Below are 69852 nucleotides of genomic sequence, written 5' to 3' on the forward strand. Positions count from 1 at the left end.
TCTCCTCACTGTCATGGCCTATGACCGCTACATTGCCATCTGCAGACCCCTGCACTATGGGACCCTCATGGGCAGCAGAGCTTGTGTCAAAATGGCAGCAGCTGCCTGGGCCAGTGGTTTTCTCTATGGTCTCCTACACACTGCTAATACATTTTCAATACCACTCTGCCAAGGCAACACAGTGGACCAGTTCTTCTGTGAAGTTCCCCAAATCCTCAAGCTCTCCTGCTCAGACTCCTACCTCAGGGAACTTGGCCTTCTTGTGGTTAGTGCCTGCTTATTCTTTGGGTGTTTTGTTTTCATTGTGGTATCCTACGTGCAGATCTTCACTGCTGTGCTGAGGATCCCCTCTGAGCAGGGCCGGCACAAAGCCTTTTCCATGTGCCTCCCGCACCTGGCTGTGGTCTCCCTGTTTCTCAGCACTGGCATGTTTGCCTACCTGAAGCCCCCCTCCCTCTCCTCCCCAGCTCTGGATCTGGTGGTGGCTGTTCTGTACTCGGTGGTGCCTCCAGCAGTCAACCCCCTCATCTACAGCATGAGGAACAAGGAGCTCAAGGAGGCACTGAGGAAACTGATTCAACTGGTACTATTTCAGCAGCAATAAGCTGCCCACCTCTCTTCACAAGTCATTTCCAGTTTATCTCAGGCAGCTCTTTTGTTTTGCACATTCTATCTGTGTTACTCATGTTTGTGCACAAATGTTTGAATGCATCCCACTTCTCCAGAGATACAAGCCCGATCTGTCTGACCCGGAGGCCTTCTGTAAATCTGCCAACCACTGTGTCAGAGCTGACCACTCACGCAGCTTCTCTGTAATAAAAGGGGATTTTCTCAGTACTCTGCCTGAACGATGGGCTCTTCTTCCCATCTGGAGCCAAGAATGTGCTCAGGGAATTGCACCCAAAAAGGCCCTGTTGCTGTGCCTGGGTTTTGCATGGGCTAAGGGGCATCAGCTCGTAGAGTGATGTGTTAGGGAAGGAGGGCTGGATTCAGCTGTCCCCTGCGGGTGGCCAGTGCCCCTGGAGGGGCTGAGTGGTCAAGAGGTATCTGCCGGGGACTGTCCCACATATTACAGGGCTGGTGACAGATGCCATTCCTGCTGGAAGGGGATATGAAGCCACCCAGGGAGCACAGAGGATCTCCAGGGCCAGCATGTGCCTGGAGTGGGCAGGCTGCTCAATCCCTGGGGCCACAGGAGTTGCCGGAGGGGCTGCAGGCAGTCAGGGTGAAGGATCTCTGGTCATGAGAGCAGTGGAGACCTGGAGTGCCTGGCCTCCATTGCCTTGTGCCATTGCTGGTCCCCAGGTGTGGGGCTGATGGGGAGGCTGACACCCCTCTCTGCCCCCCAGCAGCTGCTGTGCCCGTCAGAGGGGCTGGGGCTGTGGGGTGAGTGCCCAGAGCTCTGCAGCCCCCTGCGTTGGGCACTGCTGTGGGGCCACCGCAGCCTGGTCTGCTGTGCTGGGTGGGCTGGGGAGAGGGCAGGGGAGGTGGGGAGAGGTGGGGAGGTTCTGGGCTGGTCTGGAAAGGGCCTGGGAGAAGAAAAATGCCAGCAGGCAGCTCCTGTGTGTGAACGGCAGTGTGGGAGCACACAGCCATGTGCTTGCAGGCAAATGCAGGTCTGCTGGGAAAGGCAGCAGGACATGGCGGGTGCAGGAGAGAAGAGCCCAGGTTGTTCCCTCTGTTGCACGGACACACTGGGGAAGCTGCCCCAGGGCCATGGTCCCAGAGCAGCCCCTCACATCAGCCCTTTGCAGCACTGGCTGCTCACCCAGCTGTGGGGTGGTCCATGGCCAGCTCCATCCTCCTGCAGGTCTCCGTATCCCAATGGAGGGGAAAAGGCCAGCCGTGCAGGGCCTCTATTCTGCACCAGGCTGTGACAGATCCCAGAGCATGGCTGTCTGCTGACCCCCGTGTGGGGCACAGCACAGGCTGGGCAGAGGCCAGGTGCTCAGGTCCCCCAGGCTCTGGGGGATCATTTAATAATCATTTAATAATAACCCAGCCCTTTTCATGTCAGAAGTCTCTGGTGCCAGCTCCACCTCAGCCCATTCCTGAAAGGCTCCAGAGAAGCCCTGGAGGGAGCTGGAGCTGCCTCAGGCCCAGGGAAGTCTGCTGGCAGGAGGGTTTGACATGGGCACAGCAACAGCAGTGCCAGGAGCAGGGGAGGAGCAGGGAAATTAGAGGAAAGACCCCTGCCCTTGTCTGCACGGCTGGGACACTGGATGGGGGATGCCTCTATAGCCAGCCAGGCTCCAGGTTCAGGCTGGATGCCCATTCAAGGATAGGAGCACTGGGATTTTCATGGGCTTCAGTGCAGCCATGACTCTGGTGAAGGCAAGTGGGCAGATCCAGGCACACACAACTGTCAAGGTCAGGGGTGGAAACGTCAGCTTGGGGCTGGTGAAGGCCCTCTCTCTCTCCTCCCTGTGTGGAAGGGAGTCCCCTGGTGATGCTGGACTCCACTTTGGCTGGCAGGAGGGGAGCACAGGGAGGGTGGAAGAGGCAGATGGAGCCTCTCAGGGTGTGTGAGGGAGTTTTTGAAACCACAGGGCTGAACCAGGGACCTTTGGATCTTCTCCCAGACACTCCCCAAGCTGAGCTCATTCTGCTCTGCCCCAGGTGCTCTCATCCCTGTGCCAGCCATGCCAGAGCAGAGGCTGAGAATTCATGGCTTCACAGAGGAGTTTTGGTGGGAAGGGACCTCTGGAGGTCTCCAGTACAACCCTGTGTGCAAAGTAGGGCTGGCTGGAGCCCTGCAGTCCCATCTGGCCATCATTGGACTATGCCTGACCCTGGGTACCATCCCCAGACTTGCTCTGCTCCTCTTGTCCAGGCTCTGCAGGATGGCACCTCTCCTCAGTGGGTCCCTGCCCTGCCTGCCTCACCAGCACCCTCAGCCCTCGGCTCCGCTTCCCACAGGGAGCTGCCCTGCTCTGGGGCCATGGGCCATGCTGGTCGGGGTGGGAAGCAGACCCAGCTGGACAGGGATCACCACCACTGATACTGCTGGCGCAGCTCTGTGCTCATGGACAGTGCTCAGAGTGACCCCAGGACATTTGCAATGGCAGATGTGTTTGGGTGGGCACCAGCTCCAGCCTGTGGTGTTTCACTGAGGGTGCAGGAATCACTCTCCAGTGCCCTTCCCTGGGACTCCTGGGTCCCCACTGCCTCTCCACTGATTGCAGAGCCCTCCTTTCCCCCTGCATACCTGGATTTAGTGCTCTACCTTCTGGTTACCCCACCATGGACCATCCCTCACTTTGTGAGGCTCCACTCCCTGCCCTCCCCAGGCACGCACTGTCCCTGGAGATTCCTTGAGCTCTCCTGGGTCTCAGATTCCCCTCCAGAAGGATGGGCATCTCTCATCAGCACTGTCACCCATGGGACAGCCCCAGGCAGACATTTCAGAGACCATTGCCCATCTCCACTGGTCACTGACAGATGAACCCTGAATCCAGCCCTCAGTCCCTAACAGATCACCCAGGGACTCTGAGCTTGCCTCCTGGATCCCATGGAGTTCACAAGCAGAAGAACAGGCCCTTTTGTGGTGCAATCCCTTGGGTTTAGTTTTGACTCCATCTTCTGAAGAAAGGCCAGACTTCAGGCATGTCACAGGGGAGATCCCCTTTAATTATGGAAATGTTGTTCTGCAGGCCAGGTCTGACATAAGGGTGCCCATTGCCTGGTGCTGCCTGTACTTCCAGGACACACGCACATGGAAACACAACCCAACCACCACCAGGTCATGAGAACTCCTGGGTCATATCCACCATATCCACAGCACAGAGCACAGAAGGCCAGCATGGAAATGAAGAGAACAGCTCTAAAAAGAGAAAGTCCTGCTGCTGTGCGAGGACATGTCTCCAGGAAAGCTGCAGCCCCCACAGGAAGGCTGCAGTGAGGAAATGCCTGCTGCAGCAGTGGGGGGAATGATACTGACAAGCACGGGGTCTATTTCCACAAGCTGCTGCCTGACTCCCCTCCCCTCCCCTCCCCTCCCCCTCTACTTGTAGTGTTGGGGCGCTGTAGAGGGAAGGGACCAGCCCACGGTGACACTTGGCTGCCACCATCACAGGAGAGGGGTGTGAGATCACACCCTGACTGTGTCCAGGGCAGCTGAGTCTCCTAATGGACATGGGACCTGTGGTCTCACACTGCCTGCACTCGTCTGAGCCTGACTCTGTGCCCTTGAACTCCCTTGAAGAGACCCTGCAGAGGGAAACCCTCCTCATTGCCCTGAGGGCATCTGAGTAGCTCAGAGTAGGGAGCTCTGAGGTTCACCCATCTTCGCTGATGAAGGGTGAAGTTTGGCTTCCCACTTCAACACAGCCTCTGAGTCAGATTCAAAGAAGAGATACCTGAGAACAAGTCACACAAAACTGAACTTTTTTTTTTTCTTTGCAAGAACGTATCAGAGAAAAGTAAGAAAAAAGAGAAATGAGCAACACAGAGTCCTGATTCCAGATCCCCAGTTATTGCTGCTGATCTTGGACCCATTGGATCATTCTCTTCAGGGCCTCCTTGAGCTCCTTGTTCCTCATGCTGTAGATGAGGGGGTTGACTGCTGGAGGCACCACCGAGTACAGAACAGCCACCACCAGATCCAGAGATGGGGAGGAGATGGAGGGGGGCTTCAGGTACGCAAACAGGCCAGTGCTGACACACAGGGAGACCACGGCCAGGTGTGGGAGGTGCATGGAAAAGGCTTTGTGCCGGCCCTGCTCAGAGGGGATCCTCAGCACGACTGTGAAGATCTGAACGTAGGACACCACAATGAAAACAAAACAACCAAAGACTAAACAAAGACTAACCACAAGGAGACCAGCTTCCCTGAGGTCGGATTCTGAGCAGGAGAGCCTGAGGATCTGGGGGATTTCACAGAAGAACTGGTCCACTGTGTTGCCTTGGCAGAGTGGTATTGAAAATGTGTTAGCAGTGTGCAGGAGAGCATTGAGAAAACCACTGGCCCAGGCAGCTGCTGCCATTTTGACACAGGCTCTGCTGCCCATGAGGGTCCCATAGTGCAGGGGTCTGCAGATGGCAATGTAGCGGTCATACGCCATGACAGTGAGGAGAGAATACTCTCCTCCTAACAAGCAGGCAAACAAGAAGAGCTGGGCAGCACATCCTGAGTAGGAAATGGCCCTGGTGTCCCTCAGGGAATTGGCCATGGATTTGGGGACCAAGGTGGAGATAGAGCCAAGGTCGAGGATGGAGAGGTTGAGGAAGAAGAAGTACATGGGGGTGTGGAGGTGGTGGTCGCAGGCTACGGCTGTGATGATGAGGCTGTTGCCCAGGAGGGCAGCCAGGTAGATGCCCAGAAAGAGTGAGAAGTGCAAGAGCTGCAGCTCCCGTGTGTTCGCAAACCCCAGGAGGAGAAATTCAGTGTGGAAGCTGCTGTTGGACATTTGCTGCCTCTGGGCTTTGGAGGACTGTCCAGGAAGGAAAAGATATTGACAAGTTAGGACTGACTTGGAACAAAACCCACAGCATTTCTCACAGCAGCTCCCCACATTTCCTTTCTCCTTGCCAGGAAGACCTTCCTTCACCTCCTCTACTTGTGCTCTAGTCTGTGCTTTCGGAGTCTACCACGGGGAGCAAGGTCCTCTGTCCACGGGCGCCAGAGGAGCCAGCCCTGCCTGTTACACACACACTCAGAATCAAATCTCCAAAACAAGATGGTCAGTCACTGTGCAGTGACAAAGTGTCCTTGCAGGGCTGTCAGCGGGATTAGGTGGGACTCCTGAACCCCTGGTTGGCTCAGTTCTAATCCAGTTGGCTGGGGACCCACGTGACCACCCAGCACATACATAATTCGTTGCTATTGATACACCTTCACCGCAGAGTATGTGACAATTACTGCAGGAACACTTTGTATGGACTATTTACAAATGTCTTAGCTGTGCACAAGCTGATCAGTTTTGCAGCAAGGACACTTAAGAACACCCCATCCAGGATGTTTATCAACACATTTCAGCATACAAAATTGGACTATACACAGCAGGATTTGTCACTAGGGATTTTCTACAGCCTTCAGCAATTCCCACCTTCAGGGCTGCCATAACTCTCAGTCAAATACTTAATTGCCTAGGTCCAGTCAATCACCTAGTTTCAAGGTGGTCTGTTGACTCATGACAACCTATTCTCCCATCTGTGCAGATGACTGGCCAGGAAATTCTCGGGCCAGGCAAGGAGCTAATGACCAAAGTGCTCGGGGTGTGCACACAAGTGTAGCCCTGGTACCCAGCCAAACCACAAGTATGACTTCACAACAAAATGGATTTTTCATATCTGAAACTCACCTGTAACTTCAGTCTCTTAGCTCTCACCAGATGCTCTGCCATACTGGGTACATTCAGATAGCAAACAGCAAGATGTATTTGGGGGTGGGGTGGGGGGGCAGTTTCTCACCACACACAGAGCACTTCTATTGAAGGGATAGAAATTCTTGTCTTTTTCCATTACTAGAGAATCCTGAGGGGCAAAAGTGTTTGGGGTTAGTGCATGGCCCAAAAGAGGATGTCTCCTTTGGGAGACTTGGTGCATTCCCCAGCCCTACAGACTGCATGGCCCAAAGACCCACAGGCTAGGAGGGGTCTTGGACCCCTCGCTCCCATGCAGACACCTCCAGATGGGCACGCAGGAAAGCCTGCATCTTCCCCAGCTCTGCAGACCACCCTGCAGAGGAGGTTTTACTCTCAGCCACTGTGTCACACATCTGTTCTCCTGGAGGTCAGGCTGCAGAGGAGGTGACTCATGTCCTGGATCCCTTGCCTTGAGGGAAGAGGCTCTGCTGGGAGGCAGAGGAGACATGGGATGATCACTCAGGGCAAGGCACCTGCATTGCAGAAGCTGTCAGGGAACTGCCCACATCCACCCTCCCACAGCCTTTCCTGTTAAAGGTTTCCTCTCCTTCATGCATCATACCGCTGCTGCCTGGTAGTGTCCCAGGGGCATCTCCATATTTGCAGGAGCAGCTAGGACCAGCCCTGAAGAAGCTAATAAATATTTTGGTTGTGCTGCTCATAGTCAGAGGGGTAGCTGAAAGGATTTGCTGCGATTCCTTGCAGACTTTTTGATCTCTCAGTGTAACAACAGTTTAGGACTCACAGTTTCTTGTCTAAACCCAGCACCTCTGTTTCCAAACCTGTCCAAAGGAGGAAAGCTTAAGCACAGACTCAGGAAGGAAAGCTCTGCCCTTTGCAGGTATGATCAGCATATACTTTCCTTCTGAAAAGTCCCCTCCAGAAAATGTCCTGGGGGTGAGCTGGAGCTGAGAGCAGCCCTGAGCCATGCAGCACCCTCTCAAGAGGAGAATGAACCTGCCCTGATGCAGGTCGCTCCTTCCACCCACAGCTTCTCCCTGCAGCAGCATAGGGAGTTCCCTGGGCAGGCTGAGTGCTGACCCTTGCAGGCAGCAGAGTCACTGCTCCGGACACACAGCACCCTGGTGCGCAGGGACACTGCTCTGAAATACAGCCCTGCGCAGACCTGGGTGCACTCCCTGGCTTCACACCCCTGCAGTACCCCCTGAAGAATGTAGCTGTGATGCCCTGTCAATGTGATGGTGTGGCTGGGAATCTCTGCTCTAAAGCACCACCTGCTCCAAACAGGAGAAGCTGCCAGAGCCACCCTGACAGACCCTATCAGCTGTGGAAGGTGCCAGCTGCAGAAGAGCCCTCCAGGAACCACGGCAGCGTTGCCTGCAGCCAGAGACTTACTGTGTCAAGGGCGGTGAAGATTTCTCCTCACAGTGAGCTCTTAGCTGTCCTCCCATTCCCAACAACCTTTAAGTTCAGAGTAGCTTATCTCATCCTGGCCCCTGCAGGCAGTGCCCTGACTCTTGCTGCTCCTTTAAGAGCAGCTGCACCAAGACAGAGCTGTGTCTCTGCAGCGCCTGCCAGGTTGCCATGGGCTGCTGCAGTCCCAGGAGCCAGGCCCAGCAAAGACGTGACTTTCTCTGTGCCCTGTGCACCTTCAAGAAGTTCCCGGGGCTCCAGGGCTGACATCTCCTGAAAGACCGTGTGGTCACCCCTGGAAAATGCCCATTGAAGTAGACTAAAATAATCACCGATAGTTCCTCCCTAAACAGTGGAGAGACACTGAGTTCAGCATTTCAGTTTGTCTCATCACAAGATGGTTATCTGGGAGAGGTGGAAATGTCCCACTCTGGAAGGGCCTGCTCCCAACTCATAAGAAGACAGGACACCTAGGCAGGGACAAGAAGGGAGTTCATTTATTCATGCTTTAGCAATTGGTTTAGAGCTGTCAAGCTAGGCATTAAATACTGATTCGGAAGCTCCTGGGATGCAGGAGGATTCAGTTCCCTCCCATGCCCTCCACAGACTCACAGCAGGTGGGATTAACCTTGCCCAGGTTTTGGGGTGCATAGTGTGACTGTCTGCTTCTTGTCTAAGCTCCCAATGTAATCAATGGAGATGGAGGGTGGGAGTCAGCTGTTCATACACAAACAGCTTCCGACATTGGAAGTGTCAGAGGTGGTCCAAGACATGTACCAGTGTCTCCTTGCTCTGATGTAACAGCTCTGAAACCCACATCTTCCTGGGGCATCAGCTGCCAGGTGGAGAATCTCCTTGGCCATTTGAAATGACACCAGCTGCCTACTACTGCAAGAGCTCCACTCACCCTGAAGCTGAGACCTGTGCAGATCCTGATGTTGCAAACAGCTGATGTCATTCAGTGCAGACACTTGGTTTAATGCAGTGACAACAGGCCTGCAGGGCCATGTCACCTGCACGGGGTGTCCAGCACAACCACCATGTTTCTAGCAGATACAGCTCAGGACCTACAGGAAAATCATGCCACTCTGGAGTGGTAGCTGGACAAATGCCCCAGGGCATCTCGGGTTTCCTCCCTGATCCCAAACAAGGGATTCTCAGAACTGCTTTTAGGCAAAGTCCATCCCACCTACATCTAAGCATGCTGCAAAGATGGAAGGCACATCACACCAAGGGCTCCACACATACTCCTACACTCTCAAATCCATCTAGTTCTCCTCTCCCTAAAGCTTTTCTCACCCCCCAGTTATGTGAACAGGGACCGTACTAATGATGCAGCTACAGCGTGGCTACACTGCAGGCTGTTCAGGCCCAAGGATGTTCTCAGTGGCACCTTGTCCTTCCTGGACAGCCGGTAACTTCTATCACAGGCCACAAGGAGCTGTAAAGTCATCTTGGGTACAAAACACTTCTCCTGCCACAGCTGCATGACCCAACTCTGTTTCTCCCTGGCCTTGGCTACTGCAGGGTTTGCTCTTTTAGTGGGTGCCTCATATCATCATTACATTCCAATTTGCTAGCTACACCAGCAGGTCTCTGCTCTGAAGTGGGGCCATTGCATACACGGTGTCCTTGGCTCTGGGGACCAGGTGTCACCGTGGCAAGTCTGCACTCAGCCCTAGTGCCACAGCTGAGGTCCTGTAGCCCAAATACACACAAATGCACATAGACCAGTCCATGAACAAGAGGAAGGGGAGATGCACAGGCTGTCACAGAACCGCAAATCTTTAAGCAACCTGAGGAAGTCTGTGGATCACAGAACCTGCTTCTTTTAGGGGGACTTTAATCTCTCTGACATTCATTGGGAGGGCAATGCAGCAGGCTGCAAACTGTTCAGGAGGATTCTGGAGGGTGTGAAGGACAACTTCTGAGCACAGCTAAGCCAGGCAGGTCAACAAGGATGACACTTTCCTGGACCTGGAACCTGCAAACAAGGAAGAACTGACCAAGGATGTGATAATCAGTGTCAGCCTTGCCTGCAGTGGCCACAAAGTAGTAGAGCTCCTGCTCCTGAGGGGAGTGAGGAAGAAGAGTATTAGAGTCCAGACTCTGGATGTCAGAGGAGCAGACTTGGGCCTACTGGGAGGAGGAATGGTGGAGGAATCCCATGGGAATCAGCTCTGAAGGGCAAAGGAGCTCAGGAAAGCTGGCAGGTCTTTAAGGACAGCATTCTCCAAGCTCGAGGCCACGAGGACAACCTGGGGAACTACAGGCCATTCAGCCTCACTTTGATCAGGAGAGTGTCATGGACCGAGTCTTCTCCGATCCCATTTCTAGGTAAACAAAGGAGAATAAGGTGACTGGGAACAGCCAGAATAAATTTACTGAGGGGAAATGATGCCTCACCAACATCATGGCCTTTCGTGTTAAAAGAACTCTGTTTGTGGAAGAACAGACAATAGTGAATGTCAGTTAACTCAAGTATAGGAAGGCTTTTGACACTTTCTCCCACACTATACTTGCACACCAGTTAGTATGCAAGCTAGTCAGACAGCAGTGTGCCCGGGCAGCAAGGAAGGCCAACTGCCTGAAACAGGCTGAAAGCCTCCGACAGACCTGATGTCTTTGTCCCCACGGCTGTTGTCTCTGCCTGTGTCTATGCGTAGACACCAGGGCCTCACTGTCCCCTTGTCCCCTGGGGAGCCCTGCAGGTCTCATGCCATTTTCCTGCATTCAACACTGCACACCCCAACCCGCACACGGCACCCCAGGAAGAGCCATGGAAAACACTTAGGGGAAAGGGTCTCTCTTCCCAGGGTCTCAGTGTCCATGCTTGGATGTTTTGCTTGAAAAACACACCAAGGGTTAACATGGTATCAGAGCCACCTGCACATTTCCTTTGCCTACCTGTAATCAGTGATTACAATTTTCTGCTCTCATCAGCACCCAGTGAGTCTTTGCTGGTAATGGCCCTCAGTGGGATCTATTGATGTTCTACAAAAGTTTGGGATTTGCTTCTGACTTTGACTTGAACATTTTGCTCCATCTCCTTGCAATAGCTGAGGTTCATGGACTCAGCACCAAATACACCATGGGGCTCATTACAATGCAAAAAGCCCTGATGAATCATGTCTCTCTATAATTTTCTTCAAGTAATGTATGACTAATTGGTTTCAGCAGTGTAGCGGAATGATAGTGACTTCAGTTAGAACATAGTGTAAAGGTATTTCTGCTTTTTAAGGTTTTTATGATTAGTATTCTTTTTCAGCTTTCACAATAAGTGACAGCAACATTCTCCAAATGACATAGATCCAGAGTGTCTCCTAAGGAAGTGTGGACATGCAGGAAAAGCAGTGTCCCAGAGGTCAGACACTGCATGGACAATCTTCCTCCCCATCTCCTTAAACCTGCTTTTTCTCTCATCAGCCACCTGGGACTTGCATCACTCCTGTTAAAGTCTAACCTTTTTCCACTGAAGTCTGCAACTGAATGTTACAGCTCATATGCCCCAGTTCCCACCTGCTTTCCTTAGAGAATGAGCTGCAAATAGACACAAAATAATGTTTCTTAACTGCAAGCCAGGAAAAAAAAAAAAAAGCATGATGCAGTTTCCTAAAAATAATTACACTCCTCAACTGTATGCTAAGTCTGAGCTGCCTCCAATGAGGTCCCCTTTCCACAAGGGACAGCCTGGCTAGAAATGTTTTGGATAGATAGGAAATGCTAGATAGAAATAGAATGAAGGACTTGCCCAGAGGAACAAACTACTGAAAGATGGAGCAAGATTTAACCTTCCCACAGTGCAAATCAGCAGTGTGGTATGGGAATGAACAAAGAGTAATGGAAGGAGTTACAGTGTTACAGTGCCCAGACAGTGTGCTGTAAAGGGATGTTAGAAATTGTTAATGTAATCAGGACATGAGGAAGCAGAAGAGAGAGCCATACAGCTCCTGGGGGTCCTGCACTATGCTGGGGGCTGTGCTGCTCTTGGGCATCTTGGACCAGGCTGTGTTTCTGTACAAAAGTCTGGAAAAGCCTTGAGGCAAGCCCCTAGAGAAGAGGGATCTTCCTGGACACTCAGAGCACTCATTCAGTATGCAGCAATGTCAAGGGAAACCCATCCCACCCACTCCAAACCCACTACTCTCCCCAGAGACCTCCCTGGGTGCATGGCCACGTCCCAGACTAGCTTCCATCAGGCCTTCAGCTCCCCAGCATGTCACAGCTTCAAGTGAGCTCTCTAAAGCAACACTTCCCATGGCCCTGGAGCACTGGCAAGACTTTGGGCAGACACCCAGGACACAGGGCAGAGAAAGGGCAGAGACCTCAGGGTGCACAGCTGGGCTCACAGCGTCACAGAGGGGGTGCCACGGGCTGGATAAGCAACCCAAAGAAGTAAAGGTGTCCTTCCTTTGGCAGTGACTTGGAAAGCCCCATCTCTGACAGTATTCAAGGGGGATGGAGTCTCCCTTCTGCAAGAGTCACACCAGGACTGTGTAGAGACTAGGAAGGGCAGGAAGGTTGGTTGTAGGGACATTCTCAAATTTCAGCAGCTGCAGAGGTGGGAGCTGGTCACCTCACGAACTTCTGAATGAGCCCAAATGCAGGTCCTGAGGCACTGCACCACCTTCCAGGCTCTGCACCGGAGCCTGGACAGCAACCCTGCAGTGTGGGGGCATGTCCTGAGAGTCCCATGGTCAAAACTGTGGGAGATGCAGGGTGCCAGGGCTGTAAAGCTCCCCAGGAGAGCTTGAGTGGCAGCTGGGTATGTGCAGGGTGCCAGAGGCTTTAGCGACCCCCAGGCAAGAAACACTGCTTTGAGGGGACACTGAAAAGCCCAAGGCCCAAAAGAGAACCACAGAGGAGAAATGGCTTTCCCTAGGTTCAGGGAAGGCTCAGCCAGAAGGAAAGCTGGGCAAAATGCATGGGAAATGGGAAAACTTCCCCAGATTTGCTCCCTGGCCTGGCCCTCCAGATGATATGTGTTAGGGGCACATTGGCTCTTCTCTGGAGTATTATCTTCATCTTAAGCACCACAGATGGAGAAACCTTGTCGAGGACTTTAAAAAAAAAAACCTGCTTTGGTGCCTCAGGGAGGAAGGCTCTGTCCTCTCCCATATTGCCCTACATCCTACTTTGACAAAAAGAGCGGCCCACAGCAGAAAGCAGTTTTGAAGCTCCCCAAAGAATCTCAGCCTATGGCCTGTGGCTTCGTGCTGTTTCATCCTACATGACTTTTATCCTGGCTTTGAAAAAGGCCAGACCTTAAACCAGCCCTCAAGCCCTGAATTCCTGTACAGATCTGCTCAGTGCAGAGTCCTGCCAGTGGAGGGGTGCAGAAGTGACTTCTCTAGTGCCCCATTTTAGATACTTCACAGCCTTTGCCACCATCTGGAGACATTCCTGAAGGATTTATGAGCACGTTATGGAAAATAACTGGGGTGAAGGGAGGCGACTGCTTTCCAGGATGTGAGGGGAAATCTCTCTGCTCTCGCCCTGGCTGTGCCATCTCCATGGCGGTGACCTCCTGAGCCCCCTGATGATACGAGCTGAGGTCACAGTGGGATGTGCTGCATCACACAGAGGTCTCCCTGGTGCCACAGGGGTACCCGCACAACCCTGCAAGGCCAGGTCACTGCTGGGCACCGCTCATGTGCTGCCTGCCACTGCCCTTTGGAACCACTCCACGGCAAGGAGAGGGGATGGGAGCTGCACTGGGGCCCCTCACTGACAGGCAGAGGAACAGGGGCACATCAGAGAGTTTTGTGTAACGAGACAGGAAGAGCGTCCTTCCTCCTCATCTGGAGAGGTGAGCCAAGGGCAAGGGGACAAGCGAGATGCAGGACTGCTAGACCGCCACCATCAGCCCAGACCACAGTTCCTTGTTGCCAGCACTCCTGCGGCTCTGCACTGAGGGTAAGGGCTATGGGAGCTCCTTCCTGAGGGGTCGCACAGAGACTGTTAACTGCGAAAAGAGCTGTGGATCCCAGGCTGTGGGGGTGGCTGGACAGGGTGGGGGCTGCCGTGAGAGCCCTGTTGTAGGGTCCCGATGGGGCCAAAGGGGTGAGAGGACGCAGCCCGGCCTGGCACCAGCACTGGCCTCGGGGCTGCTCCCCTGTGCCTGGCACGGCCCCCGGGCGCAGGGCAGCCAGGAGCCCCGCGGGGCCCCTGCGGCAGAGCCCAGACCCTGCGGAGCAGCAGCCGGGCCCTGGGGCCCTGCACTGCGGAGGCACATGGCGCCGGGCTGCCCCCAGGCCCCGCCACGCCACCCGGTGCCACCCACAACATGGCGCCCCACCGTGGGGGAGGGGGGAGGGGAGGGGCTGCCCACCAGGTCACACAGGGCTGCAGCGTTGCCATGGCATCTCCCCTTCAGTGCTGCCCTCCTATTGGCCAGCAAGGGGAGGAGGGCAGGCTGGCCTTGACTGATGGCTGTGTCAGCCAATGGGAGTGCAGCAGGCTGCTGGGGGCCTCGCCAGGGCCCTGCCCCAGGCTCCCTTTTGTCCTGAACAGGGCGTTTCCCAGGGCTCGCAGAGAGGCTGTCCCCGCGGGTCCCGCCGGGCCCCAGCCGCTGCGGCTGCTCCGGGCCTCTTGCTGGGCCGCAGCCCTGTGGCCCTGGCAGCAGCCGGGAGGGTGTTTGCAGAGCAGCTCTGTGCTGGGAGCTGCTGGGCTGCTGCAGGGCCTGGGCAGCTGCTGGGCGGCCAGTGCTGCCCTGGCCGGTGCCATTAGCCCTGCTCCCAGGCCGGGCTGCAGAGCTGCTGAATCCCGGCTCTGCTGGTTCCACCCGCTGAGATGCCCTGGCCGCAGTCCTTCCCCGTGTCTCAGAGTGTCAGGGCCCCAAGCAGGAGAGTGCTTGTTGTCCTGGGTGTGTGGAGGATTTGCTGGGGGTGTTCAGCACTGGGGCAGGAACCAGACTTGGGAGTTGCGGGATGGCTTCTCCCTCTGCCTGGGCCATGAGGCCCTGCTGTCTCCAGCTCCATGGTCGCTACTCCCATGCAATCCTCTTGGTAGGAGATGTTGCCCAGAATTGCTTGCAGGCCTTTCTGCAATTGCTAAGTGTCACGGGCCAGGTGGAGGTGCTACCTAGGCAGGAGCTGATGTTCTCTTGGGGCAGTAACTGGTGTGTAATGGCTGTTTTGCTGCACTGTGGTGGTTGTGAGGCCATGGGGGTGAGTCCAGGTGGCTGTTCAGGAGCTGGCTGAGCCTTGGGGGAGGCAGGGGCAGCTGCAGGCGGCAATAGCCGTGTGGCCGGGCTGTGGGCAGGGAGGTGACGGCTGTCTGCGAGAGCTGGGCCAGGAGATCCCCAGTGTCACATCAGCTCTTGGTCAGTAGCTGCCAGGCCACCAGCAGGCCCGTGGCTCAGTTTATGCTTTGGAGCTCACTTCTGCCTGAGCAGCTGATAAGCCAGGAGTTGGCTTATGGCTGGAGAAGTTATTGTGAGGTAGCTGCTGTCTCAGAGGCTCATAGGCAGTGACAGGCACATGGCTGTGAAGGGGACTGTGGGGTCATCTCCTTCTGAGTCCCTGATAGGCCAGCAGCAGGCCCCTGCCTGGGAAGTTCCTTGGGAGGTCACTGCAGACAGAGCAGCTGGCAGGGCAGCAGCTGGCCCCTGGCTGGGAACTGACTCGGAGGTCCCTGCTGTCCCAGCAGCCTCCGGGGCTGCAGCAGGCGCCTGGCTATAAAGGTGCCTGTGAGGCGCCTTCTGGGTGAGAAGCCAATAGGCCAGCAGCAGGCTGTGAAGTGGGGAATGTGCTGGTGAGTTCAGTTGTGTGTCAGTATGTGATAGGCCAGTAGCAGCAGGCCCCTTGCTGGGAACTGATTTTGAGGTCATTTCCTCCAGAGCAGCAGGGAGGCCAGCAGCAGGCATTTAGCAGAGAAATGTTTGTGAGCTGACGTCTGTCTCAGTGCCTGACAGACTGTGTGGAGGCACATTGCTGGGAGAGTCGCTGTGAGGTCACTTGTCTCTGCAAGGCTAGCACTTGGCTGATGGCTTGGGCATTTGCTTGTGGGGTCCCTTCTGCCTGAGTCCTGATAGGCCAGCAGCAGGCAGATAGGTGTGGAAGCAGACGGTGAGGTCTCTTGGGTCAGGGTACCTGGTAGGGCAGCAGCATGTTCATGGCAGGGGATGTTATTTCAAGGAAACCTCTTCCTCTGAAGCCCATAGGCCATCAGCAGGCACCTGGTGGGGATATGGACTTGTGAGGTCACTTCTGTCTGAGCAGCTGCTAGGCCAGGAGAAGGCCCATGGCTTGGATGTTGGTGGTGAGGTCACTTCTGGGTTTGGTGAGCGTGCTGGGAGGAGGAATTAACACCTGCAGGGCTCTACAGCACTATTTAGAGATGCAACTAGGGAAGTGCTGCCCTGGCCATTGGCATTAGCCCTGCTCCCAGGCCGGGCTGCAGAGCTGCTGAATCCCGGCTCTGCTGGTTCCACCCGCTGAGATGCCCTGGCCACACTCCTTCCCCGTGTCTCAGAGTGTCAGGGCCCCAAGCAGGAGAGTGCTTGTTGTCCTGGGGGTGTGGAGGATTTGCTGGGTGTGTTCAGCACTGGGGCAGGAACCAGACTGGGGAGTTGCGGGAAGGCTTCTCCCTCTGCCTGGGCCATGAAGCCCTGCTGTCTCCAGCTCCATGGTCGCTGCTCCCATGCAATCCTCCTGTTAGGAGATGTTGCCTAGAATCACTTGCAGGCCTTTCCCTAATTCCTGTAACAGGCATGTGGCTGTGGTGGTGCCTGTGAGGTCATCTCTTTCTGTGTCCCTGATAGGCCAGCATCAGGTACACAGCTTGGAAATCCCTTGTGAGGTCACTGCTCACAGAGTACCTGGAAAGCCAGCAGCTTGCACATGACTTGGAATTTACTCTGAGGTCACTCCTGTCCCAGCAGCACATAGGCCTGCCGCAGGCACCTGGCTGTAAACGTAGACATGGAGTTTGACTTTGTGCATCCTCCTAAGTTCAGGCTTACAACCCTCCGCTAGTCGATGAGGGAGTCCAGCCAGAATGTTTATGTTGCTAAGTGAGTTAAGAGCAGGTGTGAGTGTTGACAGAAGTAATCTCTGATTTCCAGTGTGTGTGCGCTACAGAAAATTCTGCCCCATGAAAACACCAGGCAGCTTCTGAGATTTTTCTCACAGATCTGAATGATATCTCTGTTGCTTGATTCCTGGAGGTGGGAAGTGAATAGGCCCAAGGCAGTGACTGGCTGTTCAGAGGAAGTGCCTGTTCCAAGCCCCCCGAGGACTAGAAGCAAATGGAAGGGCTAAAGATTTGGTCTTTGTGTGTTTGGGGCCCCTGTGGGTGCCCTGGCTGCTGCCATGTGTGGTCATATGGCCTGTGTGTCCCTAATGTATAGCTAGCTGTATGTTGGCTGGCCACCCTCTGTGATGCGAGAGTTGCGGGTGTGGCGTGTCACAGTGGTGGGGCGCCCTGTGGTGGGGATGGGTGGTGGCCCCAGTGTCTTGGCACTTGTACCAGGAGGAGGTGTCTGGAGAGAGCAGTTCTGTGCGTGGGGAGTGCTGCCAGGCTGGGGAGCTGGGGAGCCCTGGGGGGTGAGGAGGTGACTTGGCTCGCAGGGCCCAGGCTGCCCTGGTGGCCAGAGCCAGGGATGCTGGCAGCCTGCTGCCTTCTGTGCACTGAGGTTCAGGCCTTGAGCTTCCTCAGCTCTTGCCAGGATCTGCAGCCAGATATGCCACATAGACTGTGAAATAGATAGAAAAATGCAGCTTAGAGTATTTGGATTAGAAGAGGTCATCTTTCAGAAAGGGTTCCTTGTTGGAGATTCTTGAAGTTAACACTTCTCAGAGCTGTCCAACAGAGGCACTGCAGTTGCCTCTCTCTCCTATTAGCAAAGGCTAAGGGGGGATACCACCGGTATACCTAATTGGTGCAGACACTCTCTTTTGTTCTCACATTGCAGGACCCTAGAAACTCTTTGTTTACAGTGCAGTAGTATCCCCTAAATAGCCATTACTTAACCATCTGATTAAATCCCCTCCAATCCAGTGAATTATAGAGAGGATGTTGAGCTCTTCCTGCTGAAGGCCTCGCTGCTTCCGGGCTCTCTGCTGCTCCTTGCACCCTGCGCACTGCCCTGGGCTCTGACACAGGACATCCAGGGGCTGACATCTAGCAGGAGACCTCAGAGAGCAGTTTAGATCATGTGGGACTTTTTTCACCCACACAGTTAACAAGGAAAGGGTCTTGCCACAGTGGAGTGCTCAGAGGTGCCATTTCAAGTGTCAATAACACAGTCTTTAGCTTTTAAAGTGGGCAAAATAAGGAAAACTTCCAAAGACAAAGCATTTTTTCAGAAAACAACTGATCTTTAAGAAAACTTCTCCCAGACATGCAGTGATTATAGTGAGTTGTGATGCTCAAGCACTTGCCTGCAAGTCAGCAGGAAATACTTCAGGAGTCATAGCTGAGAACCAGCTTGCAAAGCTGAAGTTGTTTTGTGCAGATAACTTGCAAGGCCCCTCAGAATTAGGTTCCTCACCTTTCCATGTGCTCCTCTCTTCTCTAAGAGAGCCATTTCTGACCTGACAGATCAGGTGTCCAACTCAGCTGAACTTGTTTTGCAATGTGTCACCAAGCTGGTTGAGGCCTGCAGGTGCTGAAGCTCCTGCCTGATCAGCTCGGGCACAGCCTGGGTCTTAGCTCACTTGTGGACTCTTCTTTGCAAGTGAACCCCTGTGAGATGAAATCCCACGTGTGGATCTGAGGCTAATTTGGACAAAGGTGCCCTCTTGGCAGTGAGGTGTAGATAAACGCAAGTGAGGGTCAGTTCCTTCTGGAGTGGTGCAGGGCTGTCCCAGGAGGCCTTGCACAGTTCAGCTCACCCACCCATCATCAAACTGTGGTAAGGAAATTAGAGGTAGCCGCTTAGCACAACTGCTATAAAACTTGCTTAGCATGAGGAGCTAAATTGGCTGAAGCCTTAGGCTGCACTCAGAGAACATGAGGAACTTTCAGCTAGTTCGGTAAGGAAGGGCCCCAGAGCGGGTTCCAGCTGGAAAGAGCAGGGTGTTACAAGCAGTCTGTGTTCCTGTGTCTCACACTCTGAAAGGGAGGACGTCAAGACTTTGAAATAAGGCCTGTGCAGGGCATCAGGACCTTGAGAAACAAAGCCTCCTCTCACTGCTGGGGCAGTGTTAATCGTTGTGGTCTGGAATTACCTCCTCCTTGTCAGGACCTTGAGAGACAACGGCAGGACCCAACACGGAATGAAAGCAGCAGAAAGAAATCCATCAGCAGAAAGCACAACAGTAAAAATAAGGAAAAAAACACCCTGCCTAGGGATGACAATGAGACCCGATAAGGAGCAGGAGACCCTAGACCTGAATACTGGTATTGGTCTGAACTACCACGTGAGGGGTGGGAAACTTAAGTTGAAAAGTTATAATTGCCCAAGGATTTCTTTGTTCGGGGTCCCTCTTCAAAGGCACCCAGCTTGAGCTGTAATTACTGCATGTGCATCACTAAAATTTAATTATTTAATTTGCTTTCATTTGGCTCTGAACTTTTTCAGCGAGAACTTAGAGCCCTGTTGTGGTGGCCGGCGAGCCTAATCTTCCATAACAATTCACAGTGCAGGGAATGAAAAGGGAGTGTGGCTAGATTCAATTGGACACCTGTAAGACATCGCTCTAACACAGGTGTGTTGAGATTTGTGCACATTTGGCCATCCAAAAAAACAGTGTTTCCTTGAAGCTGTTCTCCCTTGTTTCCTCTATCGGTTGACACCTCAGAGTGTGACATACTCTGTGCAGAGAGTGAGAGATGGCACGGACAGCCATGGGCAGGGGGTGGTGTTGGGGCACTGGGATCTGTGCGAGACACAAAAATACCTTGTTTAATGGTGCAGGCCTGATTATAACAGAAGTGTTCAGAAAATGACATTGAAAATGAAACAAGAAGGAAATTAAGAAAAAGACTTAAAGCAAATAAATGTTCTGTTATACTTGTCATCTTTAAATTCTTGTGTGTCCTTATTATCTTTCTTGATTTTTTTTTTCTTTTTTTTCTTTTTTTAATATAATGGTCCTTTAGGGGGATGTTGTGTTTTTTCTTTTCTTTTTTTTTAAAAAAAAGGAAAGAGATTTTCAGAGCTGGGGTGGGATGCAGTCACAGGGTCATGGACATGTGGTGCCATGGCAGGTGCCCTGGTCCCCTCTGTCCAGACTCCATCTGCAGCTCCCAGGGGCTTTGGTCTCCCGCAGGTCCCCTGTGAGAGCTGCCAGGCCCAGGCAGGTGCCTCAAAGACACCTGGGCCTCCCCAGGTGCCACTGGGTGCTTGTGGTTGGACACCTGAATTCTGCTTGGAAAGCTGTAGAGCTGTTTTTCAACAATTCAAAGATATGAGCCCACTTTCATCAGCTCAAAGGATTAATTTTAATGTCAATGTTTTGCTATGATGAAATAGTGGAAATCTTCAGGAAGGGTCTTAATCTGGGGAGAAGAAATATTGATCTGCCCCGACCTTGTGTTTCCACTGCTCTGTCTATTAGGCTGTGGATGTAATCTCAGTGATCTCTCACATATCTGCATGTGTCCTGATTAAACTGGTCATTTCTAAAGGCATCTTTGCATCAGACTCTCTCTGTGTATGCACTTTCCATCGTTTCTCAGTTTTCCTCCTCCCCTTGCTCTTTATCCTTTCAGATACCTCTCAACTCTCCAGTTGCTGCTCTGAGCATCTGGGAGTCTGAAGCTTGCCTCGTCTTTCAGCAGTCTCAGTGTCTCTTTAGCCAGCTCCTTTGTTCTGCTTCTTGTCTATCCCTTCCTATCTATCTGTCAAAAACATTTCAAGGAAGGTTATGTCTTGTGGGATGTGGAGCTCACTGGAGGCAGCTTGGACTTGACACAGAGTTGAGGAGTGTCTTTTATCTTTTATTTATTTGAGTGTTTCAAATTTTATTTTGGTTTCATTGCAATTACAACATGCTTCTGTGCCTGTTTGCAGCTAGTTCTCTAAGGAAAGCAGGTGGGAATTGGTGCACATGAGTTGTAACCTTCAGCTACAGACTTGAGAGGAAAAAGCTTAGATTTTAACAAGAGTGCTCTACGTCCCCAGTGGCTGATGACGGAATTGACAGGGCTGGGGAGCTGGGGAGGAAGGTTGTCCATACGTGTCTCCTGTCAAAAATCCTGCTTTTCCTGTATGTCCAGACTTCATTCAGAGACCCAGTGGGCCAGTATTAGTTGGAGAATGTGGGTATCACTTATTCTGGAAACTGAAGAACAAAGAAAGCTTCCGAAGCAGACATCTTTCATTTTTAGGGTCATTAAAAACTGCCTAATTTCAATACTCTCCTGAAAGTTTCCCAATTAGCCACACAAGACTTGAAGAACTAAAGAAAATTATGGAAAGAGGCATGGCTCCTTAGGGGTTTTGGCATTTTAATGATCTCTATCTGTTTCTGGCTGTATCTGGTGCTGAGCGCATGAACTTCAGACACTGAGAGGAGACTGAAGAAACCTCTCAAGAAGTTAAAGTCAGAAGCAAATCCCAAGTTTCCTGGGGTGTTAACAGGTCCCACTGAGGGCCATTACCAACAAAGTCTCCACAGGGGCTGATTAGAGCACACAGTTGGAGGCCCTGATTGCAGGCAGGCAAAGGCAATGTGCAGGTGGCTGTGATGTGTGTTATCAGGCAGAGCAGCCAGGCACTGACAGCCAGCCCCTGGGTAGGGTGATGCTTTCCATGATGCTTTGCTCAGGGCTCTTGCTGGGGGCAGTGTGCGGGTCGGGGTGCACGATGCTGAGTGCAGAATCATGATACGGCACCTGCTGGGCTCCCAAGGGACAAGGAGGCAGCAAGGCCACAGTGCTTTAAGGAATGGTGTCTTCTCATGGGCCTTGGTGGCAGAGACAACAGCCATAGCCAAGAGGATAAAGACCTTGCTGCGTTGGGAGCTTTCAGCCTTGGCAGTGTGCTCAGCCACCCCCACCACAGGTCATCCTATGCTTTCCCATGCCTGTTCCTGTTTCCTTGCAGACTGTAGACACCCAGCCTGCTTCCCCACCTTGCTCTCACCCCAAGATCTCGCTGCCTATCCTGATGTCTTCCTGTCCTCACTTGCTTTTCCTTGAAACACAAAGCCAGGGACTGATCACAGACTCCTCCTGGGTGACCGGTAGCACCACAGCACTACCCTATGAGTGATATTTTCTTTTCCTAATGTCACATCTAAAGCTCAAAAGCTGCAGTTTGTGGCTTTTTCTCATGCTGTTTCCCACTACCAAGAAAAGCTCCATCATTTCTCAAGCCACTGTTCAAGGAGTCACAGGCTCCTACTCTACTGCCCTTCACCTCCACTTCAGCAGGCTAAAGCAGCCCAGGTCCCTCAGCCTCTCCTCACGGATGGGATTTTTCCCACCTAGGCACAGGACTTGGCACTTCTCTTGTAAATCTTCATGAGGTATCTGTTGTCTGAATCACATGAGTTTCTCAAGAGCCTTCTGGACTAAAGTTCATCTGTGTCAAAATGAAGAAACAAAGCAAAAAAGAAAACCCCAAACCAAACCAGAACAGCACCAATGAGCTAAGGGTAAGCAGGGGTGGGGTGGGCTGTATGGGAACAATCAGAATGGTAAAAGATACAAATTAAGAAGGGAAGAAAACAAACAAAAAAAGGAAATTAAAAGTGAAGCAAAGGATGGATCACAGCTCTTTGAGGGATTCCTGCCAACAAGCCCTGCATCTGAATAATTCTGCCTGGAGGAAGCGGGCCTACTTCCACTCTCATAGGGAACCTGTGTGCTTTGCCTGCCATCAACAAGAGAAGATCAAGAGTGGGAAGAATCAGACTCCTTCAGGGTGGAAGGGACCTCAGGAGGTCTCTAGCCTAATCTCCTTGCTCACAGCAGGGTCAGCTCTGGGGTCAGACTAGGTTGCTCTGGCCTTTATCCAGGCTGGTCTTGGAAACCTCCAAGGCAGGAGACTGCACAGCCTCTCTGGGCAACCACTTCCAATGCTTGACGATCCCCATAGTGGAAAAACTTTTCCTTATCTCCTGCATGAATGTCTCTTCTTTCAGCCAATGCCCATTGTCTCTTGTCCTGCCGCCATGCATTCTGGTGAAGCGCCTGGCTCCATCTTGTTGATGACCTCCTTGCAGCCATTGGAAGGCTGCTCTGAGCTCCCTCCAAAGCCGTCTCTTCTGCAAGTTGAAAAAGCCCCATTTCCTCACAGAGCAAGTGCTCCAGCTCCCTGACTACTGTGAGGACACTCAGCTGAATTTGCTTCCAATTATTAGCCTCTCTCTTGTTCTGAGAAGCCGACACTGGATGTAGTATTCTCTAGGTGGTCTAATGAATACTGACTAGAAGGTGGTCATCAACCTCCTGGCTGTGCTCCTGGTCAGACAGCCCACAATGCTTCTGGCCTTCTTTGCTGCCAGGCAACGCTGCTCGCTCATGTATTGCCTCTGTTCCCCAGGATCCTCAGGTCCTTTTCTGCAGAGCTGCTCCCCAGGTACTCAGGCCCCAGCCTGTAACACTGTGGGGGTGTTGGTTTCTCCCAGGTGCAAGACCTGGCATTTGTCCTTGTTGAATTCATGAGGTTCCTGACAGCCCATTCCTCCTGCCTGTCTAGCTCCCTCTGAGTGGCAGCCGTCAAGCATATGACTGGGTCTCCCAGCCTCCAGTTTGGGGTCATCTACAAGTATGATGAGTGTTGCCTCCTGCATATAACTAATACAGATGATAAACAGGACAAGTTTCTGGAGAGACCAGTGGTGCTCCACTTCTCCCTGGCCTCCAGGAAGAGTGCTATCCATTCACCACCGCCCTCTGAGCCTGATCTCCCAAGCAGCTTTTACACATCCGGTTGTCTGCTCTTCTAGCCTATAATACTCTAACGTGAATGCAAGAATATTGAGGGAGACAGTGTCAAACACCTTGCTGAAGTCTGGGTAAAAGACATTTACTCTTCTCCATCCACAAATAGAGTTTCTAATCATAGCAGGCAATCAGGTTGGTGAGGCACAATCTTCCCCAGGTAAAACCATGCCAAGTGTTCCCAGGCACCTTCTTCTCCTTCATGTGCCCAGAAATGTGATCTGAAAGGATTCATTCCATGACCCACTCCTCACCAAAGTGAGGCTGAACTGCCTGCAGCTCCCCAGGTTGCCCTTGGGGCCTTTTTGGAAGATGGATGTAACATTTGCCTTTCTGCAGTCATTGGGCCTTCACCCCATCTCCACAACCTTGCAAAGATGGTAGCGAGTGGCCTTGCAGTGACAGCAGTCAGCTCTCACAGCATCCTCACATGCAGCCCGTCCAGCCCCACTGACTGGTGTAGTTTGAGTCCTCACAAGGAATCCCTCATTAACCTCATCCACCACTGGCTGTTTTTCTCCTCTGGAGTCCTGACTCAAGGCACAACAGCCCAGGAGACTTTGCTTGTGGAAATGGAAGCTGGGTTCAATGGGTTGAGTTCCTCAGACCTATCTGCATCTGCTGCTACAAGATTCCCTGTCCCATTTAGCAGGGAGGCCACATTTTCCTTTTTATTCTTTGATTCTTGCTGAAGCAGTAGCAGCTCATCTTCATGCCCTTGACGTCCCCTGCGAGGGTCAATCGTAGGGGAGCTTTTTCTTCCCTAACACCAAGCCTATGATGCTGGACAATATTTCTAAATTCCTCCTTTGCCTCTCCCTTCTTCCCCCTGCTGTATGCTGCCCTATTACGCTGGAGCTAAGGTGCGAGGTCCCTGTTTAGCTAAGTTGGTCCCCTGAGGTGTCTGCTAGTTTTAGCGAGTATTGGGATGGCCCATCCTTGTCCTTGGCAGGTCTGTCCTTAAAGACCTGCTGGCCTTCCCGAGAGGAAATCATCACCCTTATTGGCTCATCTGGCAGCTGTGCAAAGAAGTTGTCCTTGATGCCCTCCAGAATCCTCCTGGCCTGCTTGCACTCTGCTGTTTGCCCTTCCAGTTCATGTCAGGGGGATTAAAGTCCCCCGCACAAGAACCAGGGCCTGTTTGACAGACTTTCTCACACTACTTATAGGAGACTGCATCCGCCTCCTTACCTTCATTGGGTGGTCTGTAGCTCCCATCATGATGTCACCCGTACTGTGATGCTCACCCACAAGCACCCACCCAAACCCTTGTCCATCCCATGCAAGAGCTCCACACACCCGAGCTGCCCCTTCACACAACAGACATCCCCCCTGCTCATCTTGCCTGACAGTCTCTCCTGAAGAGATTGTACCCTACAAGCATTGCCCTCCAGTCCTGTGAGGGATCCCACCACATCTCCATCATTCCAACAGTGTTTCAGACCTCTGACAGCTTGTGCATCTCCAGCTGTTCCTGTGTGTACCCCAGGATGCATGCATTTGCATACATTTGGGCTGCAGAGCCTCAGCTGTGGCACAGAGTGCACACTGGTCATGGTAAAACCTATTACCAAGAGCCAAAGACACCGTGTGTGCCATGGCCCCACTTCAGAGCACAGACATGCTGGCAGAGATAGCAGGTGGCAATGTAATGGTGAAAGGAGCTTCCCGCTAAGAGAGCAAACCCTGCAGTGCCCAAAGCCAGGGAGAAACAGAGCTGGGCTGTGCTGAAATGGCAGGAGAGGGGTTTGCTGCCTCAGCTGATTCACAGCACCATGGGGCCTGTGACAGAAGTGAATCCATCTCCAGGCAGGACAAGGTGCCTCTGAAGAAATCTCTGGGCCTGGGCAGCGTCAGATCCAGGCACCCTGTGGACACATTTAGCGCAGTCCCTGTTCATGTCATCTGGGTGTGAGAAGAAGTCCATAGGGAGGCGAGTAAGAAGGGTTTGAGAGTGGAGGCCTTGGTGTGATGTGCCTCCCATTTATGTAGCACACTTGGATGCAGATGGGAGGGACTTTGCCTAAAGACAGTGGTGGCATTCAGTTGCCTGGGCACAAGTAGAAAACCCTGAGATAACCTAGGGGCTTTGCCCAGCAACCACTCCAAAAGGGCATTGTTTTCCCATAGGTCCCACCCATGTGGTTGTGCTAGAAAACCCAGGCATCTGACATGGACCTGCCCGACTATTTTGATGTCATTATATGAAGTGTCTGCACTGAATTACATTAGCAGTTTGCACTGTAGGCATCTCCATGTGCCTCAGCTTCATAGTGAGTGGTGCTCTAACAGGAGTGGGCATCTAGTGCCTTTTGAGATGGCCAAGGAAATTCCCCATCTGGCCCTGCCTGAGGCTCCAGAAGGATGGGGGTCACACAGTCACTCCAACAGAGCAAGCAGACACTGGCACGTGCCTTGGACCATCTCTGTCTCTTCAGAAGTCAGCAGGTGTTTGTGTGTGGGCAACTGACTCCCACCCTCCATCTCCAGTGACTCCAGTGGGAGCTTAGGCAAGGAGCTCATGGGCAGATCTGTTGTGCACGCTTCAGCTTAGGCAAGGGGAATGTCAGCTCCTGTGTGTTTGTGGATATAATGGGAGGGATGTGAATCCCACTCCAGCCCAGGACCTTCTAAACCATCATGAGATGCCCAGATTGACTCATCTGAATCAATACCTGAACCATGTGTCAATGAACTCCCTTCTTTTCCCCATCTAGGTGACCTGCCTAGTGAAGACATGGGAAGAGGGGCTTCCAGAGTGGGACATTTCCACCTCTCATAGAGAACCATCCTCTGATGAGACAAAAAGCAATGCTGGAATGGGTTTCTCTCCACTGTTTAGAGAGGGACCATGGGTGATTATTCTGGCATGGGGTTATTGTGCCCCTTCTGCATGCACACCTTGCCACTTCTTCTTGTACATCTTCAGCATGTTTCTTTTGTCCAAATCCCTGAGCAGTTCTGCCCTTCAGAGCTGCCTCCCTTTGTCTCCCCTCTTGACCCTTTCTAGGTTTCCTGCCTAGTGAAGAGATGGGAATTGGGGCTTACAGAGTCGGACATTTCCACCTCTTGCAGATAACCATCCTCTGATGAAACAAAGTGCAATGTTGGAATCAGTCTCCACTCTTCAGAGAGGGACTAAAGCTGATTATTTTAGTTTACCTCAGTGAACATTTCCCAGGAGGAGGGAGCACAAGGGACAGAGAAATTCAGGCCTTCAGCTGGGCCTCTGCTCCTGAGTGGGGCCAGGCTCCTGGGATGGAGGGAGCTCATGGCAACCTGGCAGCACTGCCCAGACACAGCTGTGTGCAGGAGCAGCTCCTCTGCAAGGAGCAGCAGGGCTGTGGGCACTGCCTGCTGCTGCTGACATGAGCTGAGAGAAGGCAGGGAGAAGTGAGAGGCAGTGTGGAGTGGGAGGACAGAGGAGAGCTCACTGTGGGAGGAATCTTCACAGCCCTTTGCATGGTAAGTCTCTGGATGCAGGGTGATACTACTGAGGTTCCTGGAGGGGTCTTCTGAACCCAGCCCGTAACATGGGGTGACTGGCATTTTAATGCTCTCTCTCCTGGATTATCCAGGGCATAGCAGGAGGAGGAGATGCTTCAGAGCAGGATTCCCTGCCTCACTCTCACAGGGACAGGGCATCCTGCTACCGGAAAGGGCATCCTGCTACCGGAAAGGGCATCCTGCTACCTTCTTCCAGAGATACTGCAGCGGTGTTCTGCTAGGGTGGCACCCAGGTCTGTGCAGGGCAGTGATTCAGAGCAGCATTCCTGTGCCCCAGGGTGCTGTGTGCCCAGGGCAGAGACTCTGCTGCCTGCAAGGGTCAGCACTCAGCCTGCCTGGGGAGCTCCCCACGGCACTGAGGGAGAAGCTCTGGGTGGGAGGATCGACCCCTGGCCAGGCAGGTTTGTTCTCCCATCAAGAGGGTGCTGCATGGGTCGAGGCTGCTCACAGCTCTAACTCATGCACAGGACATGTCCAAGGGGTCTTTGCAAGAGGAAGATCAAGAGAAGGGCTACTTGAAAGGGAAGGAGCTTTCCATCTGGTGTCTTTGCTTTCTGTTTTCTCCCTAATTTTAGCAGGGAGAAAAAAGGAGAGTTTTCTTTTTTAGCAAGGAACTGGGACTCACACACCTTCCCTCTCAGAGATCAGGAGGTCTGGGAGAAAGCTCAGCAAACCCCTTCAGCCCCACCTCCACCTACAGACAGCATCAGCATCAGCATCAGCTGTGTGGTCTCCCTTGGGTGTATGTTACCTGCTCCTTATGAACTGCAGGCACAGAGATGCCTCTGGACAGTGCACTGTCCCAGGAGGTTTCTGTCAGGCAGATCTGAGCACACAAAAAGGTGTGACGCGGTCTGTGAGCACTGACTAGAAGAGATATTGGGACAGAGAAAGGTGCCAGCAGGGACTGCTCCAGGCAGCAGAGACAGGCAGGGAAGGAGAGGGAACTGCTAAGAGAATCATCGTGGGAGGATGGATTTGGGCAAGTCATGATCAGTCCCTCCAATGCCAACACACTGCACTGAGCAAGCCCCCCACGTCTCTGCTTGCACCCAGCAGAGCCTCTGCCCTGACAGCCATGAAGCCCAGGCCTTCAGCTGCCTCCTCTGTAGCCAGACCTCCAGCAGAAGAGAGGGGCATCTCTCCTGCCAGGGGCCCATTTAGCGCTGCCCAGCAAAGGGGCTGAGCGTGACTGCCCTGCAATGTCGCCATCTGCCAGGTGGCATGCCCCACAGGATAAGGCGAAGGCTTTCCCAAGTGTCCCTCTGTCTCTCTCCTTGCCTCCCTTGGCAGCAGGATCATGGTGTTGCTCCTTGTTTCCTCTGCTGTCCATGCTGCCCCTGTTCTTCTCTCAGGTGCTCCGGGGTGGATGGGTTTTCAGCTGCAGTTCAGACACCACCACTGCGAGTTGGGCAGCAGAGGGGTCTGCATGGAAGTGAGGGGTCCGCAGCCCCCTCCTAAGCTGTGTGACTCCAGGAAATGCAGTCTGTGGGGTTGGGAAATGAGCTGATCCTCCCTTAAGGAGAACCCATCTCCAGTCCTGCTGGTCCTTTGACTGTTTCCCTGTGGTGTCCTGCCAGGCTGCGAGCGGCCCCCCAGAAAGGCACTGCTGTCTCAAAGCATCTGTAAAATCTGAGAGACCATGAAGACAGTACAGAGATGCTGAGAGTATGGAGATGATGGTGGGTGTCTGTACATGGGCATCTGAAAAGAGCTCGGGGTGTCCTTGGCTAGAAGGGGAGTGTGGAGACCTCCCTCTGGTGCCCGGAGAAAGGGTGAGAAGTTTGGAGACCTGCACTTTGAAACAGGGTTCTTCTGCTCTCAGCAGTGGCTAGTTTCCTTTTAGGGTAACATATGAGTGCGATCGTCCACCAGCTCAACGAGGTGGGAGCACAGGACAGCTGGGAACAAGACTAATAGACAGACCAGCTGTCCTCATGCTGCAACAAAGGACAGTGAAACCATTTTTCTCAGGACTCACAGTAGAACCACCAAGGACTTCTACCTTTGAGGAACACTGCCCAGGGGTGACAAGGACATCTCAAAGAAAATAAGAAATCCCAGAAATTCTGTTCCTCAAACCTCATTCTTTAGAACTGAGAGTGAAGATGCTGAAAACCCCTTCTACATGATGAGTGTATTTCAGCTGACAGAAATTGTGAGTGTCAGCGCTCGTCACCCCCAATCCCCCATTCCCAGTGCTGCACAGCACAACTGACTCCTCTGGAGCCCACGGGCAGAGGTCGCTGCTCCTCGCAGCAGCACACTGCAAAGTGGAGCCCAAGCAAGGGAGCTGCACAGAGATCTACTCAGTAAAGAGAGAGGCAATGTGGGGGGTTGTATGAGAACTGCAACAACTGGGGGTTTTTTTGTTTTTTTTGTTTGTTTTTGCTTGAAACATCTCTCCTAACTTCTCAATGTCTTTTCTTCTTTGGACAATTCCCCATGCTCAGAGAGAGCAAAATGTCCAACAGCAGCTCCTTCAACGAGTTCCTCCTCCAGGCATTTGCTGACACACGGGAGCTGCAGCTCTTGCACTTCTCGCTCTTCCTGGGCATCTACCTGGCTGCCCTCCTGGGCAACGGCCTCATCATCACAGCCGTAGCCTGCGACCACCACCTCCACACCCCCATGTACTTCTTCCTCCTCAACCTCTCCATCCTCGACCTTGGCTCCATCTCTGTCACTGTCCCCAAATCCATGGCCAATTCCCTGTGGGACACCAGGGCCATTTCCTACTTGGGATGTGCTGCCCAGGTCTTCCTGGTTGGGATCCTGTTTGCAGCCGAGTATTCTCTCCTCACAGTCATGGCCTATGACCGCTACATTGCCATCTGCAGACCCCTGCACTACGGGACCCTCATGGACAGTAGAGCTTGTGTCAAAATGGCAGCAGCTGCCTGGGCCAGTGGTTTTCTCAATGCTCTCCTGCACACTGCGAACACATTTTCAATACCACTCTGCCAAGGCAACACAGTGGACCAGGTCTTCTGTGAAATCCCCCAGATCCTCAAGCTCTCCTGTTCAGATGCCTACCTCAGGGAAGTGGGCCTTCTTGTGGTTAGTGTTTTTTTAATCTTTGGTTGTTTCATTTTCATTGTGGTGTCCTACGTGCAGATCTTCACTGCTGTGCTGAGGATCCCATCTGAGCAGGGCCGGCACAAAGCCTTTTCCATGTGCCTCCCGCACCTGGCCGTGGTCTCCCTATTCATCAGCACTGTCATGATTGCCTACCTGAAGCCCCCCTCCCTCTCCTCCCCAGCTCTGGATCTGGTGGTGGCTGTTCTGTACTCGGTGGTGCCTCCAGCACTGAACCCCCTCATCTACAGTATGAGGAACAAGGAACTCAAAGATGCGCTGGGGAAAGTGCTTTCATGGCCATTTTTCAGCAGTGGTAACATTGCCATTGCTCTCCACAAATGACTCTCAGTGTATCCCATACCAGGAGTGTGCATTTTTTGTTCACTTTAATTTTATTATGACTGTTGTTATTATTAGTAGTAGTATTTGTTATCATTTTGCTGCACAAATGCTTGGGTTCATTCCACCTTGACTGAGACTGCTCTGTCTCACCTTGTGTCTGCATAAAATTATATCTAATTAATAATAACTGTGTCAGAGCTGACTCCCTCACAGTATCTCTAATAAAGTAGGCTCTACCCAGTGCTGTGCCTGAAGGCTGGGCTTCCTCCAAAGCTGGTGTCAAGAATAGGCCCAAGGAATTGCACTCCAGAAGGGCCTGCTGAGTAGGCGTTGTCCATGGATCCAGCAGCAAAAAGCTCCTAATCATGTACTGATCTCTTAGAGAACAAGGGCTGGATTTAGGACTCCCCCATCGGTGTCCAGTGACAGTGGAGGGGATGAATGGTCTCAGATTTGCATAAGCAAAGCTGTACCGCATGTTTAAGCACAGTGTCAGATGCCTGTCCTTCTGGAGGGGGAAGCTGGAGAGGCCAGGAGAGCACAGAGGATCTCCTGAGACAGCAGGTTCTTTGGGTGGGCAGTGAGTGGAGCCTCACAGAAGGAAAGATCCTCCAAGGTGGAGTCATCTAAAGGTGAAGTGCTAAACCCAGGTATCTGTGGGCAAAGGAGGACTCTGCAATCCCAGGAGAGGCAGTGAGGACCCAGCTTGCACGGGGAAGGGAGACTGCAGTGATTCATGTCACCCTCTGTGAAATACCAGGGGCAGGATCTAGAGGCACACCTGGACACAACTACCACCTTTGGAAATGCTCCATAGTCCCTCCAAGCACCTGCCACATTTGCAGTTCCCTGGAGGGATTAGAGGCTGTGATCCCCATTTGGTTTGGTCTGATTTCCACCCTGACCAGCACGGCCAGCGCAGAGTCACCCCGTGGCCCTGTGGCCTCACAGTCCGCTTGCTCTGCAGAGCAGCATCATCAGCTCAAGGCCCTGGAGGAGAACAGGAGAGGGGTGGTAGGAATGGCCTACAAGATCAGAGGAGGGATTGGGAGAGATCAGAAAGAAGCAGAACTGGACTTGAAATTGTCTTGGAGAGAAAAATGCTGACATATAATCCATGACAATGTTCAGAGTGTGGGTACACTAAAGCGAGCTCATGGTGCAGAGCCAGAAGTCCTTGAAGTCCTGGAGCTCCCCATGGCCTGGGAAGTGCCTGAAGAAGGATTATGGCTCATAGTGTCATTGTCCCTCCTGATAGGTTGCACCAAAAAGAAGACTGGGACCCTTTGTCAGAGCTTGCTTTGGGGGAGGCATGAGTAAGGAGCCACATCGGTTTGCTGCTGTCCCTCAGGCCCTGTCCCCAGCACATGTCCTTGAGACAATCTCCCACACCCTGCATCCTGGTCCCTACCCCAAAAGTCACCCCCAGACAAGGCTCCGTGCCCAGCTGGAGGACTGGGCGTCCTGCTGTGAGCCCTGGGAGGATGAGCCCTCTCCTGGGTCCTCTGCAGGGCTGGCAGGGAGCATGCAGAGGAGGTCCTGGGCCTGTCTACTGGGCCTGTAGACCAACCTTCTCCCATGGGGGCCCTGAAACAGGGTCTATCAGGACAAAGATCCAGCCCAGCTTGTTGTTGCAAGAACAGAGAGGAGAAACAGTCCCAGGAAACTCCTCCCAGCCTCAGCCCCAGCCCCAGCCCCTTATAGCAGCCATTTCCAGCACTGGCCATTCCCCATGATCCTGGTGAGCGGTGATCCTTGAATGTGACCAGCTCCATCTGCCTGCTGTCCAGCCCTGCCTGGCCTCTCCCTGGGCCCAGACCCCAGAGCATGGCCTTCTGCTAACCCCGGGGGGGACATGGCTGGGGCTGGGCAGGGGCTGGGGATTGGTGGGAAATTGCTGGGCAGGAGGGCCTTGGGGGATGGGGCACTGGGGGCTATCATGGGAACCGTGCTGGGGAGATGTTTCCCCACCCCAGAATGCACCCTCTCCTGTGCAGTGCCTGTACAGTGGGGCCATGGGGCCATGCTCAAGGCAGCAGGGCTGGGCCAGTGCAGGGATGGAGCGCAGATGGGAGCCATGACACTCCAGGAAGCTCCCGACAGTCGTGGAGGGGACTCTCTGCTGCTGGCAGGGTCGGGGGTCTCTCGGAGGCTGCAGCCACTGGCACTGCATGCCAAGGCTCCCAGACCCAGGACAGGTGGTTGGAGTCAAGCACCACAGCCTGTGTCACCATCGTCTCTCAGGAGCATTTCCAGGTGCATCGCTCCCTGCCCATATGTGGAGAGGAGCTGCTGGAGGTCTTCTGTTCTCACCCCTGCTGATTCTGGCTCTGCCCTGGCATCGGCCCAGAGGCTCTGCCCTAAGTCATGTTATGTCTCCATACGTTCTCATCTGAGACCGTGTAGGGACCTGTAACACATAGCTCTGCTTTGAGCTGGCCAGAACAGCCCACCCACACAGTCCCAGGAAATCCCAGTAAGGCTGTGCTTGGAGACGAGGCTGTGATTGTCCTCCGTCAAAGTTGGCTGGGGGCCAAGGGGAGGAAAGGACAAGAGGCAACAAGGACAAGCAGCAGCAAAGGAAATTTCAAATGAGTTTATGGGAAAAAAAAATAGTAACTATGATAGTGAAGCAGCACTGGGGCAGGGGCCAGAAGATCTTTGAAATCTCTCCTGGAGAAGGCACTTATCAACCTGATCTAATTGTAAAGTTAGCCCAGCTCAGAGAAGATTGTGGTCCTGGAGATCTCCAGCAGTCCCTCCCAACCCAAATCCTCCAGGAGGAAGGGACTGGAAAGTGGAGTCCTGGGCAGAGGACACTGTTGTGGGGTTGAGGCCTTGCTGGCATTTGTACTGCCTGGTCAACTCTGTCCTCAGAGTCACGCAGGGAGTGAGTTCATCCTCAAAAGGAGTCTCTGCTCCATGGCAACAGGAGTCAAAGCAGTGCAGGAGACTGCAAAGAAGTTCTCAGGAACACGCCAGGCATTCAGCGCCTTCGACTGCTGAGGTGTCCCCAGAGCGGTGCTTTGCATGCTGGGTCTTAAGGGCTGAGAAATCTTTAGAGCCAGAGCAGATGGGAGTCCCAGCTCCTGGACCCATGGGTTACAGGGCATCAGCATGGCTGTACTGGCTGCAGGGAGGGAATCACTGCCCAGGGCAGGAGCAGATCTCCCTCTGCCCTCCCCTCTCTCTTCACACCACAGAACAGAGATTGTGTTTCCCACGTTGACCCTCCCCGATTGGCTGAATTCCCAGCTAGAGGGGATGCAGGCTTCACACTGGGGAAATGTTGGAGAGCCCAGTCTCACCTAGAGGAGTGAGGTCCCACCACCCCTGCTGGGTGGCCAGGGCTGCAGGCTGCAGACCCCACACTGTTCCCCACAGACCTCCTGCCTGGGGCTGGAGGGTGCCCAGCAGCAAGGCAGGCATGCCTGGGGGTCTGGTGCCATTGGGGTGGTGGCCTTTGGACCAGCCTCTGTCCGTAAGGGCCTCAGGAGCTTCTCTGCCTCCATGTTAGTGGCAAAGTTAGTGTCTCAGCTTGTTCCCTCTGGGGAGCTGAGGATTTAATTCTCTGGAGAAAGCAAAAAGGAAACCCTTTTATGCGTGAGACTTGTACTACACTGTCAACTCTCTACTGTCTTCTTCTGCTCTATCAACCCAGTAATCCTTCAGCAAGGGCATTTTTTTTTGTTTCTGATCCTCTCTCTGACCTCTCCTGTGAGCAGCTGGTGGCACTACAGGCCTCCTGTGGTCTCTTCAACCTGAATTATCCTAAAAGCCTGTGACCTCAGGCCCCATTTCAAGCACGGAGCAAATGTTTCTGGGACACAAGTCATTTCTGCTTTATGTGACCATCTAAAAGAAGGCAGGTGAACACCTTCTTACCATTGACTACAAGGGCAGCCTGGGAAGCACTGCCTCAGGCATGTCTACATTACTATGGAAATTCTTTGCATCCATCGTTAGCCACATAGAAGTCCTGAATCTCCTCAGTGTTGAGGGGAGAAATGCAGGCTTTTCTGCAGTGTGAGTTCTTCACCTCTGTAGTTGCACCTCTAAGTAGATGGTGCCATCTTCCCCTTTCTTTCTTTCTTGCCTGAAGCTCAGCCTGGATGGGGATGTGAATGTGGAGGCTGGCTGTCACTGCAGTGACCGTGAGATGGTGAAGAGGTAAGATGAATAGCAGAATCACTGCCCTGGACTGCAGCAGAGAGGATTTCATCTTGTTCAGGAGGATCCTTGTCAGGATCCCAGGGGTGACTGCCCGGGAGGGCAGAGGAGCCATGGAGCCCCCTTGGATCTTCAGGGACAATGTCCTCAAAGCACAGGAACACTCTATTCTGCAGGAAAGTCCAGCAGGGCCTGGCCTGAGGCTGGCATGGATGAACAGGGACTTTGTGATTTACCACTTGAAAAGGCAGAAGGAAGTGCACAGAGGGTTGAAGGGGGAATGGGATACCCAGGAAGAAGGCACAGACATTTGCTGTGGCAGAAGGGATGGAGGTAGGCAAGTCAAAGCTCAGCTGGAGCTGGAGCTGGAGCTGAAGCTGGAGCTAGCAAGAGAGGGCAACCGGAAGGGCTTCTGTAAGGACGTTGGCAGCATAAGGAAGGCAGCCAGCCAAGGAAAATGTGGTCTCCCTGCTCAGTGGGGCAGGGGACCTAGTGACAAAGACAGGGGAAAGGCTGAGGAGCTCATTGCCTCTTTTACCTTGTCTTTCATGGATATTGTCTACTGCCAGGCCTCCCTGGCCCCTGAGTCCTTTGGCAGCATCTGTATTAGCAAAGCCTCACCCATGGCAGAGGAAGTTGCAGCTGGGGAGCACTTTTGCCCAATGGGCACACACAAGTCCGGGTGACCAGATGGGAAGCACCCCAGGATGCAGGGAGAAGTGGCTGGAGTCACTGCAATGCTGCTCCCAATTGTCTATGAAATGTCAGGGTGATCAGGAAGGTTCCTGATGACTGGGAAAAGGCAGACATGGCACCCATTTTCAAGAAGGGCAAGAGGGAGGATCTGGGGAATGACAGGCTGGTCGTCTTCCTCTCAGTCCCTGGCAAGGTGATGGAGCAAATCCTCCTGGAAACCATCTCCAAGCACATGAAGGGGAAGGGTTGGAAGAGGCAGCATGGGTTGAGCAAGGGGAAATGGAAACCATGCCTGACCAACCTGATTGCCATCTACCATCAGATGAATGGCTTTGTGCCCAAGGGAAAAGCAGGGGATATTGTGAACCTTCTCTTTAGCAAGGCCTTTGACACAGTCCCCCATAGTCTCCTTACAGGCAAATTGTTGAGATCTGCCCTGGGTCAATGGATCATAGGGAAGGCGGAAGATTGGCTGGACCATCAGGCTGAATTGTTGTGCTCAGTGGTACACGTTCCAAGTGGCAGCTCATTACTAGTGGCATCACTCAGTGATCAACATGTGAGGCAGGACTGTTTAACCTCTTTATTAATGGCCTGTGCAGTGGCTGGAGCGCACTCTCAGCACCTTTGTGGACAATGCATAACTGGGGGGAGCCCATGGCAGCCTCATCTAGTTCCCTCTGCACTGACCAGGGGGCCTGGGATTAGAGGATGTCCAGAGGTCTTGTCCACCCTAAGTGCTGTATGATTCAGTGAACTGTTCCCTGGAGAGCTCTGTAAAGAGAGAAGAGGCAGAGGAAGAAGAAAGGACAGAGAGGCAGAAGAGATCTGAAACGTGCCTATTTAAATAAAGTAGTTCCTCAGAATAAAGTTTCTCCATTCAGAGTATTGGTTGTAAATGTATTTTGATGAATAATGTGTATATATGTATATATATATATATATACACACACACACACGTATATATAGGTACACTCGCATAGACAGACTAATTCCTGTAGTGCTTGAATATGGTGCTGCCAATTAATAAGAAAGAAAAAAAAATATTTAGCAAAGGTAAAAATGTGTGAAGTTTTGGAAAAGAGGATTTTTTTGTCAATTTTTACATTGAGTTATTTCTTGGGACGATTTCAACTTATGACTAGAATCTACTTTTTGGAGTGATTCATTTGGCCACACAGAGAGGCTATTGCTGCCTGAGATGCTCTGGGATAGCTGTTGTGTTCCCATGTGGTGCTGGAGATTTTGGAGGCAGCTCCTAGAGGACCTTAATTTGTCATTATGAGAAGTATCTCAAAACAACTCAGGTGAGTCCCTCCATAGACTAGAAAGGGACGTCCTGGCAACTGGGTCAGAGAGACACATCTGCACTGATGGGGTCTGGCATGGGGGGAGATGAGCCTCCTCCCTGTTGTCCCCTAAAATGGAGTCACACTTCATTGACCATGCAGGGAATAAAAAGTAGTGTGGCTAGATGTTTTAGGGACTCCTTGAAAACATCACCTTAACACAGGTATGTTGAGATTTGTGCGAATTTGGCCATCCAAAAACAGAGCATTTCCTTGAAGCTGGTCACCCTGTTTTCCTCATCAGCCAAAAGAGCCCGACACCGCAGAGTGTGATGCGCTCTGTGCAGAGTGAGGAGTGATAAGTGGTGTGCCTCAGAGACACCGGGGCCTCTCCAAGTGCCACTGCCTGCTTGTGGTTGGACACCTGAGCTCTGCCTGGAAAGCTGAAGAACTGTTTTGTATTTGGAAAAAAAAAAAAAAAAAGAGCACACTTTCATCAGCTGACATGACTGAGTAATTTTAATAAAACGCCAGTGTTTTCCCATGATGACATAATGGAAAATTTGAGGAAGGTCATGAATCTCAGGAGAAGAAATGTTTATCTGCACCTTAAATTGTGTTACCACTGCTCTCTGCTATGCTGTGGCTTTAATTTCACTAAAGTTTCACCTATTTCCACATGCCCTGATTAAATGGATCATTTCTTAAGTCAACTTTGCATCAGACAGTCTGGGCATATGCGTTTTCCATAGTTTTCCAGTCTTCCTCCTCCTCTTGCTCTTTAGCATTCAGATACCTCTCCACTCTCCAGTTGCTGCTTTGAACTTCAGGGAGTCTAAAGTTCGCCTTGTCTCTCAGCAGTAGAATTGTCTCTTCAACCAACTCCTTCACTGTGTTTCTATCCAGCCTTTCCCAACTATTTGTGAAGAACATTTCAAGGAAGGTTATTCCTTGTAGACTGTAGAGCTCACTGGGGGCAACTTGGACTTGACATACAGTTGAGGAGTGTATTTTATTTCTTATGACACTGGAGCATGTAAATTTTTATTTGATCAGAATTAAGACAAATCCTTCTGTGCCTTTTTGCAGCTAGTTCTCTATGGAGAGCAGGTGGGAATTGGTGCACATGAGCTGTAACGTTCAGCTGCAGCCTTGAGTGGAAAAAGGTTAGATTTTAATCAGAGTGATCTAAGTCCCCGGTGGCTGAAGAGAGAAATGGCAGGGCTGGGGAGGTGGGGAAGAGTATTTTCCATGGATGTCTGACCTCAAGGATGCTGCTTTTCCTACATGTTCAGACTTCATTAGGAGACACTCTGGATCAAAATCAGTTGGAGAATGTGGATCTCACTCTACTTTGTAAGCTGAAAAATAAGGAAAACTTTAAAAGCAGAAATCCTTTTTTTTTTTTTTCTGATGCTCATTGAACTCTTCCTCTTGTAAATACACTCCTGAAACCTCTCCAATTAGCCACACAATAATTGAAAAGCTGAATAAAATTATGGAAGAGGCATGGCTCCTGCGGGGTTTGCTCATTTTAATGACTCTTTGAGTGTATGTTCTGCTCAGCCCATGAACTTCCGATGCTGAGACTGAACAGACTTCTCAAGAATTAAAGTCATAAGCCAAGTTTCCAAGTTTCTTGGAGCATTAACAGGTCCCACTGAGGGCCATTACCAACAAAGTCTCCCCAGGGGCTGATTAGAGCAGAAAGTTGGAGGCCCTGATTGCAGGTAGGCAAAGGCAATGTGCAGGTGGCTCTGATGCCAAGTCAACCTGGATGTGTGTTATCAAGCAGAATGGCCAAGCCCTACAGCCAGCCCCGTGGTAGGGTGATCCTTTGCCTCACATGTCGCTCACGGCTCTTCCTAGGGGCAGTGTCAGACTGGGGGGGGGGGGGGGGAAGGTAGGGGGGTGAGCAATGCCTTGTGCAGGACAACAATTCGGCACCTCCGGGGCTCCCTGGAGGTGAGGAGGCAGCACGGCCACAGTGCTGCAAGGAAACATCATCTTCTCATAGGCCTCAATGGCACAGATGCTCACCGTAGCAAAGGGGACAAAGACCTCAGTTCTCTTGGAGACTTTCAGCCTTGGCATTGCCCTTGGTCATCTCCATCACAGGCTGTTCTAGCCTGTCCCAAAGCTGCACCTGTTTCTCTGCAGCCTGTAGACACCCAACCTGCTTCCCCACCTCGCTCTCACTGCAGGATCTCCCCACCTTTACTCATGTCCCTCTGTCCTTGCTGGCTGCTGCTTGGAACACAAAGCCAGGGGCTGATCATGGAGTCCCTCTGGGTGTCCTGCTGCACCACAGCACTACCCTACAAGTGACATTCTTGTTACATGAAATGCGGTCTGAACCTCTCCAGATGCAGTTTGTGGTTCTTCTCAGGCTGCTTCCCACTACCAAGAAAAGCTCCATGATCTCTGAAAACACCCTGTCACAGGCAGGCACAGGCAACTACTGTATTGGCCTTAGCCTCCACTTCACTAAGCTAAAGCAGCCCAGGTCCCTCAGCCTCTCCATACAGGCCATGTGCTTCAGGCCCCCAACCCCATCTTGGCAGACCTCCTCTGGACCCTCTCCAGTTGCTCCCCATTCCTCCAGCACTGGGCAGCCCACACTGGGACACACTGTTCCAGACGTGGTCACAGCAGTGCTGAGTTAAGGGGGATAAGAAGTGCCCTTGCCTGGGTGGCCATGCTCTTCCTAATGCAGTCCTGTGTGCAGCTGGCCTCATTTGTGGTGAGTACACATCACTGGCTCATATGGCATTGCTCGTAGTGTCCATGGCCTTCTCCTCAGGGTCACATATCTGCTGGTCAGGTATCCGCCTGTCCTCATGAACATGTTGTTCTGCCCTGCTGATGAGCCTTTCAAACAGGACAGGATGCAGGGTATACCCCTGCATACCCCACCTTTACCTGGCTTCCCAGTAAAGCATAACCCATTCATGAAAACCATCTGAGCTCCATCATCCAACCAGCTTTTTGCCCCTCGAGATGCCTACTGCACATCCACTACTCTCCTCTCCTCCACAAGTGCAGGTCTTTTATCACAGAAGGCAATCAGGTGGGTCATGAGTGATTTACCTTCTGTTAATCCATGCTGACTGTTGCCAGGCACCTTCTTCGTGTGCTCAGAAATGTGATTGGAGAGGATTCGCTCCATGACAAATGCCTCCCAAATGTGAGGCTGAATGACCTGCAGCTCCCCAGGTTGTCCTTCTGGCCTTTTTTGAAGATGGGCACAGCATATTCCTTCTTCTGCTCATTGGGACCTGTCCTGACCTCCACAACCTTTCCAAGATGATAGAGAGCAGCCTTGCTGTCATAGCAGCCCGCTCTCTCGCTGTCCATGGATGCCAGTCATCCAGTCCCATAGACTTCTGTGGGTTGAGTGGCACTCATTAGGCACTGTGGGTTGATTTTCTCCTCAGGACTCCTGACTCGAGGCACAACAGCTCAGCAGACCTTGTTGGGGAAGGCTGAAACCAGGAAGGACTTGACTTCCGAAGACCTATTTACATCCACTTTTGCTAGAATCCCTGCCCCATTCAGCAGTGAGCCCACATTTCCTTGTTTATTCTTTTACTGTCACTGAAGCAATAGCAGTTCTTCTTTGTGTCCTTCACACGCTCTGCAAGTGTCTCTGTCGTAGAGGAGCTTTGGCTTCTTTAACACCATCTCTACTTTGCTGGACAATGTTTCCAAGTTCCTCCTTTGCAGCCTCAGCCTTCTTCCCCTTTCCATACGTTGCCTTATTGCCCTGGAGCTGCCGTGGGAGTTCCCTGTTTAGCCATGCTGAGGTCCAGAGATGTCTCCTGATTTTACAAACTATTCATTATGGAGCATTCTTGTGCTTGAAGGGTGCTGTCCTGAATTACTAGCCAGCTTTCCTGACCTCCGCTGCCCTTCAGAGCTGCCTCCCTTGGTCCATCCTGTGGAAGAGCTCCATACATCCAAGCTACCCCTTCACACATAGGACATCCCCCTCCTCATCTTCCCTGCTGATCTCTCCTGAAGAACTTGCACCCTGCCATTGAAGGGCTCCAGTCATGCAGGTGGTCCCACCGCATCTCAGTTATTCCAATCATGTGGCACTCCTGTGACAGCTTGTGCATCTTCGTTTGCTCCTGGCTACACCCCAGGCTGCATGTGTTTGCATCTGTGTTGGCTTCAGCACCTCAGTTGTGGTGCTGACTGAAGATTTGTCACAGGAAAACATGTTACCAAGGACCTCATGTATGCCAAGGCTTTGATTGGAAGTGGTGACATGCTGGCATGGATAGCGGGTGGCAATGTAGTGGTGAAAGGAGGTTCCCACTAAGAGAGCAAACCCTGCAGTGCCCAAGGCCAGGCAGAAACAGAGCTGGGCTGTGCAGGAATGCCAGGAGAGGGGTTGGCTGCCTGAGCTGCTCCTTGGAGCCTGTGACAGAGGTGAACCAATCTGCAGGAAGGACAAGGTGCCACTGAAGAAATCCCTGGGCCTGGGCAGTCTCTGATCCAGCCACCCTGAGGTCATCATTAGCACAGTCCCTGTTCCTATCATCTGGGGGAGTGAGAAGAGGTTCCGAAGGCAGAGAGCAAGAAGGGTTTGAGAGTGCAGAGACTAGAGTGGAGACCTTGGTGTGATGTGCCTCCCATTTATGCAGTACACTTGAATGTAGACAGGATGGACTTTCCCTAAGGACACTGCTGGGATTCATTTGTCTGGGCACAGATAGGAAACCCAAGACACCCTGGGGTACTTGCCCAGTACCACTCTGAAGGGGCATAGTTTTCCTCTAGGTCCCATGCTGTATCTGCTAGGGACACCTAGTTGACATGGCCCTACTGACCTATTTCTATGTCATTAAATCAAGTGTCTGCACTGAATTACATTAGCTGTTGGAATCTCCATATGTCTCAGCCTCATAGTGAGTGGAACACTAGTTGTAGTAGGCATCTACTGCCATTTCAGATGGCCCGGGAAATTCACCACCTGGCCCCTAGCTCATGCCATTTGCTCCCTCAGAGCAAGCAGACACTGGCAGATGACCGGGACCACCTCTGTCTCTTTAACTGTCACCAGGTGTTTATGTGTGAGCAACTGACTCCCACCCTCCATTTCCATTGATTATAACCCGAGCTTAGACAAGGAACTTGCATGCAGACCTCTATGTTGTGCACACTTCAGTTTTGACAAGGGGAATCCCACCTGCAGTGTGTTTGTGGAGTTCACGGGAGTTAGCTGAATCCCACTGCATCCCAGGGGCTTCTAAACGGGCATGAGATGCCCAGACTGACTCATCTGAATGAAAACCTGAACCATGGGAAAATGAGCTCCCTTCTTGTCCCCTTCTAGGGGTCCTGTCTAGTTAAGACCTGGCAATGTGGATTCCAGACTGGGACAGTTCCACTTCTCGTAGAGAACCATCCTCTGATGAAACAAGTGACAATGCTGTAGCTGGTCTCTCTGCATTCTTTAGAGAGGGACTAAAGCTGATTATTTTGCTTTACAGCAGTGAACATTTCCCAGGAGGAGGGAGCCCGAGAGACAGAAAAATTCATGCCTTCAGCTGGGCCACTGTTGCCAAAATGGGCCAGGCTCCTGGGATGGAGGGAGCTCATGGCAACCTGGCAGCACTGTCCAGACACAGCTGTGTGCAGGAGCAGCTCCTCTGCAAAGAGCAGCAGGGCTGCGGGCACTGCCTGCTGCTGCTGACATGAGAGGACAGAAGACAGGGAGAAGTGGAAGGCAGTGTGGAGTGGGAGGACAGAGGAGAGCTGCTTGTGGGAGAAATCTTCACAGCCCTTGACACAGTAAGTCTCTGCCTGTAGAGCAATACTACTGACATTCCAGGAAAGGTCTTCTAAACCCATCCCCCCCATGATTTTAAAGATTATTCTCCTGGCTTCTCCTTTGCAGAGGAGGAGGAGATGCGTTAGAGCACAGATTCCCTACCACACTATTACAAGGACAGGGCCTTATGGCTACTTCCTTCCAGGACTGGTGCAGGGGAGTGAAGCCTGGGTGTGTGCACATCTGCCCAGGGCTGTAATTCAGAGCAGTGTCCCTGTGCCCCAGGGTGCTGTGTGCCCGGGGCAGTGACTCTGTCACCCGTGAGGGTCAGCATTCAGCCTGCCCGGGGAGCTCCCCATGGCACTGTGAGGAGAAGCTCTGGGTGGGAGGAGTGACCCCTGGCAGGGCAGGTTCCTTCTGCTGAGATGGTGCTGCGTGGGTCAGGGCTGCTCACAGCTCCAGCTCACTCCCAGGACATGTCTGGAGGAGACTTTCCAAAAGGAAGGTCAAGGCAGGGGAACCATGAAAGGGAAGGAGCTGTCATGAGTCTGTGCTTTCAGTTATTTTCTGTTTGGGCAGGGTGAAATAGCATTGGATCTGTCAGCTTTAGAGAGAGAACTGAGACAGTAACACGGAGAGAGGAGCAGCTCTGGGAGGCACTCAGCAAATGCCTTCATCCACCCTGAAGCCTACAGACAGAGCCAGCAGCACCTTTCCAGCCTCACCAAGGTTTGTCTCCCCTGCTCCGGAGCACCTGCAAACAGGGAGGTGCCCTGGGCAGTGTCCTGCCCCCGGGAGGTTTCTGCAGGGCAGAGCTGAGGACCCAGCGGGTGGGATGGGGTCTGTGAGCACTGGCAGGGGAGAGACGTGGGGACAGAGAAACAGCTGCCCGCAGGGACGGCTCCAGGCAGCAGAGTCATGGTCAGATTGTGAGGGGAAACCATCAACTCCAGCACCTCCTCTCCTCTGCCAGCCAGCACAGCCCTCTGCTCTCAAGGCTGTGGGGTCCAGGGCAGGAGTCGTTTCCTCGGCAGCTGGACATGCAGGAGAGGAGACACTGCTGAGTGCCCCTCTGTGCCTGCCTGTCCCTGCCTCCCTGGGCACAAATGTCATGGTATTGCTCCATGTTTCCCACCTGCCCCTGCTACCCTTGTCCTTCCCCTTGGACTCTCTGGGCAGGGGGGATTCTGATGCAGTTCAGACAACACTGACCCTGCAGGTCCTGCCATGCAGACGTGTCCTTGACAGTGAGGTGCCCAAGTGCCCCTCTAGCCTGTGGGGCTCTGGGCAATGCAGGGCAGGGGGCGGGGGGCTGGGAATGAGCCAGCTCTCTTGTCAGGACACCCCATCCTTAGGACATTGTGCCATTTCCCTGGGGTGTCTGGCTGGGCTGCAAGGTGCCCTCCAGAAGGGCCCAGCTCTCCCATTGCAGCTGCGAGTTACCTAGGTGCCCCAGGGAGAAGCCACCTAGATACTGAGGCCACGGACATGCTGCTGGGAGTCTGGATGTGGGCAGCTGGAAGGAGCCCGAGGTGTTGCTGGCGAGAAGGGGAGGGCTGAGACCTGCCTCACACACCCTCAGGAAGAGTGCTGATGGGCACTTTGGAAGTGGATTCCTCTGCTCTCCATCGTATCATTTCTTTTTTCGGGTAACTTGAGTGCAACTGTCCTCCACCTCCGAGGTGTGAGCGCAGGGCAGCTGGGAGTAAGGCAGATGGACAGGCCAGCTCTCCTGCCTCTGCACTAAAGCCAGAGGGAATCCTTTTGCCTCTCTGGAATCACAGCTGGTCCCTCTGAGTGCAGCAGCAATGCTGAGGATTTCTACCTCCAGGAATCCTCCTCTGGTGTTACAGGGTCAGCTAAAGAAAACAAAAGAAGCCTTAAAACTATTAATGAAGCCACATTATTTAGAAGTGGGAGTGAAGATGTTGAAAATCCCTTCAACATTATGAATGGATTAAATCTGACTGGTAGTGGGAATATAAATTTTAGTCACCGCAGTTTGCATGTACACAGTGCTGTAGGTCAGGGCTGACTGCTCTGGAGCCCACAGGCAGAGGCTCCTGCTCCTCACAACAAACTCGGCCAGCCCAAACCAGAGCTCAAGCAGCAGAGCTCAGTGACGGTGCTGCTGAGATGGGGAGAGGTAATGTGTGTGTGTGTTTGGGAGATTTTTATGAGAGAGTTTTGCTCAGAGAAGTCTGTCCTAATTTGTCTCTATCTGTTCTTCCTTGGACAGTCCGGAAAGCCCAGAAGGAGTGAAATGTCCAACAGCAGCTTCCTGAATGAATTCCTCCTTCTGGCATTTGCGAACACACGAGAGTTACAGCTCTTGCACTTCTCGCTCTTCCTGGGCATCTACCTGGCTGCCCTCCTGGGCAATGGCCTCATCATCACAGCTGTAGCCTGCAACCACCACCTCCACACCCCCATGTACTTCTTCCTCCTCAACCTCTCCGTCCTCGACCTTGGCTCCATCTCCACCACTGTTCCCAAATCCATGCCCAATTCCCTGAGGGACACCAGGGCCATTTCCTACTCAGGATGTGCTGCCCAGCTCTTTTTTGTCGTCTTTTTCATCTTGGGTGAGTACTGTCTCCTCACTGTCATGGCCTATGACCGCTACGTTGCCATCTGCAGACCCCTGCACTATGGGACCCTCATGGACAGCAGAGCTTGTTTCAAAATGGCAGCAGCTGCCTGGGCCAGTGGTTTTCTCAATGCTCTCCTGCACACTGCGAACACATTTTCAATACCACTCTGCCAAGGCAACACCATGGACCAGTTCTTCTGTGAAATCCCCCAGATCCTCAAGCTCTCCTGCGCAGATTCTTACCTCAGGGAAGTTGGAGTTCTTATGATTAGTGGCTATTTAATCTTTGGGTGTTTCGTTTTCATTGTGGTGTCCTATGTGCAGATCTTCACTGCTGTGCTGAGGATCCCCTCTGAGCAGGGACGACACAAAGCCTTTTCCATGTGCCTCCCACACCTGGCCGTGGTCTCCCTGTTTGTCAGCACTGGCATGTTTTCCTACCTGAAGCCCCCCTCCATCTCCTGCCCAGCTCTGGATCTGGGGCTGGCTGTTCTGTACGTGGTGGTGCCTCCAGCAGTGAACCCCCTCATCTACAGCATGAGGAACAAGGAGCTCAAGGATGCCCTGAAGAAACTGATTCAACTGGTACTAGTTCAGCAGCAATAACCTGCCCATCCTTCTTCACAAGGGGTTTCTAATTTCTCTCAAACAGCTCCTGTGCTTTGGGCATTCTCCCTGTGATAACCATGTTTGTACAGAAGTATTTGAATTCCTTCCACTTCCCCAGGAGCTCAAACACAGTCTGTCTGACCCAGAGGTCTTCTGTGAATATGTCTATCACTGTGTCAGATGTGGTCCCTTTAATAAAAGAGTATTTCTTCAGTTCAGTGCCTGAAGGTTGGGCTCTTCTTCCAAAGCTGGAGTCAAAAATGTGCTCTAGGACTTTCACCCTGAAAGATCCTGTTGCTTTTCCGGGGCACTCCTTGGGCTCAAGGCGATGAGCTCAAGGGCTGATTTGTTAGGGAACGAAGGCTGGATTCACTTGGCACTTGTGGGTGCCCAGTGCTCCTGGAGGTGGTGAATGGTCAAGTGGTATCTCCCATATGACAGGACTGGAGGCTGATACCCACCCTTCTCAAAGGGAGTATGGATCCCCCAGGAGAGCCCAGGGCCTCTGCAAGAGCACCATGTGCCTCGGGGTGGGCAGTGAATGGAGCTTCTCAAAATCAGGTGGAGTCATCCAAAAGTGAAGGTATAAACCAATGAATGTCCAGGCTAGTGAGGGCTCTGCAATCCAACGAGAGGCAGTGGGGACCCTGCAGGCACAGGAAGGGAGCCTGGAGAGTGGTTCGTGTCACCTTCAATCCAAAACCATGGGCTATATTTAATGACACACTTGAACACAGCCTGAGGCATTTGAAATGCCCTGCGACTGTGCAGAGCATCATCCCTGGCCACAGGCCCCTTGGTAGGTGGGGGCTGTCAGGTGCAATGATGCCCATGCCGCTGGGTCTGCCACAACATGGCGACCCACCGCGGAGAGGGGGGAGGAGGGGAGGGGAGGGGCTGCCCACCGGGTCACACAGGGCCACAGTGTTGCCATGGCATCGCCCCCAGTGCTGCCCTCCGATTGGACAGCAAGGGAGGAGGGCGGGCTGGGCTGGACTGATGGCTCTGTCAGCCAATGGGAGTGCAGCAGGCTGCTGGGGGCCTCACCAGGGCCCTGCCCCAGGCTCCCTTTTGTCATGAACAGTGCGTTTCCCAGGGCTCGCAGAGAAGCTGTCCCCACGGGTCCCGCCGGGCCCCAGCTGCTGCGGCTGCTCCGGGCCTCTTGCTGGGCTGCAGCCCTGCGGCCCTGGCAGCAGCCGGGAGGGTGTTTGCAGAGCAGCTCTGTGCTGGGAGCTGCTGGGCTCCTGCAGGGCCTGGGCAGCTGCTGGGCGGCCAGTGCTGCCCTGGCCGGTGCCATTAGCCCTGCTCCCAGGCCGGGTTGCAGAGCTGCTGAATCCCGGCTCTGCTGGTTCCACCCGCTGAGATGCCCTGGCCGCAGTCCTTCCCCGTGTCTCAGAGTGTCAGGGCCCCAAGCAGGAGAGTGCTTGTTGTCCTGGGTGTGTGGAGGATTTGCTGGGTGTGTTCAGCACTGGGGCAGGAACCAGACTTGGGAGTTGTGGGAAGGCTTCTCCCTCTGCCTGGGCCATGAGGCCCTGCTGTCTCCAGCTCCATGGTCGCTGCTCCCATGCAATCCTCCTGTTAGGAGATGTTGTCCAGAATTGCTTGCAGGCCTTTCTGCAATTCCCAAGTTTCACGGGCCAGGTGGAGGTGCTACCTAGGCAGGAGCTGATGTTCTCTTGGGGCAGTAACTGGTCCATAGTGGGTGTTTTGCTGCACTGTGATCATTGTGAGGCCCCGGGGTGAGTCCAGGCAGCTGCTCAGGAGCTGGCTGAGCCTTGGGGGAGGCAGGGGCAGCTGCAGGCGGCAATAGCCGCGTGGCCGGGCTGTGGGCAGGGAGGTCACAGCTGTCTGCTAGAGCTGGGCCAGGAGATCCCCAGTGTCAAATCAGCTCTTGGTCAGTAGCTGCCAGGGCAGCAGGAGACCCGTGGCTCAGCTGTTCATGATGAGGTCACTTCTGCCTAAGTCCCTTATAGGTCAGCAGCAGGACCAAGGCTTGGCTGTTAATTGTGAGGTCACTTGTGACTGATGAACTGATTGGGTAGCAGCAGAGTGGTGGCTCTAAAGGTGATGTGAGGTCACTTCCAGCTGAGCAGTTGATGGGGCAGCAGCAGATCCACGTCTGGGACATGTGCTTTGGAGCTCACTTCTGCTGGAGCAGCTGATAAGCCAGGATTTGGCTCATGGCTGGGGAAGTTATCGTGAGGTAGCTGCTGTCTCAGAGGCTCATAGGCAGTGACAGGCACATGGCTGTAAAGGGGACTGTGAGATCATCTCCTTCTGAGTCCCTGACAGGCCAGCAGCAGGCCCCTGCCTGCGACTGTCCTTGTGAGGTCACTGCAGACAGAGCAGCTGGCAGGCCAGCAGCTGGCCCCTGGCTGGGAACTGACTCGGAGGTCCCTCCCGTCCCAGCAGCCTCTGGGGCTGCAGCAGGCGCCTGGCTGTAAAGGTGCCTGTGAGGTGCCTTCTGGGTGAGAAGCCGACAGGCCAGCAGCAGGCTGTGAAGTGGGGAATGTGCTGGTGAGGTCAGCTGTGTTTCTGTCTGTGATAGGCCAGTAGCAGGCCCATTGCTGGGAATTGACTTTGAGATCATTTCCTCCAGGGCAGCAGGGAGGCCAGCAGCAGGCACATGGCAGGGACAGTGTTTGTGAGCTCAGCTCTGTCTCAGTGCCTGGTAGACTGTGTGGAGGCACATTGCTGGGAACCTCATTGTTGTGAGGTCACTTCTCTCTGTAAGGCTAGCACTTGGCTAATGGCTTGGGAATTTGCTTGTGAAGTCACTTCTGCCTGAGTCCCTGATAGGCTAGTAGGAGGCAGATGGGTGTGGAAGCAGATTGTGAGGTCTTCTTGGCAGGGTAAATGGTAAAGCAGCAGCATGTTGGTGGCTGGGGAAGGTATTTTGAGGAAAGCTGTGTCTCTAAAGCCACAGGCCATCAGCAGGCACCTGGTGTGGTCATGCACTTGTGAGGTCACTTCTATCTGAGCAACTGCCAGGCCAGCAGCTGCTGGTGGTGAGGTGACTTGTGGGTGTGGTGAGTGTGCCCAGAGGAGGGACTGACACCTGCAGAGCTCTACAGCAACACAGAAATGCAAGTATGTGCGAAGCTGATAGACCAGCACTTGACTCCTGTGTGGGGTCAGTGGTTGTGAGGTCATGTCTGCCTGAGTACCTGATAGGTCACCAACAGGCACAGGGCTAGGATGTAGGTTTTGTGGTCACTCCTGTCTCTGCAGGTGATTGGCCAGCAGCAGGCACATGACTTGGATGTTGATTGTGAGGTGCCTTCTGCCCAAGTACCTGACTGGATAGCAGCAGGCACATAGCTGGGTCATGTCCATCAGGAAGCTGAAAGGCCGGCAGCTGGTGCGTGGGCTTGGATGTTGTTTGTGAGGTTCTTTGTACCTGATCAGCTGATGGGCCACTAAGAGGCTGATGGGTGGCAAAGTTATGATGAGGTGAATTGTGTCTTGGAAGTTCCTAAGCTACTAGGAGGACCCTGGCTGTGAAGATGACAGTGATGTCACTTCTGTCTCTGAAGATGATGGTCCAGCAGCAGGCAGCAGGGTGTGGAAGTGCCTGTGAGGTCATTTGTCCTGGAGAAAGTGATAGGCACAGCAGGAGGATGTGCTTCTGAGGTCACTTGTGCCTGAGGACCTGATTAGACAGCAGGCACAGAGCCTGCAGGCACAGAGCCTGCAGGCACAGAGCCCTCGCCCTGCTGGCAACACTCTTCCCAGTGCAGCCCAGGAAGCCATTGGCTTTCTTTGCCACGAGGACATGTTGCTGCCTCATGCTGCTTCATGTTGTCTACCAGCACCCCCAGGTCCTTCTCTCCAAAGCTGCTTTCCAGATGGTCAGCACCCAGTGTGTCCTGGGTTACTCTTTCTCACGTGCAAGACGTTGCATTTCCCTTTGTGGAGCTTCATGAGGTTCCTCTGTGCCCATTTCTCCAGCCTGCTGAGGTCCCTCTGAGTGGCAGTGCAAACATCTCTTGTATCATGGCTGTATTTTAGGAGAAGATTGTGTCTCAGGAGCTTGTAGGCCTTTAGGAGGCACATGACCATGCAGGTGACTGTGAAGTCACTTCTATCTCTGCAGGTGATGAGCCAGGAGCAAGCACAGGAGTTGGAAACTGTCTGTGAGGTCACTTCTGCCTGAGTGCCTGATAGGCCAGCAGCAGGCACATGGGTTGCACATTGCACTTCTGCCTGAGTACCTGACTGGATAGCAGCTGGCACATAGCTGGGCCATGTGCCTCTGAGAAGCTGACCTGCCAGCAGCAGGCAATTAGGGTTGGAAGATGATGGTGAGAGTACTGGTTTCTGAGGGGCTGATAGGCTCCAAAGCTCAAAGGCCAGTCTGAGGCACATGGCCACGAAGGTGACGGTGAGGTCACTTCTGTCTCTGCAAGTGATGGGCAAGGAGCAGCAGTCTGTGAGGTGACTTGTGTCTCAGTACCTGGGGTGTGATTTTTCTACCTGAGTGGTTTGCACCTCGAAGTAGATGGTGCCATCTTCTCCAGTCTTTCTTTCCTGGAGCTCAGACATGGACGTTTTGCCCTCAGGGGAGCTGTAGAGGACCGGTTCTCTACATGTGCTTTTGCTGCTGCTGCAAAGCCACTGCTGCCAAGGTGCGTCGGGCAATGCCGCGCCGGTGCCCCCGGGAGCCGTCCGCGAGGTAAACAACTTCGTGCATCTTCACGAGGTAAAAAGGGCTCGAAAAGGGCAGAAGGTCGTCTCTAGGGCACGAACTGCATGTACTCATTTGCCATCTGCGCGTGAGCAGGAGACCCCCAGGTGCCCCAGCCAGTTTCTGGAAGGTTCCGAGAGGGCGGACTGCGCATGACAGTTAATCTGCATGGGAAGCGAGGAAGCACCTCCCAGAGGTGAGGCAAGAACCTATAAAAACTGCAGACGGCGTGAATAGGGAGGGGCTTGCTTGTGACGACTGAGGTACTCGAGCGGAGTCAGCGGAACCAGAAGGGAGCTTCCTGTCGCTGCCCCCCCCCCGCTGCCGAGACTCCCAAGAGACGTCCCAATGGGACGCCGCTGGATCCACGGGTGGGGATATCTATCTTTCTCTCTCCCTCTCTGTCTTCCCCTTTTCCTCTCTTTTTCCTAAACGTGTGACGCGGGACGTGTCTAGTTAGTTGATTCCTTAATAAATCTTAAAATTGGTTGGCTGGTGTCGTTTCACTTTAATTCAGTCCAAGGGCATCACGAACTTGGTCGTCTGGCCCCAAGGGGAGGGAGGTCGTCCTGAACGACTCCCTTCGGGCCGCGACAGGAGCTGAACCCCGCCCATGACCATTAAACTCATGCCCTGTGTTCATCCAGAGGACAGCAGGGAGGGTTTTCTCCTGTTGGCTTGCTCCCATGCCACAGGGGCTCTTCAGCTGGAATTTGTCTCCCCTTGTTTTGGACAACCGCCATTGGGAGGTCCATCCACTCTTGCTCGTACAGGCTTCTCTTACAACTGACAGAGGGTCTCAACCCTTATCCGGGGTGATTCATCCTTGCAGCGCTGTGAACTCACCTGGCTCCTTCATCCTCTCAGCCTCTGGGAGCCTGATCAGCCCAGGCACAGCCTGGCTATTAGCTCACTCCTGGAGTCCTCTTTAGAGGTGAACCCCCTCTGAGATGAGATCTGAAGTGTGGATCTGAAGCTACTTTGGACAAAGGTCCCCTCTTGGCATTGAGGTGTGGAAAAAAACAAGTGAGGTTCAGTTGTTTCTACAGTCCTCCAGGGCTGTCCCAGGAGGCCTTGCACAGTTAAACTCACCCACCCATCATCAAACTGTACCTTAGAGCACGCAGTGTGACTCCTTCTTGGTATCACACTATTAAAAAAAAACCATGGCTGGTAATAATACATCATGCAAAATTCTGGGCACACTGAGCTGCCACCGAGCTGAACCTTCCAGATCCTGCCTGTGCTGTCCCTGGGCTGCAGGGGCGGCACCCTGGGCTCGGAGGAGATCTAGGCGAGGAGCTGTGCGCTGCTCGGTGGCAGGTCCGCTGCAGAGGGGCGAGTCCTGAGCAGGGTGGCCATGAGCCGTGCCTGCCTGCCTGCCGGCCGCGGGCTGGTGGGGTGGCTGCAGCAGAGGTGCCCTCACAGTCAGCACCCAGATGGGTCCCTGTCACCTGTGTCACCCCCTCCCCTCCCCAGGGCTGTCACTGCTGCTGGGTGGGCTCTCTGAGGTGCTGGGTGACATCACAAAGCCTGCTGGCCAGCACATCTGCTGAGGGCCAATCAGGCTGCTGCAGTGGCAGTGACCTCACAGTCAACACTGCAGCCATGTCCTTTTTGCCTGCCTCTCCCCATGCTCTGCAGATGCAGAAGAAAGGACAGAGGGGCAGCAGGAGAGGTAGGAAATACATCTATTTGAATACAGTAATTCCTCAGAACAAAGTTTCTCCAATCAGAGTGCTGGTAGGAAATGTATCAGGAATGAATAACTGTAAGTACATATATACGTATAAAATAAATATATACAATAAAAAAATAAAAAATCCATTCCAATTGATAAAAAAAATTGAAGTTGTGGAAATGAGGATTTTTATCAGCTCTTGCAGTTATTTTTTGAATAGGTTTTACCTTATGACTAAAAGTCGGCGTTCAGGCCTTTGTTCATTTCCCCACAGATACGGGCTATTGCTGCCTGAGATGCCCTGGGGCGGCTGTGTGCCCACATGGAGGTGGGAAATGTGACCCAGGACCTACAGGAACCTTTCTGGACCATTAGGTGGTCACCAGAAGAAGTCTCTTAAGACCTCTCAGTGAGACAACTTATTTCTCTTCCTTGACTAGAAGGCGAAGTCCAGACAATTGCATTAGACATAGACATGTGCACTAAAGTGGTCTGGCATTGGGTGAGATCAGCCTCATCCCTGTTGTCACCTCAGATGCAGTAGCATTTACCGTGCAGGGAAGGAAACGGGAGTGTGGCTAGATGACTAGGGACTCCTTTCAGACATCACTCTAACACAGCTATGTTGAGGTTTGTGCAGATTTGGCCATCCAAAGATACAGCATTTCACTGAAACTGGTCACCCTGCTTGCCTCTATCTGTCGAGAGAGCGCAACACCTCAGAGTGTGACTCGCTCTGTGCAAAGAGCAAGGACTGGCTTGGACAGCCCTGGGCTGGGGGTGGTTTTGGTGCACTGGAATGTGTGCAAGGCACAAAAATATCTTTCTTAATGGTGCAGGCCTGATTATAACAGAAAAGTCTGGAAACAGTCAATACAAAATGAAATGAGGAAGAAATGAAGGAAATGATCCAAAGCGAAGGAATGTTTGGTTACAGTTTCCAGGTTTTAGCCTTCTTTCTGTTCTGATGGTCCTTCTTTGCTTTGCTTTCTTAAATATAGTGATTTTCTATGGGGATTTTATGGGTTTATTTATTTATTTATTTATTTATTTCAGAAGGAAAGTGATTTTCAGAACTGGGCTGGGATGCAGTCACACGGTCACAGACATCTGGTGCCATTGCAGGTGCCCTGGTCCCCCCTGCAGCTCCCAGGGGCTCCGGTCTCCCGCAGGTCCCTGTGAGAGCTGCCAGGCCCAGGCAGGTACCTTAGAGACACTGGGGCCTCTCCAAGTGCTACTGGGTGCTTGTGGTTGGACACCTGAGCTCTGCCTGGAAAGGTGAAGAACAGTTTTCAAGATTTCAAAAATATGAACACACTTTCAACAGCTAAAAGGATTGACTAATCTTAATGCCAATTTTTTTCCATGATGAAAGAGTGGAAATTTTGAGGAAGGGTATTAGTCTCTGGATATTGATCTGTCCCTCTCGATTTGCATTACAACTGCTCTGTCTATCATGCTGTGGATGGCATCTCAGCAATCTTTCACATATTCCCCCATGTCCCAATTAAACTGATCATTTCTAAAGTTGCCTTTGCATTACACCATCTGGACATACGCACTTTCCATAGTTCTCCAGCCTTCCTCCTCTCCTTTCCCTTTATCCATTCAGATGCCTCTCAGCTCTCTAGTTGCTGTTCTGAGCTTCAGGGAATCTGAAGCTTGTCTTGTCTTTCACCAGGCTCAATGTCTGTTTACCCAGCCCTTTAGCTGTTTTTCCATCTAGCTCTATTTCTCCTGCCTAAAACATTTCAAGGAAGGTTGTTGCTTGTGGAAAGTGGACCTCAGTGGAGGCAGCTTGGACTTAACATACACTATAGGAGTGTATTTTACTTTTTAGTAAACTTGGTCATATTTTATTTTTCTTTGTTTGCATTTAAGAAAAATCCTCCTGTGTCTGCAGCTAGTTCTCTAAGGCAAGCAAGTGGGAATTGGTGCACAGGAGCTGTAATGTTCAGCCAGAGCCCTGAGTGGAGAAAGGTTAGATGTGAACAAGAGTGATGCAAGTCCCCAGTGGCTGAAGAGAGAAATTGCAGGGCTGGGGAGGTGGGAGGAAGGTTGTCCATGCAGGTCTCCTATCAAAACTACTGCTTTTCCTCCATGTCCAGACCTCATTAGGACACACTCTGGATCAATATCAATTGGAGAATGTGGAGATCACTTATTCTGCAATGTGAAGAATAAAGAAAGCTTAAAAAGCAGACATCTTTGTCTTGCAGGTGCTCACTGAAAACTTGCTCTTGTAAATGCACTCCTGAAATATCTCCAATTATCCACACATGAATTGAAGAACTGAAGAAAATTATGGGCAATTATGGAAAATTATGGAAAGAGGCATGGCTCCCCAGGGGCTAGATGCATTTTAATGACTGCTCTGGTGTATCTGGGTCAAAGCCCATGCACTTCACATGTTGAGAGGAGGCTGAACAAGCCTCTCCAGAAGTTAAAGTCAGATGTAAATCCCCAAGTTTCTTGGAGCATTAATGGGTCCCACTGAGGGCCATTACCAGAGAAGGCTCCTGGGGGCTGATTAGAGCAGAAAGCTGGAGGCCCTGATTGCAGGCAGGCAAAGGCAATGTGCAGGTGGCTGTGATGCCAAGTCAGGCTTGATGTGTGTTATCAAGCAGAACAGCCAGGCACTGACAGCCAGCCCCAAGGAAGGGTGATCCTTTCCCTCAGGCGTTGCTCAGGGCTCGTCCTGGGGGCAGGGTGAGGGTTGGGGTGTGCAACGCCGAGTGCAGGAGAATGATGCGAAACCTCCTGGGCTCCCTGGGGATGAGGAAGCAGCAAGGCCACAGTGCTTTCAGGAAATGGTGTCTTCTCAGACACCTTGCTAGCGTCAGACCTCAGTTCTGTTGGGAGCTTTTAGCCCTGGCAGTGCCCTGGGCCACCTCCATCACAGCCTGTCCTACACTGTTCCATGCCTGTGCCTGTTTCCTTGCAGATGGTAGATACTCCACCTGCTTCCCCACCTTGCTTTCACCCCAGGATGTCTCCACCTCTACTGATGTCCCTTTGTCCTCTCTTGCTTTTTGTTGAAACACAAAGCCAGGGGCTGATCACAGACTCCCTCCGGGTGACCTGTGGCACCACAACACTACCCTAGGAGTGACATTTCCTTTTCCTGATGTCACAGCTGAACTCCACAAGCTGCAGCTTGTGGCTCTTTCCCCTTCTCATGCTGTTTCCCACTACCAAGAAAAGCTCCATCAGCTCTGAAACCGCCCTTCAAGCAGTCACAGGCTCCTACTCTACTGCCCTCAGCCTTCCCTTCACCAGGCTGAAGAAGCCCAGGTCCTGCAGCCTCTCCATAAAGGCCTTGTCCTTTAGACTCCAACCTTATCTTCGCAGACCTCCTCTGGACCTGCTCCAGTTCCTCCCCATTTCTCCAGTACAGGGCATCCCACACTGGGACACCCTGTTCTAGATGTGGCCACACCAGTGCTGAGAGGAGGGGGACAATAATTCACCTTGTCCGGGTGGCCACTAACATCCTAATGCGGCGCCGTATCAGCCGGCCTGATTTATGGTGAGCACGCAGCACTGGCTCATGTGGCATCCTTTGCAACATCCAGGTCCTTCTCCTCAGGGTCACTCCTCTACCCGTCAAGTCCCAGCCTGTCCTGATGCACAGGCTGGTCTGCCCCCTGATACAGCACCTGCCATTTCTCCTTGTACAATGTCATGAAGTTTCTGTCAGCCAAATCCCCAAGTCTTTCAAGGCTCCTCACGCTTTCTACTACTGTTCTCCACCTTTTGAGCCAGGCAGCCTCCAACTCATTCCCCCCACCCTCCATTGCTTACTCCTCCATCCCACCTCTCCCCAGGTTGGCTACAAAGAAGTTATGGAAGACCACGTCAGAGGCCTTCCTACATTCAAGGAGTGCATGCACTGCACTCCTCTTGTCCACACAGCCAGTCGTCCCATCACAGAAGGCAGTCAGATTGGTCAGGCACAATTTGCCCTCGATGACTTCATGCTGGCTGTTCCTGACCCCTTCATATGGCTGGAACTAGCTCCAGGAAGATTTGCTTCCCAGGGCCTGAGGTGACGCTGACCAGCCCATCACTCCCCAGATCCTCTTTCCTGTCCTTCTTGAAGATGGATGTGATGTTTGGCAGGCAGGAGGGGAGGGTCAGGGGCCGGGCAGCGGCTGTGGGGCTGTGCCAGCTCCTGCTGCATCACTGGTCCCTGCGGTGTGGAGAAGAGGGACAGAGGACGAGGCAGCACGGGGGTGGTGGCAGGTTGACAGGGGCAGGTTGGCAGGGGCCAGTGGGGGTGCAGTGAGGGGTTGTGCCTGTGCCACCCTCCCAGCGGGACGGGGACATACAAGGAGCGTGCGCTGCCTGTTGTGGTGCTCAGGGCAGCTCCCCAAGGAGCACAGCTTCGCCTGAGGGACCCCTTGGTCCTCAGCCTCGGCTCCAGCAAGAACAAGAGCTCGTGGGCCAGGCCAACATCGCGCTGGCACAGGTCCTGCGACAGCCTTCGGTGCCCCGTCCCCCACAGCCCTCCTGCTTTGGCAGCCCCCACAGTTTCTGCACCTTGCCCAGCCCTGGCCATGTCCCACGCAGGGGTCAGCACACAGCCGTCCCCAGGGCCTGCTGGGGTCTGGGCCAGGACAGAGGCTGCCTAGGCCTGGCTCTTCCCCTCCATACAGGCACTGAGCCCAGCAGGAACGAGCTGGCCGCACAGCAAAACTTGCCCGTAAAGCTGGGGTGTGCAGCCAGGGCTGCAAATAGCCTCCACTCTCCTGTGCCCGGCATGTCTGGATTCCCCTCCACGAGACCTGGCTCTGCCCCACAAACCCACCGGTGTGTGTCCTCACCCAGGGAGGGCATCAGTGCTGGCCTGCCTGGCCACTCCTGGAGCCTCCCCTGTGCTCCCCGCAGGGCCCCGAGCTGGCGGTGCTGCTCTGCAGAGCGAGCGGGCTGTGGTGCCCCAGGGCCATGGGGTGACTCTGCACTGGCCGTGGTGGTTGAGGTGGGAAGCAGACCCAGCTGGACGGGCATCATTGCACCTGACAACCCCCTACCAAGGGGTCTGTGGCTGTGGTTGATGCTCTGAGCAATCACAGGGCATTTCAAATGGCTCAGGCTGAGTTCAGGTGTGTCCCTGGAAGCAGCCCAGGGTTGGTCATTGAAGGTGACATGAACCACTCTCCAGGCTCCCTTCCCTCTGCCTGCAGGGTCCCCACTGTGGACATCTGTCACCAGCCCTGTCATATGGCAGACAGTCCCAGGCAGACACCACTTGACCATTCAGCACCTCCAGGAGCACTGGGCACCCACAAGTGAGAGCTGAATCCAGCCCTCCTTCCCTAACACAGCACCCCATGAGCTCATCACCTTGAGTCAGGGAAACCTTGGAAAAGCAACAGGCCCTGTCATGGCGAAAGTCCTTGGGCAGACTCTTGGCCCTGTTTGGGAAGAAGAAACCAACTTTCAAGCACAGCACTGAGGAAACAGCCTTTTATTAGAGACCAGCCAGCTCTGACACAGTGATAGACACAATTACAGAAGGCCTCTGCGTCTGACAGGCTGGGTTTGTGTGTCTGGAGAAGTGGGATGAATCCAAACACTTCTGTACAAACATGATTATCACAGAGAGAATGCCCAAACTACACGGTTTCTCTGAGATAAATCATAAAAACACTTGTGAAGAGGGACAGGCAGCTTATTGCTACTGGACAGGTACCAGCTGAATCAGTTTCTTCAGGGCCTCCTTGAGCTCCTTGTTCCTCATGCTGTAGATGAGGGGGTTCAGTGCTGGAGGCACCACCGCATACAGAACAGCCAGCCCCAGATCCAGAGCTGGGGAGGAGAGGGAGGGGGGCTTCAGGTAGGCAAACATTGCAGTGCTGACATACAGGGAGACCACAGCCAGGTGCGGGAAGCACATGGAAAAGGCTTTGTGCCGGCCCTGCTCAGAGGGGATCCTCAGCACAGCAGTGAAGATCTGCACGTAGGACACCACAATGAAAATGAAACATGCAAAGAATAAACATGCACTAACCACAAGAAGCCCAAGTTCCCTGAGGTAGGATTCCGCGCAGGAGAGCTTGAGGATCTGGGGAACTTCACAGAAGAACTGGTCCACTGTGTTGCCTTGGCAGAGTGGTATTGAAAATGTGTTCCCAGTGTGCAGGAGAGCACAGAGAAAACCACTGGCCCAGGCAGCTGCTGCCATTCTGACACAGGCTCTGCTGTCCATGATGGTCCCATAGTGCAGGGGTTTGCAGATGGCAATGTAGCGGTCATAGGCCATGACTGTGAGGAGACAGTACTCTGCCAATATGAAAAAGAGAAAGAAAAAGACTTGAGCAGCACATCCTGTGTTGGAAATGGCCCTGGTGTTCTTCAGGGAATTGGCCATGGATTTGGGGACAGTGGTGGAGATGGAGGCAAGGTCGAGGATGGAGAGGTTGAGGAGGAAGAAGTACATGGGGGTGTGGAGGTGGTGGTCGCAGGCTATGGCTGTGATGATGAGGCCGTTGGCCAGGAAGGCAGCCAGGTAGATGCCCAGGAAGAGGGAGAAGTGCAAGAGCCGCACATTCCGTGTGTTGGCAAATGCCAGGAGGAGGAACTCATTCAGGGAGCTGCTGTTGGACATTTGCTCTTTTGGGGCACAGGGGGACTGTCGGAGGCAGAAGAGATGTTGACAAGTTAGGACGGACTTCTCTGAGCAAAACTTTCTCATAACCTCCCCCAAACACACACTCATTACCTCTCACCATCTCAGCAGCACCGTCACTGAGCTCCATCACTTGAGCTCTGGTTTGTGCTGGCTGAGTTTGCCATGATCTGCCCATGGGCTCCAGAGGAGTCAGCCCTGACCTACAGCACTGTGTACATGGGAACAAGGCTGACTAAAACGTTACTCCCGGTTCCAGTCAGATTTAATCATTCATAATGCTGAAGGGATTTTCAGCTTCTTCACTCTTGCTTCTAAATAATGTGGGTTCATTAACAGATTTAAGGCTTGCTTTGTCTTCTTTAGCTGACTCTGTCACATCTGAGGAGGATTCCTGGAGGTAGAACTCCTCAGCATTGCTGCTGCACTCAGAGGGACCAGCTGTGATTCCAGAGAGGCAAAAGGATTCCCTCTGGCTTTCGTGCAGAGGCAGGAGAGCTGGCCTGTCCATCTGCCTTGTTCCCAGCTGCCCTGTGCTCCCACCTCGGAGGTGGAGGACAGTTGCACTCGTGTTACCCGAAAAGGAAACGACACCATGGAGAGCAGAGGAATCCACTTCCAAAGTGCCCATCAGCACTCTTTGTGAGGGTGTGTAAGGCAGGTCTCAGCCCTCCCCTTCCAGCCAGCAACACCTCGGGCTCCTTCCAGCTGCCCACATCCAGCCACCCAGCAGCATGTCCGTGGCCTCAGTATCGAGGTGGCTTCTCCCTGGGGCACCTAGAGAACACACAGCTGCAATGGGAGAGCTGTGCCCTTCTGGAGGGCAGCTGCAGCCCAGCCAGACACCCCAGGGAAAAGGCAGAATGTCCTAAGGATGGGGTGTCCTGACGAGAGAGCTTGCTCATTCCCAGCCCCCCACACTGCACTGCCCAGAGCCCCACAGGCTAGAGGGGCACTTGGGCACCTCACTGTCAAGGACACGTCTGCATGGCAGGACCTGCAGGGTCAGTGTTGTCTGAACTGCATCAGAAACCCCCCTGCCCAGAGAGTCCAAGCAGAAGGACAAGGGCAGCAGGGGCAGGTGGGAAACATGGAGCAATGCCATGACATTTGTGGCCAGGGAGGCAGGGACAGGCAGGCACAGAGGGGCACTCAGCAGTGTCTCCTCTCCTGCATGTCCAGCTGCCGAGGAAACGACTCCTGCCCTGGACCCCACAGCCTTGAGAGCAGATGGCTGTGCTGGCTGGCAGAGCAGAGGAGGTGCTGGAGTTGATGGTTCCCTCTCACACTCTGAGCATGACTCTGCTGCCTGGAGCCGTCCCTGCGGGCAGCTGTTTCTCTGTCCCCACGTCTCTCCCCTGCCAGTGCTCACAGACCCCATCCCACCCGCTGGGTGCTCAGCTCTGCCCTGCAGAAACCTCCCGGGGGCAGGACACTGCCCAGGGCACCTCTGTGTTTGCAGGTGCTACAGAGCAGGGGAGACAAGCCTTGGTGAGGCTGGAAAGGTGCTGCTGGCTCTGTCTGTAGGCTTCAGGGTGGATGAAGGCATTTGCTGAGTCCCTCCCAGAGCTGCTCCTCTCTCCGTGTTACTGTCTCAGTTCTCTCTCTAAAGCTGACAGATCCAATGCTATTTCACCCTGCCCAAACAGAAAATAACTGAAAGCACAGACTCATGACAGCTCCTTCCCTTTCATGGTTCCCCTGCCTTGACCTTCCTTTTGGAAAGTCTCCTCCAGACATGTCCTGGGAGTGAGCTGGAGCTGTGAGCAGCCCTGACCCACGCAGCACCGTCTCAGCAGGAGAAGGAACCTGCCCTGCCAGGGGTCACTTCTCCCACCCAGAGCTGCTCCTCACAGTGCCATGGGGAGCTCCCCAGGCAGGCTGAATGCTGACCCTCACGGGTGACAGAACCACTGCCCCAGGCACACAACACCCTGGGTCACAGGGACACTGCTCTGAATTACAGCCCTGGGCAGATGTGCACACACCCAGGCTTCACAGCCCTGCACCAGTCCTGGAAGGAAGTAGCCATAAGGCCCTGTCCTTGTAATAGTGTGGTAGGGAATCTGTGCTCTAAAGCATCTCCTCCTCCTCTGCAAAAGAGAAGTGAGGAGAACAATCTTTAAAATCATGGGGGGGGATGGGTTTAGAAGACCCTTCCTGGAACATCAGTAGTATTGCTCTACAGGCAGAGACTTACTGTGTCAAGGGCTGTGAAGATTCCTCCCACAAGCAGCTCTCCTCTGTCCTCCCACTCCACACTGCCTTGCACTTCTCCCTGCCTTCTCTCAGCTCATGTCAGCAGCAGCAGGCAGTGCCTGCAGCCCTGCTGCTCTTGGCAGAGGAGCTGCTCCTGCACACAGCTGTGTCTGGGCAGTGCTGCCAGGTTGCCATGAGCTCCCTCCATCCCAGGAGCCTGGCCCCACTCAGGAGCAGAGGCCCAGCTGGTGGCATGACTTTCTCTGTCCCCTGTGCTCCTTCCTTCTGGGAAATGTTCACTGACATATACTAAAATAATCACTGATGGTCCCTCTCTAAACACTGAAGGAAGACTGATTGCAGCATTGCAATTTGTCTCCTCAGAGGATGGTTACCTATGAAAGATGGAAACGTCTCATTCTGGTAGCCCCTATTCCCATTTAGTACACGTAAATGGGGACAAGGATAGAGTTTGTTTTCCCATTGTTCAGGTATTCATTCGGATGAGTCAGTTTGGGCTTCTCAGGCTGCGTTAGAAGGCCCTGGGCTGGCATAGGATTCAAATCCTTCCCGTGAGCTCCACAAAAAACACACTGAAGGTGGAATTCCCCTTGCCCAGGCAGAAGTGAGCATAGCATGGATGTCTGCATGCAATATCTTGGTCTAAGCTCCCATTATAATCCCTGGAGATGGAGGGTGGGAGTCAGGTGCTCACACACAAACACCTGGTGACATTGGAAGAGACAGAGGTGGTCCAAGGCATGTGCCAGTGTCTGCTTGCTCTGATGGAGCAAGTGTGAGACCTACATCCTTCTAGAGCATGAGTTGGGGGCTAAGTAGGGAATTGCCTTGGCCACTGAAATGGTAATAGATGTCCTCTGCTACCAGAGCTCCACTCACTAAGAAGCTGAGACACATGCAGATCCCAACATTGCAAACAGTTGATGCCATCCAGTGCAGGCACTTGTTTCAGTGACACAGCAATAGGCCTGCAGGGCCATGTCGGATGCCTGGGGTGTCCAGCACAACCACGTGTCTCTAGCAGATACACCATGGGAGCTACAGGAAAACCATGACCTTTGGAGTGCTTGCTGGGCAAGTGCCCCAGGGCATCTCAGATTTCCTACCAGTGCTCAAACAATTGGATCCCACCACTGCCTTTAGGCCAAGTCCATCCCATCTACAGCCAGGCGTGCTTCATAAATGGGAGAGACACGTCACACCAAGGTCTCCGCTCTGGTCTCTGAACCCTTCAAACCTTCTAGCTTTCCTCCTCCTGAACCTCTTCTCACCCCCAGATGATATGACCAGAAACTGGGCTAATGACGACCTCAGAGTGGCCAAATCACAGGCTGCCCAGGGCCAGAGACTTCTTCAGTGGCTCCTTTTCCTTCCTGCAGATCAGTTCACCTCTGCCACAGGACCCAGGGTGCTACAGAGTCAGCTCAGGCAGCAAACCCCTCTCCTGGCATTCCTGCACAGCCCAGCTCTGTTTCTCCCTGGCCTTGGGCACTGCAGGGTTTGCTCTCTTAGTGGGAACCTCCTTTCACCATTACATTGCCACCGGCTCTCTATGCCAGCATGTCTGTGCTCTGAAGTGGGGCCATTGCACACACGGTGTCCTTGGCTCTTGGTAACAGGTTTCCCTAGTACAAATCTGTTCCCTGTGCCACAGCTGAGGCCCTTCAACCCAAAGACACACAAGTGCATGCAGGCTGGGGCACAGAGTGGAGCAGATGGAGATGCACAAGCTGTCACAGGACTGAAACAAGGTTGGAATAACTGAGATGCAGTGGGACAGCTCGCATGACTGGGGGGCTGTGATGGCAGGGTAGAAGCTCTGCAGGCAAGACGGTTAGGGAAGATGAGCAGGGGGGATGCCCTTGGTGTGAAGGGACAGCTCAGATGTATGGACCTCTTGCATGGGATGGACAAACGTTTGGGTGAGAGCTTGTGCGTGAGCATCAGAGTAGAGGTGACGTTGTGATGAGAGTTACAGACCACCCAACGAGGGTGAGGAGGTGGAGGAGGTGGATACAGTCTCCCTTAAGCAACCTGAGGAATTCAGTGGGTCACAAGGCTTGGTTCTTACAGGGGGGACTTTAATCTCCCTGACATTCATTGGAAGGGCAAACAGCAGGGTGCAAGCAGTCCAGGAGGTTTCTGGAGGGTGTCAGGGACATCTTCTAAGCACAGCTCCCTGATGGGCCAAGAAGGGTGATGCTCACCTGGACCTGGTTCGCACACACAGGGAAGCACTGATCAGGCCTGTGATAATCTGTGGAAACCTTGGCCGCAGTGACTATGAAACAGTGGAGTCCTGGATTGTGAGGGCAGTGAGGAAGGACAATAGCAGTGTACAGACTCCAGCCTGCAGAGGGGCAGTTTTGGGTCTCTCCAGGGGACTGCTGGGGGATCCCATTGGAGGCAGCCATGAAGGGCAATGGAACTCATGAAAGCCAGCAGGTCCTTTAGGGCAGCAGCCACCAAGCACAACGGTGGTCCCTACCGATACTCAGTAAAACTAGCAGACGTCTTGGGAGACCAGCTTGGCTAAACAGGATACTATTGTCCACCAAAGTAGGGATGATGTTAGGGAAATCAGAGCTCCCAGAGGATAGACACTTGCAGGGGATGTCAAGGGCATGAAGAAGAGCTGCTACTACTCCAGTAATGGAGAAAGACACCTGGGCTCACTGCTGAATGGTGCAGGGGCTCTAATAATAGCAGATTCAGATAGGTCTGAGGAGCTCAGTGCCTTCTTGGCTTCAGTCTGCACCCACAAGGTCTCCTGGGCTGCTGTGCCTCAAGTCAGGGCTCCAGAGAAGAAAAACAGCCAGCAGTGGATGAGCATTGAGTGAGGGATTGCTTGCAAGAGCTAAATCAATACAAGTCTCTGGGTTTAGACAGCTTGCATCTAAGGACATTGAGAGAGCTGTCTGCTGTCTTTACAAGGCCACTGCTTATCACTTTGAAAGGCTGTGGAGATCAGGGGAGGTCCCAATGACCAGAAAAAGGAATATGTTATGCCCATCTTCAAAAATGGCCACAAGGACAGCCCAGGGAGCTGCAGGCCCTTCAGCCTCACTTTGGTGGGGACTGTGTCATGCAGCCAGTCCTCTCAGATCACATTTCTGGCCACATGAAGAATGTGCCTGGGAGCAGTCAGCATGGACTTACTGAAGGTAAATCATTCCTGTGCAAGCTGATTGCCTTCTGTGATCAAAGACATGTGACTGTGCAGGAGCAGAAAGTACGGGACGTCATTTACCATGATTTTAGCAAGGTGTTGGACACTGTCTGCATGAATATTCTTGAATACAAGTAAGGCTTTACGATAAGATGAGTAGAGAACTAGGTGGGTAAAAAGCTGGTTGGATGATAGAGCTCAGAGGGTTTTTTTTGAATGAGTCATTCTTTATCAGGAAGCCAGGTAAAGGTGGAGTATGCAGGGTCTACACTGGACCTGTCTATTCTGACAGGTTCATCAGTGACCTGCAGCATGCAACTCTCATCACGTTTGTAAATGACATCAAATCAGGAGGAAGAGGCAGGAAGATTGGGCTAGAGACCTCCTGAGGTCCCTTCCACCCTGAAGGAGTCCATGATTTGTCCCACTCTCGATATTCTCTTGTTGGTGCCTGGGAAAGGATGCAGGTTCCCTGTGACAGTGGAAGTAGGCCAGCTTTGTTGTCCTCCTCCAGGCAGAATTATTCAGCTGCAGGGCTTCTTGGCAGGAATCCCCAAGACAGCCCTGCTCAATCCTTTACTTTGCTTTTAATTTCCTTGCTTTTTTTTCTTTCTTCCCCTTTTCATCTTGTCTCTATTACCATCCTGGTCCCTTCCCCTACAATCAGCCCACCCCTGCTTCCCCTTAACTCTTTGGTGCCGCTTTGGCTTCTTCTTTTGTTTTGTTTTGGTTTGCTTTTTTGTTCTTTTTTTGTTTTGACACAGGAGGAGCTACAGTCCAGACGGATCTTGAGGAACTTGGGTGATTCGGACAACAGATACCTTATGAATATTTACAAGAAAAGTGTCAAGTCCTGTGCCTAGGTGGAAATAAAGCTGTGCATGAGGCGGGGTTGAGGGACCTCAGCTTCTTTATCCTGCTGAAGTGGAGGTAGTAGGGCAGGAGCCTGTGACTGCTTGAAGGGTGGTATCAGAGATGATGGAGCTTTTCTTGGTAGGGGGAAACAGCATGAGAAGGAGAAAAAGCCACAAAGAGCAGCTTGTGGGGCTTAGATGTGACATTAGGAAAAGAAAATATCACTCGTAGGGTAGTGCTGTGGTGCTATAGGATACGCAGAGGGAGTCTGTGCTCAGCCCCTGGCTCTGCGTTTCAAGGAAAAGCAAGTGAGGACAGGAAGACATCAGGAGAGGTCGGGAGATCCCAGGGTGAGTGCAAGCTTAGGAAGCAGGTTGGTTGTCTACCATCTGCAAGGAAACAGGCACAGGCATGGGAAAGCATAGGACAGCCTGAGGTTAAGATGGCTGAGGGCACTGCCAGGGTTGAAAGCTCCCAACACAGTGAGGTCTTTGTCCTCTTGGCTATGGCTGCTGTCTCTGCCACCGAGGCCCACAAGAAGACACCATTCCTTACAGCACTGTGGCCTTGCTGCCTCCTTGTCCGTTGGGAGACCAAGAGGTGCCATATCATGGTCCTTTGCTTGTCATTGTGCACCCCCACCCACACACTGCCCCCAGGAAGAGCCCTGAGCAATGCATGATGGAAAACATCACCCTATGCAGGGGCTGGCTGTCAGTGCCTGGCTGCTCTGCCTGATAACACACATCCAGGTTGACTTGGCATCACAGCCACCTGCACGTTGCCTTTGCCTACCTGCAATCAGGGCCTCCAACTTTCTGCTCTAATCAGCCCCTGGGGAGACTTTGCTGGTAATGGCCCTCAGTGGGACCTGTTAACGCTCCAAGAAACTTGGGATTTGCTTCTGACTTTAACATCTTGAGAGGTTTTTTCACTCTTTTCTCAGCATCTGCAGTTCAGGGGCGCAGCACCAAATACACCCCAGGGGTCATTAAAAACCCTCTAAGGTGCCATGCCTTTTTCCATAATTTTCTTCAGTTCTTCAAGTCTTGTGTGGCTAATTAGAAAGTTTTCAGCTGTGTATTGAAATTAGGCAAATTTCAATGAGCACCTTAAGAAGAAAAATGTCAGCTTCTGAAGCTTTCTTTATTCTTCAGTTCTCAGAATAAGCGATACCCACATTCTCCAATTCATACTGACCCACTAGGTCTCCTAATGAAGTCTGGGCATATAGGAAAAGCAGTATTTTTGACAGGAGACATGTATGGACAACCTTCCTCCCCAGCTCCCCAGCCCTGACAGTTCCCAAATCAGCCACTGGGGACTTAGAGCACTCTTGGTAAAATCTCACCTTTTTCCTCTCAAGTCTGTAGCTGAATGTTACAGCTCATGTGCACCAATTCCCACCTGCTTTCCTTAGAGAACTAGCTGCAAACAGACACAGAGGTGTTCTTCTTAATAGAAAAAAAAAAAAAAAAAATTTTTGAAACAGTTTAATAAAAGAGACTGTCCTCAAGTGTTAAGTCCAAGCTGCCTCCAGTGCCCACAAGACATAACCTTCCTTGAAATGTTTTCGACAGATAGATAGGAAAGAGCAGACAAGAAGCAGAACAAAGGAGTTGGCTGAAGAGACAATGAGACTGCTGAAAGCTGAGGCAAGCTTCAGACTGCCAGAAGCTCAGAGCAGCAACTGGAGAGTTGAGAGGCATCTGAATGATAAAGAGCAAGGGGAGGAGGACAACTGGAAAACTATGGAAAGTGCATATGCCCAGAGATTCTGATGCAAAGATGCCTTTAGAAATGACCAATTTAATCAGGATATGTGGAAGTATGTGAGAGATCACTGAGATTACACCCACAGCCTAATAGACAGAGCAGTGGAAACACAAGGTCAAGGGCAGATCAGTATTTTTTCTCCCACTTCTTCTTCCCTCTTTTTCCACTATTTCATCACAGGAAAACATTCATATTAATGAATGTTAATCCTCCTGGATGGTTTGTACCCTGCTGCATTGCCCTCCCAGGGAATGTCAGGAAGATTAAAGTCTCCCCATAGGAGCCAGGGTCTGTGATCCACAGACTGCCTCAGGTTGCCTAATGATGCTTTTGTAGTTCTGCAACAGCTTGTGCATCTCCCCTTCCTCTTGTTTTGTGGCCCAGGCTTTGTGCATTTGTGTATATTTGGGGTGCAGAATCTCAGCTGTGGCACCAGGGCTGAGCACGGCGTTGTTGCTGTGAAACCTGTTCCCAAGAGCCAAGGACACCGTGTATGCAAAGGCCAAAGTTCAGCACAGAGACCTGCTGGCGTAGATAGCAGACAGCAATGTAATGATGATATGAGGCACCCACTAAGAGAGCAAACCCTGCAGTACCCAAGGCCAGAGAGAAACAGAGCTGGGCCATGCAGCCATGGCAGGAGAGGTGTTTGGTGCCTGAGCTGAGTCTGTAGCATGTGTGCCCAAGGTGACTTTGCAGCACCTTGGGGCCTGTGATGGATGTGACCGGATGTCCAGGAAGGACAAGGTTCCCCTGAGAAAGGTGTCCCTGGGCCTGAACAGCCTGCAATCCAGCCATGCTGCAGCTGAATCATTAGCACAGTCCCTGCTCAAATCATTGGGAATCAGAAAAGGCTTCGGGAGAGGAAAACGAGCAGGGTTTGAGAGTCTAGGCATATGCGTGCAGACCTTGGTGTGATGTGCCTTCCATCTTTGCAGCATGCTCGGATGTAGATGGCATGGACTTTGCCTAAAGGTAGTGGTGGGGATCCATTGTCTGGGCACAGGTAGGAAACCTGAAATGCCCTGGGGCACTTGCCCAGCAACCACTCCAAAAGGGCCTGGTCTTCCTTTAGATGCCATGCTGTACCTGCTAGAAGCATGGTGGTTCGGCTGGACACCCCATGCATTTGACAGCCCTGCTGGCCTCTTGTCGTTGCATTAAATCAAGTCTCTGCCCTGAATTACACTTGCAATGTGGAGATCTGCATATATTTCAGCTTCAGAGTGAGGGGAGCTCTTGCAGTAGTAGACATCAAGTGTCATTTCAGATGGCCAAGGAGATTCTCCACCTGGCCCCTAGCTGATGCTCCAGAAGGATGCGGGTCTCCTAGTTGCTCCATCAGAGCAAGGGACACTGGTACACGTGTTGGACCTCCTCTGGCACCTCAGGTGTCCGAAAGTGTGTGTGTGTAAACAACTTATGCCCACCCTTCATCTGCATTGATCACAGTGGGAGCTTAGAAAAGGAGATTGCCTGCAGACACCCATATTATGCACCCCAAAGCTTGGGCAAGGGGAATCCCACCTGCTGTGAGTTTGTGGAGTGCACAGGAGGCTGAATGCCAGTCCATCCCAAGGGGCTTCTCACGGGACATTGGATGTGTTGACTGCTTCCTCTAAATCAGTCCGTGAAGCACAAGTCAAGGAACTGGCTTCTTGTCTTTTGCAGGTGTCCTGTCTCCTTATGAGATGGGAGTAGGCCCTTCCAGAGTGGGACATTTCCACCTCTCTCAGAAAACCATCCTCTTTTGGATGTAGTGGTTATTAGTGACGATTAGTGGTTATTTTAGTCCACTTCAGTGGACATTTCCCTTGGGTGACCCTGCTGCCTTTCAGGAAATGTCAGCCCTGGAGCCCCGGGAACATCTCGAGGGTGCAGAGGGCACAGAGAAAGTCATGTCTTCAGCTGGGCCTCTGCTCCTGAGCTGGGCCTGGCTCCTGGGACTGCAGGAGCCCGTGGCAACCTGGCAGGTGCTGCAGAGAGACAGCTCTGTCCAGGAGCAGCTCCTCTTAAAGCAGCAGCAAGACTCAGGGCACTGCCTGCAGGGGCCAGGATGAGATGAGCGACTCAGAAGTTAAAGACAGTCAGCAACAGGAGGACGGCTGAGAGCTCACTGTGAGCAGAAATCTTCACCGCCCTTGACACAGTAAGTCTCTGGCTGCAGGCAACGCTGCTGTGGTTCCTGGAGGGCTCTTCTGCAGCTGGCACCTTCCACAGCTGATAGGGTCTGTCAGGGTGGCTCTGCCAGCTTCTCCTGTTTGGAGCAGGTAGTGCTTTAGAGCAGAGATTCCCAGCCACACCGTCAGATTGACAGGGCATCACAGCTACATTCTTCAGAGGGTGGTGCAGGGGTGTGGAGCCAGGGAGTGCACCCAGGTCTGCCCAATGCTGCATTTCAGAGCAGTGTCCCTGCACCCCAGGGTGCTGTGTGCCTGGGGCAGTGACTTTGCTACCTGTGAGGGTCAGCACTCAGCCTGCCCAGGGAACTCCCCATGATGGTGCTGCAGGGAGAAGCTGTGGGTGGAAGGAGCGACCTGCATCAGGGCAGGTTCATTCTCCTGTTGAGAGTGTGCTGCATGGCTCAGGGCTGCTGTCAGTGTTAGCTCACCCCCAGGACATTTTCTGAAGGGGACTTTTCCAGGGGAAGGTATATGCTGGTCAAACCTGCAAAGGGCAGAGCTTTCCTTCCTCAGTCTGTGCTTAGTCTCCCCATCTCTTGACAGGGCTGGAATGGAAACAGAGCTGTTTAGTTTAGACAAGAAACTGTGACTCCTGAACTGTTGCACTGAGAGATCGAAAGGTCTGCAAGGAACCTCAGCAAATCCCTCCAGCAACCCCTCTGTCCACACGCAGCACCACCATAATCTTTATTAGCTTCCTTAGGCTTGATCTCAGCTGCTCCTTAGCACCTACAAACCTGAAGGTATCTGCCCCTGGGACAGTGCCAGGCAGCAGCGGGATGATGCATGAAGGAGAGGAAATTTCTCACAGGAAAGGCTGTGGGAGGGTGGATGTGGGCAATTCCCTGACAGCTTCTGCAGTGCAGATGCCTTCCCCTGAGCCAGCCCCTGTGTCTCCTCTGCCGCCTAGCAGAGCCTCTGCCCTCAAGGCCACAGCATCCAGGGCAGGAGACACCTCCTTTGCAGTCCAGCCTCCAGGAGAGCAGAGGTGCGTCTCTCCTG

At 52.8% G+C, this 69852-nt stretch overlaps 3 protein-coding genes across 3 annotated transcripts; all 3 read left to right on the plus strand.

The window, feature by feature from the left end:
• Window positions 1–13: 13 nt before the first annotated feature.
• Window positions 14–532, plus strand: LOC135326409 (olfactory receptor 14A16-like; the record flags this gene model as incomplete). The annotated part of the gene is made up of 1 exon (XM_064504297.1): window positions 14–532. A coding segment is annotated over exon 1 (519 nt), but the record flags the coding sequence as incomplete, so codon positions are not given.
• Window positions 533–29786: 29254 nt separating this feature from the next.
• LOC135326400 (olfactory receptor 14A16-like) lies at window positions 29787–30509 on the plus strand. Its single transcript, XM_064504284.1, has one exon. It carries the CDS (start codon window positions 29787–29789, stop codon window positions 30507–30509), a length of 723 nt encoding a protein of 240 aa, XP_064360354.1.
• A 14197-nt stretch (window positions 30510–44706) lies between these two features.
• On the plus strand, window positions 44707–45645 carry LOC135326422 (olfactory receptor 14A16-like). Its single transcript, XM_064504309.1, has one exon. It carries the CDS (start codon window positions 44710–44712, stop codon window positions 45643–45645), a length of 936 nt encoding a protein of 311 aa, XP_064360379.1. The 5' UTR covers window positions 44707–44709.
• The last annotated feature ends 24207 nt before the right edge of the window (window positions 45646–69852 follow it).

Source organism: Dromaius novaehollandiae, unplaced genomic scaffold, assembly GCF_036370855.1.
Source record: "Dromaius novaehollandiae isolate bDroNov1 unplaced genomic scaffold, bDroNov1.hap1 HAP1_SCAFFOLD_27, whole genome shotgun sequence".
Taxonomy (NCBI): Eukaryota; Metazoa; Chordata; class Aves; order Casuariiformes; family Dromaiidae; genus Dromaius; species Dromaius novaehollandiae.

Excerpts from the sequence above, each read along its gene's own strand:
- LOC135326400 (XM_064504284.1), top strand. The coding sequence starts at position 29,787 with ATGGCCAATTCCCTGTGGGACACCAGGGCCATTTCCTACTTGGGATGT.
- LOC135326422 (XM_064504309.1), top strand. The coding sequence starts at position 44,710 with ATGTCCAACAGCAGCTTCCTGAATGAATTCCTCCTTCTGGCATTTGCG.